The sequence below is a fragment of the Cervus canadensis genome, chromosome 4, assembly GCF_019320065.1.
Source record: "Cervus canadensis isolate Bull #8, Minnesota chromosome 4, ASM1932006v1, whole genome shotgun sequence".
Lineage (NCBI taxonomy): Eukaryota > Metazoa > Chordata > Mammalia > Artiodactyla > Cervidae > Cervus > Cervus canadensis.
In genome coordinates this window covers 62,940,322-63,011,962 of record NC_057389.1, presented here as the reverse complement: position 1 = coordinate 63,011,962, position 71,641 = coordinate 62,940,322, and the positions used below count along the sequence as shown (strand labels likewise).

The 71,641-nt window shown below is 44.7% G+C and overlaps 2 protein-coding genes and 3 non-coding genes across 12 annotated transcripts; 3 read left to right on the top strand and 2 right to left on the bottom strand.

Annotated features, from left to right (window-relative positions):
- Window positions 1–1,783: 1,783 nt before the first annotated feature.
- Window positions 1,784–1,890, top strand: LOC122441039. Its single transcript, XR_006269184.1, has one exon. It is a non-coding gene; the product is annotated as a U6 spliceosomal RNA (small nuclear RNA).
- A 10,861-nt stretch (window positions 1,891–12,751) lies between these two features.
- Window positions 12,752–12,824, top strand: TRNAC-GCA. Its single transcript has one exon. It is a non-coding gene; the product is annotated as a tRNA-Cys (tRNA).
- A 5,193-nt stretch (window positions 12,825–18,017) lies between these two features.
- On the bottom strand, window positions 18,018–30,304 carry C4H5orf15 (chromosome 4 C5orf15 homolog). The gene is made up of 3 exons (XM_043465518.1): window positions 30,123–30,304; window positions 21,630–22,147; window positions 18,018–19,491 (listed from the first exon to the last, which is right to left on the bottom strand). Exons 1-3 carry the CDS (start codon window positions 30,259–30,261, stop codon window positions 19,360–19,362), a joined length of 789 nt encoding a protein of 262 aa, XP_043321453.1. The 5' UTR covers window positions 30,262–30,304; the 3' UTR covers window positions 18,018–19,359.
- Window positions 26,474–26,580, top strand: LOC122441080. Its single transcript, XR_006269223.1, has one exon. It is a non-coding gene; the product is annotated as a U6 spliceosomal RNA (small nuclear RNA).
- A 2,811-nt stretch (window positions 30,305–33,115) lies between the features above and the next one.
- Window positions 33,116–63,545, bottom strand: VDAC1 (voltage dependent anion channel 1). Of its 8 annotated transcripts, none has more exons than XM_043465513.1 (9): window positions 63,530–63,545; window positions 47,074–47,146; window positions 46,486–46,535; window positions 45,431–45,583; window positions 45,284–45,336; window positions 39,423–39,650; window positions 36,710–36,860; window positions 35,007–35,064; window positions 33,116–34,054 (listed from the first exon to the last, which is right to left on the bottom strand). In XM_043465513.1, exons 2-9 carry the CDS (start codon window positions 47,138–47,140, stop codon window positions 33,963–33,965), a joined length of 852 nt encoding a protein of 283 aa, XP_043321448.1. In that variant the 5' UTR covers window positions 47,141–47,146; window positions 63,530–63,545; the 3' UTR covers window positions 33,116–33,962. The 8 variants fall into 8 exon arrangements, with proteins under 8 accessions (XP_043321448.1, XP_043321444.1, XP_043321446.1 ...); XM_043465509.1 differs by lacking the exon at window positions 63,530–63,545 and adding an exon at window positions 58,634–58,652 and having other exon boundaries at window positions 47,074–47,143; XM_043465511.1 differs by lacking the exon at window positions 63,530–63,545 and adding an exon at window positions 57,807–57,949 and having other exon boundaries at window positions 47,074–47,143.
- Window positions 63,546–71,641: the final 8,096 nt, after the last annotated feature.

The following is a 71,641-nucleotide window of genomic DNA, read 5'->3' as shown; positions in this document are numbered from 1 at the left end:
GTTGGCAACAATGAGGTGGAGGACTTCCAGGGTCCATGAGACTCTTGCCATCAATGCTCATATAGTAGAAGTCCCCTTGATTGAAGTACACTAAGGCCAAAAAATTGATGCTTTTGAACTGTGGTGTTGGCGAAGACTCTTGAGAGTCCCTTGGACTGCAAGGAGATCCAACCAGTCCATCCTAAAGGAGATCAGTCCTAGGTGTTCATTAGAAGCACTGATGCTGAAGCAGAAACTCCAATACTTTGGCCACTTCATGCGAAGAGTTGACTCATTGGAAAAGACCCTGATGCTGGGAGGGATTGGGGGCAGGAGGAGAAGGGGACGACAGAAGATGAGATGGCTGGATGGCATCACCGACTCGATGGACATGAGTTTGAGTAAACTCGGGGAGTTGGTGATGGACAGGGAAGCCTGGCATGCTGCGATTTATGGGGTCGCAGAGAGTCGGACACGACTGAGCCACTGAACTGAACTGAAGGACAGGGAGATGCAAGACATCATATCTATTCACTGGCAGAGCCTAGCAAGTGATTATCCTATTGTTCAGAGAGGATTGACAAAGGCAAGGTATCAGAAGTGGCTCGCTCTGCCTGACATCTGTCTCAGCACTTATGCAGACACATAACCCCTTTCATCCAGAAAGAGGGAAAATGCTGCCTCTAACTATGATAAAGTAGATAGCACCAGTCCAGTCCTCCCACCATAAACAAATATAAAACTGGAATACTTATTCACTTGTTCATTCATTAACTTATTTCCCAATCATGTTTCAAAGAACTGGAGTCGAAACAGAGCATGACAGTACTGCTTCCTGAGCTGAAGAGGCAGAGATCAGGGTTTAGAGCAGCTAAAGCAGCTATAATCTGAGAGGTAGGTCATTGAAAAGAAGAGAGCTGTGGGACTTCCCTGGTGGTCCAATGGCTAAGACGCCACACTCCCAATGCAGGGGCCCAGGTTCAATCCCTGGTCAGGGAACTAAAGCCCACAGGCTGTAACTAAGAGTTTGCACGCGACAACAAAAACATCTCACATGTCACAACTAAGATCCCACGTGCTGCATCTAAAAGCCAGCACAGACAAGTAAATAAACAAATATTTTTTAAATAAATAACTTAACTTTATTCCTTGAGGAACTAGAAAAAAGAAGAGCAAACGAGCCCAAAGCTAGGCAAAAGGAAAAAAATAAAGATTAGGAAAGAGATAGAGAACAGAAAAATAATAGAATCAGGAAAACCAAAAGTTAGTTCTTTGAAAAGATCACACAAAACTGACAAGCTTTTAGCTAGACTAATGAAGGAAAAAGGTAGAAACACACAAATTACCCAAATGATTCAAGATAAAACAGAAATTTTCTACACATTTGTAACAAGTAATGAGACTGAATCAGTAATCAAAACCTTCTAACAGCAAAGGTCAGGACCAGATGGCTGCACTGGTGGATTCTACCACACATTTAAACAAGAACTAACACCAGTCCTCTCAAATTCTTCCAAAAAAATAGAAGAGGAGGGAAATTAGAATGAGAATGGCCTTTCATTCTATGAGGCCAGCCTTACCATGATGCTGAAATTAAATAAAAAATCACAAGAAAAAAATTATAGACCAATACCCCTATGAATATAAACATAAAATTTCTCAGCAAAATACTAGCAAACCCAATCTAACAGCATATTCAAAGGATTATACTTCATGACCAAGTGGGATTTATCCCAGAAATGAAAGGGTGGTTCAACTATGAAAACCAATCAATGTGATATAGCACATTAATAGAAAAAGGGGAGTGCTGGCTTCGGCAGCACATATACTAAAATTGGAACGATACAGAGAAGATTAGCATGGCCCCTGCGCAAGGATGACACGCAAATTCGTGAAGCGTTCCATATTTTTCAAAGAAAGAAGAATCTGAAGAGTCTGATGATGACATGGGCTTTGGTCTTTTTGACTAAACCTCTTTAGTAACACATTCAATAAAAAGCTGAGCTGTTAAAAAAAAGGGGGGGGAGGAAATCATCTTAATTGATGCAGAAAAGGAATTTGACAAAATGAAAGAACTTTTCATGATTTAAAAAACACTCAAAACTAGGACTAAGAGAGAACTTCCTTGACATGATAAAGAGCATTTACAAAAAATACACAGCTAAAATCATACTCGGTAGTAAAAGACTGATGCAGAATAAAACTAGAATATCCATGTTCACCAGTGCTACTCAACATTATACTGGAAGCTTTAGCCAGAGCAATTAGAAAACAAAAAGAAACAAAAGACATTCAAATTGGAAAGGAAGAAGTAAAATTATATTTGCAAATGACATTATTCTATATGTTGAAAATCCTGAAGAATCCACAGACAGCTACTAAAACTAATAAACAAGCTCAGGAAAGTTGCAGGGTACAAGAAGAAAATACAAACATTTGTTTCTATACACCACCAGTGAACAATCCAAAAATGAAATTAAGAATTCATTTACAATAGCATCTAACAGAATAAAATGCCTAGGAATAACTTTAATCTAGTAAAAGATGTATACACTGAAAATTGTAAACATTGCTGACAGAAATGTTAAAAGGCCTAAACACAAAGACATCCTGTGTCCATAGGTTAGTGATAGCTTATGGTGAACAATGTCAGATTCATAATCTCCAAAGAAGATTTAGCTTCAGGACCAGGGTCCAGGCTTGATCGCTTGATTCTCTGTCCCTTTTCATACTTTAATAAAACTCTGCTACATAAAAGCTCTTGAGTGATCAAGCCTGGTCTCTCGTCCCGAAGCTAAATCTTCTTCGGAGATCATGAATCCGACATCATTCACGGTGAGCTATCATCTTGGGGGCTCGTCCAGGATCTTCAGGACAAGGTAAGAACACTCAGAGCTCTAGCCTCTGCTTTCTCAGTATACACATTTTCTGCTTTACCAACTCTACGGTGTGCGTGTGTGAATGAACGACACCCTGTGCAAAGCAGGTGAGGAGCCCTGCTCTGCGGTTTCACGGTGCCTCATAATGACTGAAGGGAAGCCTTGTTGGGGGTTTATACCAACCTGCCAACGCCAAGAGACACCCAACGTCCCTGAGCAGGGAGCAGCCAGAAATGGGCGAGGTGTGTGGACCGCACTTTCCTTTCTCGGTCACCTTTTCCTGGTCTCTTTGACCATTTTGTAATTGAGCAAGGAATTACATACAACTACTAACATAATCTGTTGGGTCATAGACTTTCAAGGGACTTGTGATCCATGCTGTTATTGTGCACTTTTACTTAGACCCCATGTATGGAAGCGCTTAGCCTCGCTAGACTAGGCAAGCCTTGCTAGAAAGTTACTAAGAGCACATTTGGGAACAAGGCGGAACTCTAGCTCCAGGAACATCTCTCAGGCTAGAGGTTACTCTCTTGGCTGCCTGTCTCAGGGGCCAGCAATCTGAAAGTGAATCTTTGTCACAACTGTGTCTCCTATCTATGTGAATAGAAGCCCTGCTGTTGACCATGAGTTTTTTGAGGACACGGATTGGGATCTGCAGGATCTGGTCAGATTGGAAATGCAATGGGCTTCTTCCTTTGGTTGTGTTAGCTCTTGGAAGACCAGAGAAAGCTCCCTGATGGCTTCCGTCTCAACTCGTTAGATATTTCTTTTGTGGAAGCTGTGGAAATGAACTGGAAGGGTTGGCCCTAGTAGCTTAAGGACAAAAATCACTCTTTCCTCATTGGCCAACCCTCCACAACCTCTTTTGCTATCACACATACTGGTGTGGTGACACTCAGCAGGGAGATCTTGGTTGTTGTTCATCCCTTTATGACTCACCATTTCTACTGTGGTCAGGACTGTACTCAGGAAAGTGTATAGGCACATGAAAGACAAATGCTTCCCCTAGTAGTACTAGCTTGGGAGGCATTCAGAAAAGCTACTCTGCTCCACCCCGAGTGGCATCAGAGGAAAAGGGCAAATCAAACAAAGGTCTTGGTGGTATGGAACTAAATCAATCTGGGATGCCATCAGGTCTACCCCTGGTGCATCTCCACTCGGCCTCATTGGTAGAAACGGGAGGGACAAGTAAGACGCCTGTATCGGTAAGGGACAGACTAAGTTCGACCAGGGAAGGAAAGTTTCAGGGGAGAGTCTGTCTACACCCCCATCTAGAGCAGAAAAGGACGCTTCCAGTGGAAAAAATCCATGGCTGTGAATGCCGCTTTTTTCTCTCTTACAGATGGGAGCTAAAAGTTCCAGAACCACTCCTTTAAAATGTACGTAAAAACTGGGACAAGTTTGATCCCCAGAATTTAAAAAGACACTCCTGATCTTCTTCTGTGATACTGAATGGCCACAGTATCCTTTGGAAAACGGGGAACGCTGACCTGTTGAAGGATCTCAGTTATTGAAGTGAAGTTGCTCAGTCATGTCCGACTCTTTTACAACCCCATGGACTGTAGCCTACCAGGCTCCTCCTATGGGATTTTCCAGGCAAGAGTACTGGAGTGGGTTGCCATTTCCTTCTCCATCTCAATTATTACTGTTTTACTGTTTTACAACTAGACCAGTTCTGTAGAAAACAAGAGAAATGGGTAGAAGTGACATATGTGTTGGTCTTTATCTCTCTGCGAGATGTGCCAGACTTATGTCCTAAGGATGCAGGTTTGGGTGTGTAAACTTCAGCTCCCTCCTGTCCTCTTACTTTACCCCTGTATCCAGGGCTCTCAACTGAACAGGCTGAGAATCAGGGCACCCTTCCAGGAGGGGTTGCTTTAGTCTCAGTAGAAATACAAACAGTACCAATTGCAGTGGAGACTATTTAGAGGATCCAGAAAAGTATATAGAAGCCGTTATAGGACTTTACTTTATGAGCTTACTTGAAGAGATATAATGTATGTCTTGGGATAGACACTGACTCCTGACTCAAAAACTTGAATTTTGGAGGAAGCTACTATTTTGGAGATGAATGGCTTGAACTTGAGACAAGGGGAAAGAGGGAACATGAAATAGACCTCCTTCCTACTAGGAGCCAAGTGGTTCCAATAACAGAGGCACTTTGCCAGATGAATTCTTAAAGGACTTAAGCAAGCATTAAGACTTAAGACTTAAGACTGTGCTAAGTTGGCTGACAAGAGAACAGGGAGAGAAGGAAACTCCTGGTAAATTCCTAGATAGACCATGGGAGGTTCTCCCCAGTTTACTGATGTTGATCTTGAAAGTGCAGAGGGAGAAATGATCTTAAAAGATAGATTTCTCACTCAGTCAACTCCAGATATCTGCCATAAGTTATGAAAACAGGCGTTTGGACCAAATCAGTCTTTAGAAAACTGTTGCAGCTGACTCAGACAGTATATTATGGTAGAGAATATGAGGAGGAAAATAGACGCAAAAAAGAACCAGTCAAAAGACTGAAGCCCCAACAATGGCTGTTAGCTCTGCTCTGAAACAGCCTGAGGAAAAGTGCCCAGATGAAAAGGGATGGATTTGTTATTCCTGTGGAAAGGAAGGGGCATCTGAAGTGGGATTGCCATCAAGCATCTAAGTAGCCCCTCTCCCCGGGCTTCAAGTCCCGTCTACAAGGGTCCACACTGGAGAAAAGACTGCCCTCCGAGGTGTAGGCCCCAGGGGTTGGTTGGACTCTCAAGACAATCTGGACTGAAGGTGCCCAGGGGTCCCCACAAGCTCCCATTCTAATTACACCTGAGGAACCCCAGTATTAATAACTGTGGGGGGCCAATCAGTCGATTTTCTTTAGGACACTGGGGCAACTTTCTCTGTGCTAACTGAAGCCCCTGGTCCACTTTCCTCCCGATCCACTACTGAAATGGGACTGTCTGGATGAGCCAAACACTATGATTTCAGTCATCCTTTAAGCTACAACTGGGACTCTGTGCTATGTTCACGAGTTTCTAATCTTGCCAGTCTCCCTCACCCCTTCTGGGGAGGGATATACTAAACAAGGTCCAGGCCTCTGAATATGGGTTTTCATGAATATGGAACCCACTCTTTTAACTGAAAAAAAAATGTAAATCCTAAAGTATGGGCTGATGGAAAAACTGTGAGTCGAGCACAAAATGCTGTTCCTGTCTTTATCAAGCTCAAAGACCCTCACTTATTTTCACATCAAGGCAGTATCCCATTAAAGCCTGAGGTGTTAAAGAAGGGTTAAAACCCATCATTGAGAATTTAAAGGATCAAGGGCTATTAATTCCCTGTTAAAGTCCATACAACACTCCTATTTTGGGTGTAAAAAAGTCAAATGATAAATGGATACTTGTTCAAGATACACAAATAATGTGTCTAATCCTTATACTTTATTGTCTAAAATTCCTGCTGCTGCTGCTAAGGCGCTTCAGTTGTGTCCGACTCTGTGCAACCCTATAGACGGCAGCCCACCATGCTCCCTCGTCCCTGGAATTCTCCAGGCAAGATCACTGGAGTGGGGTGCCATTGCCTTCTCCACTGAAATTCCTAAATGAGCCAAATATGACTTTAAGACAATTGAGAGGATTCTTGAGCATTACAGGCTATTGCTGCATTTGGACTCTGGGTTATGGGAAATTTGCCCAGCCTTTATATAAACTTTTAACTGAGACTCAGTAGGCCCAAACCAACAAGCTGGTTTGGTCCCCAGAGACACAAAACGCTTTTGAGTCTCTTCAAACTGCTCTCTTACAGGCTCCAACTTTGAGCTTACCCACAGGATCAGAGTTTAGTTTGCTACTGAAAAAAGGCTATGGCCACATTGTTTAAGGGTACTTGTTACTATTGTTTTACTAATGCCTAAAGCTCATAAGTTTACTAATGGGCAAAATTTTACTGTACTGACTTCTCATGATGCAAGTGGGATCTTAAACTCTAAAGTTCTGTGTGACGGTGGCTCCATCTTTAAAGCTGCTGTAATTCAAGGGATGTCAAAAGCTCTAGGAATAGAGTATCACACTGTTCCTTGAGACGCCAATCTTCCAAAAAAGTTGAAAAGGCTAAAGACGTTATTAAAAGACATCCATGTAAGCTAACTCAGGAAACACAAGACAGTTGGTTTACAGTTCTACCCATAGCTTTAATGAGGGCTCAAACTATCCACCCCCCAAAAGAAGGGACTGTCTCAATGACAGACTGTTTTTGTGCACAGAGATTGTCATAGATCCTGAAGCCTTAAAATTAACTATGTGACTCAGCTTTTAGCTTTTCAACAGACATTACCAGGAGGTTAACTCCCGACCCAGTCTTTGAGTCAAACAAGCCTCTATTTGAGCCAGGAACCGAGATGGGCCTGAGAATCTAGGTGAGCTTGCTTCTGCTGACTCTGAAAGTCCTGCGCCTGCCATTTGACCCTCAAGATAGCGCCTTCCTGTCCTGGGCTCATTCCTACACTGCATTCCACTGCATTCCACAATCAGTCTAATTGCTGGGTCTGTGGAGCACTCCCCTCCTCATCAATTGAAGACTTCCCATGGTGGGTTTCTCTGCTTCAAGGAAAGAACTTTCTTCAATTCTGTGATGACATCTAACAATGCTAAGATGGACTGATGTAACTATGGACATAATGTAACTTTTAATTTTGATTAGGTTTTAACTTGGTTTAATGACTATTTTGCCTTACATCTGTAGCTGTAAAATGGGGTTTGTTTCTAACCGTCTGAAAGCTTTTAAGTTACAAACGGTTGTCCAAGCTCCTACAAGTGCCACAACCTCCTCCAACTATTACTTGAGGCCCCTGGATCAGAGACCATAAATATGAGAATTAGGAGAATATGTTGCCTCAACAATTTAGGAACAGCGCCCCATCACAACAGAAAGTAGTTATGGGATGAAAACGACGCCCCTTTCCCTTGACAACATAATTCTCCTAAAAGAAAAGCGGGGAATGAGAGTCAATTCCTAGGCAGGTTGATAAGAAGTCCGGGGTCCCCGAGGAGGAGAAAGGGGTCTGGGGCTCTCAAAGTGAAGATAGAGGTCTGGAATTCTCAAGGAGGAGGAAAGGACAAACATCTTTTTTTTTCTCTACATTCCTTAGTCTCAGTCACATAAAACTGTTTTTTCTTTAAGCCCTGAACTGATGATTACACAACAAACAACTCAGTTTAAACTCTATACTAAGGATTATATAACAACAATGTATCCTGCTCGAGGACAGTTTCTCCTTCCTGAAAAACTTCTGTCTAATCCTGTTATCTTAAAATGTAAATTATGGGAGTGGGTCTAGTAAGATCTTTACAACCTTGAGACAGTCTTTTGATTTATTGTAATAACTAATTTAAAAAGTATATAACTCCCTTGCTAATAATAGCAAGGGGGGCACTCTCTACCCGCCTTCTGATGTCTGTGTTGGAAGTTTTCTCTGTCCTTTTCATACTTTAATAAAACTCTGCTACACAAAAGCTCTTGAGTGATCAAGCCTGGTCCCTGGTCCCGAAGTTAAATCTTCTTTGCAGATGACAAATCCGACACTCTAAGCTATCAGTAGGAAGACTTAATATTATTAATATGTCTATTCTACTCAGAGAGCTACAGGTTCAATGCAACCCCTATCAAAATTCCAATAGACTCTTTTGAAGAAATAGAAAAGCTGATCCTCAAATACATATGGAACTTCAAAGGGCCCCAAACAACCAAAACAAGTTTGAAAAAATTTTTTGAAAATTTTGAGAACGAAAGACTCATACCTTCTGATTTCAAAACTTACTACAAAGCTACAGAAGTCAAAACAGTGTAGCACTAGCATAAGAATAGACATGTAGACCAAAGGAATAGAGCTGAGAGTTCAGAAATAAACACATATATCTAATAGAAATTATTTTTTACAAGGAATCTAAGCCTATTCAAAGGAGAAAGAACTGTCTTTTCAACAAGTGGTGCAGGAAACAAAAAGTAACGGTCCTGAGACAAATGGATTTCCACATACAGAAAAGAACGAAGTTGTAAAAACTAACTCCAAATGGATCAAGAACTAAATGTAAGAGTTAAAACCGTTAACTTTTAGAATAAAACTATGTTTCATGACCTTGGATATAGCAGTGACATCAAAAGCATAAGCAAGAAAAGAAAAAAATAGATAAATTGAACCTTATCAAAATTAAAAGCTTTTGTGCATCAAAGAACATAAAATGGGAGAAAATATTTGCAAGTCATATATTTGATAAGGAATTAAGATCCAAAACATACAAAGAACTCCTACAACTCAACAACAAAAAAAATAACCCAATTAAAAACTAGACAAAGAGATATACAAATAGCCAATAAACACATGAAAAAATATTCAATATTCTCAATATTACAATAAGACACCACTTTATACCCACTAGGATACAAATAAATAAACGAGTGAATGAAAATAACAAGTGTTAGCAAAGATGTGGATTTGGAACCCTTCTACATTGCTAGTGGGATTGTAAAAATGATGCAGCTGCTGTGGTAGTTTGGTAGTTCCTCAAAAAGCTAAACCACAGCAATTTCAGCCCTAAGTACATACCCAGAAAAATCGATAACAAGGACTCAGACAGATATCTGTATGCCAATGTTAATTACAGCAATACACTATAGGTAGAAACAAGGCTTTCCTGGTGGTCCAGTGGTTGAGAATTCACCTGCCAATGCAGGGCACACGGGTTCAATCCCTGCTCTGGGAGGATCCCACATGCTGCAAGGCAGCTAAGCCCATGCACACAACTATTGAGCCAGTGCTCCAGAGCCCATAAGCCACAACTATTGAGCCCACACCCTAGAGCCCATGCTCCACAACAAAAAGAAGCAATCACAGTCAGAAACCCATGCACCACATCTAGAGAGCAGCCCCCACTCACTGCAACCAGAGAAAGACCACAAGCAGAAACAAAAGATCCAGCGTAGCCAAAAATAAAATTTTTTAAAAGGTAGAAACAAGTGTCCATTAACAAATGAACAGATAAACAAATGGAATGTTACTCATCCATTAAAAGGTATGAAGTTCTAATACAGTTAAAACATGAAAACATTGTATAAGTCAGATACAAAAGAAACAATAGCATATGATTCCATTCATGTAAAATATTACACTAGGCAAATTCATGGAGACAGAAAGTAGATTTGAGGTTAATAAGGTTTGAGGGGGTTTCCAATGCATGACTGCAGTTTCAGCTGGGATGATGAAAAGGTTTGGAAACAGTGGTGATGACTGCACAACAGTGTCAATGTCATTAATGCCACTGAATTATACATGTTAAAGTGGTTAAAATGATAAATTTAAGCTATGTTTTACCACAATAAAAAAGTTAAAAAAGAAAACCAACAGCAGCCTCAATGTTCATTGCAGCACTATTTACAATAGCCAGAAAAAAAAAAAAAAAATAGCCAGTATATGAAAGCAACCTAAACGTCCATCAACAGAGGAATGGATAAAGACATGGTACATATATACAATGAACTATTATTCAGCCATTAAAAAGAATGAAATAATGTCATCTGTAGCAAGACAGATGAACCTAGAGAGTGTCATTCTGAGTGAAGTAAGTCACTTTGAGGAGAAAAACCGTATGCCATCCCTTATATGTGGAATCTAAAGAGAGATGATACAAATGAACTTACTTACACAACAGAAACAGACTCACAGACTTCGAAAATGAACTTATGGTTGCTAGGGGGAGGGCTATTTAGGGATGTTGGGATGGTCATGTACGCACTGCTATATTTAAAATGGATAACTAACAGGGACCTACTGCTAGCATGTGGAACTCTGCTCAGTGTTAAGTGGCAGATGGTTGGGGGATTTGGGAGAGAATGGATATATGTTATATACGGCTGAGTCCCTTCGCTGTTCACCTGAAACTATCACAACATTGTTAATCGGCTATACCCCAAGACAAAGTAAAATTTTTTTAAAAACCAACAGCAAAAAAAGGAAATATTTCAATTACATGAAGAGCCATTTCACCAAAGAGGATATACAGATGACAATCACATGAAAAGATGTTCAATATCATCATCTATTAAGGAAATACAAATTAAAACCATAATAAGACATTGCTATACACCTAGCAGGATGTTTAAGCAAAAAATGATGACAACACCAAATGCTGGTTAGGATACAGGGAAACTGGGTCACTCATTTGTTGCTCATAGCAATGTAAAATAATACAATCACTCTGGTAAACTCTTTAGCATTTATTTAAAAAACTAAATATGCAGCTACCATATAACCCAGTAATTGCAGTCCTAAGCATGTATCCCAGAGAAATAAAAACTTATGTTCACACGGAAATCTGTACCTAAATGTTTATAGCAGCTTGACTCATAATTGTCAAAAACTGGAAACAATCCAGATGTCCTTGAAGAGGTGAATGGTTAAAAAATACATGGTATATCCACACCATGGAATACTACTTGGCAACAGAAAGGAAGGACCTACTGCTACGTGCAATGACCCAGATGAATTTCCAGATGATTATGCTGAATGCAAAAGCCAACCCCAAAAGGTTATACACTATATGATTCTGTTTATGTTACTGAATCACAAGCCTGTGTGCCAGGTCCCCAGACCCTGCTCAGCTATCATCACTGAGGGAGCCAGGCACCCAAGCAAGCTGGCCATCAACCAGAGGTGTGCCAGGTCTGTCACTGCCAGTAGGTCACAGAGACGGGGATGGGGGAGAGGTTCACCACTGCCTCAAGTCCTGGGCCTGGCCAGTGGGTGGTCTGGGTGAGGGCTCTGGAGCCCTGTAGGACACAGCCCCCAGCCTGCTCCCTGGGGCCACCAGCTCACACAGTGGCCTAGGACTGGGTAAGCCGGAGGGCCCAGCGGGAGAAGGCCAGCATCTGCCTCTTACCTCACTTTCCACCTGACGACCACGGAAGAATATATACAAGGCATACCATATGATTCCATTTATATGCAGTCCAAAACTTACCATAGCGTTTAGGGATATATGTTTACATGGAAAATCTGAAAAGAAAGCCAGGTAATGGTTGCCATGAAGGTCCAATAATAACTCCTGACAGAGGGAGAGAGATGGTGATGATTGGGAAAAGGAGCAAGGACGAGGGCAATAGCTATTAATACATAAGCATTTGCTTTTTAATCATCTTTAAGCTGCACATTTATTTGTCACAGTCCTCTAGAGTGTGTTACATTATATTCATAATAAAAGCAATTTTTAAAGGAAGAAAAAGAGAATACACCTAAATGTTTAGGGCCTCTTGGAGAAAAAGCTTTGGATAGTTTTTCTTCTAACTTTTGAGTAACTGTCTCATTTTCTATATCAACAGGCAATTAATAATTCAAAAAAAAAAAACAGGGAGTCTGAAGTCAGACCTTTAGTTCAGTTCAGTTCAGTTCAGTCGCTCAGTCGTGTCCGACTCTTTGCAACCCCATGAATTGCAGCACGCCAGGCCTCCCTGTCCATCACCAACTCCCAGAGTTTACCCAAACTCATGTCCATTGAGTCGGTGATGCCATCCAGCCATTTCATCCTCTGTTGTCCCCTTCTCCTAATGCCCCCAATCTCTCCCAGCATCAGGGTCTTTTCCAATGAGCCAACCCTTCACATCAGCTGGCCCAAGTTTTGGAGTTTCAGCTTCAACATCAGTCCTTCCAATGAACACCCAGTACTGATCTTTAGGATGGACTGGTTGGACCTCCTTGCAGTCCAAGGGACTCTCAAGAGTCTTCTCCAACACCACAGACCTTACCTTAATTCAAATCCCAGCTATCTCTTATCAGCTCTATGACATCAGGAAAGTCACTAAACTGTGTGCTTGTTTCCTGATCTGTGAAGTGGGGATAACAGTAACTACCTTATTCAGCCAAGACTTCCCTGGTGGCTCAGAGGTTAAAGCGTCTACCTGCAATGCAGGAGACCCAGGTTCGATCCCTGGGCCGGGGATGATCCCCTGGGGAAGGAAATGGCAATCCACTCCAGTATTCTTGCCTGGAGAATTCCATGGACGGAGGAGCCTGGTATGGTAGGCTACAGTCCATGGGGTCGCAGAGTCGGACACGACTGAGTGACTTCACTTTTTGACCTTATTCAGCCAGTGTGCACACACGGAAGAGTGATTTACCTGATCCATGGGATACCCTCATTGTTAGCTGCCATTGTAATAATCCTAAATTACCTAGGCCATGAAGAAGCGAAGGTGAGGGAACTCCCTGGTTAGGACTAAGCACTTTTACTGCCATGGGCCTGGGTTCAATCCCTGGTCAGAGAACTAAGATCCCACAAGACAAGCAGTGTAGCCAAAAACAGCAACAACAACAAACAAAAAGCAAAGATGAAATCCAGTTTGTAATATTCATCACACTTCACTGTGACTGCTTAATTCCTTTTCTTCTCTGCCTGACAGAGGGCACCTGGGGACAGAGACAGTGTCTGCCTTGACCCACTGTCCTCCCCAGCTCTCAGCACAGAACCAGAGTGAAAGGAGTCCAGGTGTTCAGCTTTCAATGCAATGCTGTGGTAATGGCAGGTGGACACTTGAGGGTGAACCTTGGTGCCCAAGCCCTGCCTCCATCCTTGCAAACCTCGCCTCCGCTGCAGAGCTACAAGTTCCCTTAGCTCAGGCATACTGAGGAGCCTGAAAGAAACCTTCCCTGGGGTCCTGGGTCTCACTGCCTCTAGACGAAGTTTCTTGGTAGCAGCCCAGGGCATGATAGGAAGGAAGCTGCGAGGTTTCAGGGAGCCCTGGGGGAGCTGGGCAGGTAGTCCCAGGACTGCAGGCAGCTCCTAGCAGCTCCTTCGGCCTCTCTCTCCTTGGGGGACCCAAGGCTCGCGCTGGCTCTTCTGTCATCAGTGACAGGTTGGGAACTCTTCTCCATACACAAAGTTCTTTCACAAACACAAATCCATTTTTTTCTTCCTTGCAAACCCGTAATCTAATCAGTTGCCCATTTTACTCAAACATAGAGCTCAGACCAGTCATCCAGCCCTGACCTCATCCCACACTCCTCCTTCCTTCCCTTTCTCCCAAGTCTGTCTTCCTAGAAGAACAGGTAGATGCAACATGAGCCAGGACATCCTCAGCTCCAGCCAAGCCCAGGATGTTCAAGCTAGCCCTGGAGACCCCAGATTCTTTCTCACTCCCACAGGATCGGGAAATGGGTTTGGCCTCTCCCAAGAGGCTGCAAAATGCTGTGTGAGGGACACTTAGGGTCCAGAGGTCAGGCCCAGAGTGGGAAGCCAACCCAGATGTGTGACTTCAGGGCCCACCAGAGCTCTAACCCATGGCAAGGCACTGCCTCCTTTGGAAGGGTCTCGGGTGGGAGTGCTGTCCAATACATACTCCAAAGGGTGGCCTGGGAGAGAAACCCAAAGGACCCTACAAAGCAGGGCATGTTGGAAGGAAAGGATTCCCAGAACAAAGCATCTCTAGACTTCCCATGAGAGAAATCAGACAGTTTAGGGGTCTGAGAGAAAGAACCGTACGGTTTCAGTGAACAGATATTATTAATGTGTTAGGTATTATAGAAAGGCCTCCTACCTTTAAAAACAGCAGGGCTTTTAAATCTGGAGCCTCATCAATAGTGGCAAAGGGGTCTGGGACTCTTTAGGAGGGAGCTTGAAGAGAGGTGGGCTTAGAGCTAATGGGGAAAAACTGCTGCTTACAGGTCCAAAATCCCTGGAGTCACTTCAGTCTAAACAGCAGGTCACCACCACACAGGGCTCTTGAGATGGGAGTCAGCAGCCCCAGCTCCATCTCCAGAATCTATTCTGGCAACTTGTCCTCAACGAAGTAAACCACAGGTGAACACAATTTAACTAAAACTGACTTCAAACCTCAGGACAGCCCACTTTTCAGCTCCCTTGGAAGATATCTGGCCTTCACAACTTACTTCTAATCTCTTGAGCTTCTGCTGGGATGTTTCCACACCATTTTCAGCTTACTGCTGAACCCAAAAAGGAGGCAAACTATTGCACCACCAGATCGGCAGAAAAAGGGCAAAAGGCAAAGTCAGCTAGAGAGGGAGAGAGAACCAGAACACTGGTAGCTGTGCTCACAGTAACCTTCATCCCTTTCACCTTCATGGGCAGCAGCTGCTCTCATCAGAACCTGGGGTTTGTGGGAAGAAGCGGTATCTCACACAGTTAACGTGGGCTTTCGCTTTACGTAGGAATGTGGGTATTCAGATAAAGCTGACACACTCCATCTTGGTTCCCCCCCAACTGCCTGCAGTGCTAGGTCCCAGATGTTCCTAGTATTAGACTGTATGCCGACTTCATGAGCCCATTTTCCCACCCTCTAATTTCACAACTATGTCATCAAATTATTTCAAGGGGCCTAGCAGGCATCGACTGAAGTGACTTAGCAGTAGCAGGCATCACGCAGTGCTGGGTAAGGGGCCAGAGATGAGCAAGAGCCAGTCTCTGGTTTCGAGCTCACACTCTGGGGCAGACCAGCTATAGACAGCGCTGCTTCCTGCGCACATTCTATTAAAGAGCTTGCACTCATCCTCTACAATTCACATCTAAGATCAAATTCCCACAGACTTCCCTGGTGGTCCAGTGACTAAGACTCCACACTCTCTATGCAGAGGACCCAAGTTCAATCCCTGATCAGGGAACTAGATCCCACGTGCCACAATTAAGATCCACACAGAGCCACGTGGCCTAGCAGTTCTGGGTTCCCTTACCCTATGCTCTCCACCCAGGCACCCCTTCACTACAGTCTCTTGCTTTGTCAGAAAAAAAAAAAAATTTTTTTTCAAGTCTGGGGTAGCCAAGTAAATGTTGTTTTGTTGTTTTTCGGTGGCTCAACTGTCAGACTCTGCGACCCCATGAATGGCAGCATGCCAGAGGGTGTCCTTCACTATCTCCTGGAGCTTGCTCAAATTTATGTCCACTGAGTCGGTGATGCCATCCAACCATCTCATCCTCTGTCACCCCCTTCTCCTCCTACCTTCAATCTTTCCCAGCATCAAGGTCTTTTCCAATGAGTCAGCTCTTTGCATCAGGTGGCCAAAGTATTGGAGCTTCAGCTTCAGCATCAGTCCTTCCAATGAATATTCAAGGTTGCTTTTCTTTAGGACTGACTGGTTTCATCTCCTTGCAGTCCAAGAGAATCTCGAGAGTCTTCTCCAGCACCACAATTCGAAATCATCAATTCTTTGGCGCTCAGCTTTCTTTATGGTCCAACTCTCACATCCGTACACGACTACTGGAAAAACCATATAGCTTTGGTTATACGGATCTTTGTCAGCAGTGACGTCTATTGCTTTTTAATACACTGTCTAGATTTGTCATAGCTTTTCTTCCAAGGAGCAAGTGTCTTATAATTTCATGGCTGCAGTCACCATCCACAGTGATTTTGGAGCCCAAGAAAATAAAGTCTGTCACTGTTTCCACTGTTTACCCATCTATTTGCCATGAAGTGATGGGACCAGATGCCATGATCTTCATTTTTTTGAATGTTGAGTTTGAAGCCAACCTTTTCACTCTCCTCTTTCATTAAGAGGCTCTTTAGTTCCTCTTCACTTTCTGCCATTAGGGTGGTATCATCTGCATATCTGAGGTTATTGACATTTCTCCTGGCAATCCTGACTCCAACTTGTGAGTCATCCAGCCCGGCATTTCACGTGATGTACTCTGCATGTAAGTTAAATCAGCAGGGTGACAATACAGTCTTGATGTGCTCCTTTCCCAGTTTGGAACCAGTCCATTGTTCCATGCCGGGTTCCAAATGTTGCTTCTTGACCTGCATACAGATTTCTCAGGAGGCAGGTAACGTGTTCTGGTATTCCCATCTCTTTAAATGATAAATATACATAAATATTAAAAAAAGTAAACAAAGTTGAAAATCTTTAAAGTCAAAACCCAGTCAAGACACGCTTGCCCTCCTGAGGGGCTTCTCTAGTGCTCTACTGGTTAAGAATCTGCAGGGAATACGGGTTCGATCCCTGGTCTGGGGAAATCCCACATGGTGCATAGCAACTAAGCCGGTGTGCCACAACTCCTGAACCCAAGAGCCCAAGCTCCGCAACAAGAGAAGCCCTAAAACGAAAAGCCTACACACTGCAACTAGAGAAAGAACACTCACCGCAACAAAAACCTAGAGCAGCCAAAAATAAATCTTTTTTAAAAAAAGAAGACATGCCTGCCTGCACAAATGCTAAATGTCTGCTTCTGTCTGCCTCACAACTTTCAACACATTCTTTTTCAGATAAGATACAGAAATGGTAACTAAAGTGTTATCTATTATGCCATTAGTGCCAACATTTGGAGCAATGCTCCCAGTCTCTCCAGAAACTGACACTGAAAAACTATACCACTTGAGTAGGATACATTGGTGTTTTAAGACTCAATTGTAGGTCTCATTTGTGCCATTCATTCCTATTTATGCCTCCTTTGCCTCATTTAACCCAACAAACCAATTCCAATACAGAAATATTCACAATATTATTTCTGAGCCAAAGACTGAAAATGATCTAAACAGTCAAGAGGAAAACAGTTAAATAAATTATGCAGCTATTAGATGTTTTTTAAAACTATTAATGACATAGAAAATGCTCATGATCTGTTAGGTAAAAAGATGCAAAACAATATGAAGTCAAATTCATTTAAAAATTGTTAACATACACATGTATGTCTGAATTATATACAGACTCACAGACCAGTGACTTGGGTGCCTTTGTAAGACACTGGAAGCATTTTGGTTCAATGTACAATCTGATGCTCCAAGTCAGAGGCTATTTGATTGCAGCACTGGGACACAGGTAGCAAAGACTGTGCCATCAGGAAGCGCCAAAGAACCCCAGATCCGCTGAGGGGGACAATCCTCCAGCATGGGAGAGGCTTCAACAGGAAGATAACCAGGAAGGCAGGCTGCCAGAAGTGCAGCACATTGGTTTAGCTGCTTTACTCTCCTTTGCAATCCTACTTTGCTATGGTTTTCAATAAACCACAGTACATAGCCATAAACTAGATCTAAAGTAGGATCTAGAAATGTATGTGGAATTCACAGAAGCAGAGTCCCAGTGCTAAAAGGAACAAAAGCTAATACATTTTCTTTTTTTTCCTCCCAGACACACACTACCCATCTATCACCACCCAGTGAAGGACACACCATTAAAATGAAACACACTCATGAATTTATATCTTTGCCATTTATTTTTTAAAATCTTATTCAAAATATTAAATAATACAATTTCAGATATGAAAAAAATTACTGCAATAACAGTTCAGGTGTACTTCCACTGTGCCTCCCTTCCTTACTGTAACAGTAAACAGTCCACCCTAGAGAAATGATGGACTACCCTGCCTCTTCCATCTCTACACAAACCACATGCCCACTAGCTCACCTGGGTTTTGTGAGTGGTGTTTAACATATATTAGGGGTTGTGTTTTCTAAAAAGTTGTTGTGACACCTGTAAGTCAACCATGTTTCAAATCACATATTTACATACTGATCAACTCCTTATGATAGAAAGACAAGTCAAAATTAAATATAATAAGTAATTTCCAGTTGCTATTAAAAAAGAACAAGAAACAAAACAAAGGGAGAAAGAGTCAGTGTACATATACAGCCTTTATGTATACAAACAGGTATAATTTTAATTTGAAAGACCTAGATACAATATTATTTAAATTACAATGTCTCCTAAAATTCATTCAAACTTACTATAAAAAATAAGCAAGTGAACAAATATGATATAATTTTAAACTCTGCCCCTTGCTTGAAAGCTTGGAGGAACCCGTGCTACAATCAATTGCTAAGTAAAAGCAATTGTACGTGTATTTAATATTTCACGACAATTTCTACCTCTAAATTTAATTCAGTAATTGAAACCAAAAAAGCTATCTATAACATTTTATTTACGTCCACTGCAAACTGCAGAGTCTCTATTGCCAGAATTTCTAGACACATTTATTAATGTGCTACTTAAAATCATGGTCAGAATGAGCAATAATAAATTATACATAAATTATCCAAAAATACCCAAAGCAATTTTCCTGGAAGAAAAAAATGTTACTTATATGTAAAGCATTATTACATATATCCTTGTAGATTACAGTTTGACAGCACAAAGAAATGTGTGCTTAATAAACAGTATTTGGATGGCAGAAAGAGAATCTGAGTCAGCAGTATCAGATGTGTTAGAATTTAATTGTAAGTTTGGGATTTTTTAAAAGTAGCATTACTAACACTTCCAGAAGAAGTACAATAAAGAAATCTAAAACAATAAAAAACTAACAGGTAATGCGTAGCTCCACATTTTGGACACCTGATTGAATTCACCTCTAAAAATGTAGATAAAAAAGTATATACTCCTTGTTCGTGATACTTAATTTCCAAAGCACCAAGGCAAAATAAAGAGAGGCCTACCTCTCATTTAAGTATGAACTGCCAATGGCAAACATCTGCACAATATCATATAAAAAGTCAAGCAAATAAAATTACATAATAAGCAAATGCAAATCACAGTGCTTTAAAATATATAATCATTGGTAATCTTCAGAGAAGGCATTGCTTCATTAACATTCTGGTCGAGACGATGATATTCCACTGTTTTGGAACAAAAACCATCACGCCATTTTCTGCTTTGAACCAGAAGGAAAATCTGGAATAAAACAAAAAAAATCAGATATTCAAAAGAGAAAATAGAGGACACGTTAAAAGTTTTTATAACTGAAATATCTGTCTCCTAGGTTCCCAAATATAAAAGTAAAATGTCAACAACAAAAGGGCTATTTTGTTTTCCATCTTGTAAATAAGCTGAAACAGTGCTTTTTAAATTTTAATATATATAGAAGTCCCTGCTACAGACTGATTCCTGGCCTCCCTCTTCAGAGATGAGCTAATAGACAGCAGTGGAGCCCAGGAACCTACCTGTTTAACAAGTCCCTCAGGTGTTTAGGCCCTCAGGGCTTCCCTGGTGGCTCAGAGGGTAAAGCATCTGCCTACAATGTGGGAGACCCAGGTTCAATCCCTGGGTCGGAAAGATCCCCTGGAGAAGGAAATGGCAACCCACTCCAGTACTCTTGCCTGGAAAATCCCATGGACAGAGAAGCCTGGTAGGCTACAGTCCATGGGGTCGCAAAGAGTCAGACATGACTGAGCAACTTCACTTTCTTTCTTTAGGTGTTTATAATAGAGATGGTCCAACACTGAACACTGGAATAAAACATAACTGTCATTCAAAATTTCAAATACTTACAGAGCTAGTGAGAGACCACTAAACCACAAATAAACCAACTCAAAACCAAAAATGAGATACTGGAATCACTGATTCTCTAAGCTGGAAGGCATTCTGAAATTACCTTTGCATCATTTTGCAGGTAAGAAAATCAACATCCTAAAGGGAAGTGGGTGCTAGGAATCAGAAAGCAAGTTACAACAAAGTCAAGAACTGAGATTTCCTGACCAGTAAGTATTAAAAAAGGACACTGTGTTTGACTGCCCTTTAAGTATTTAAAGTTAACTATTTAGCTCAGGGACTGCAGAGCGCCCTGATGAACCCTTACACTAAGTTATCCACACAGTCCTATTTATGCCTCCTCTGCCTCCTGTCATCCAACAAACCAGTTTCAGTACAGCAATGTTCATCATATTACTATTTCTGGATCAAAAACTGAAAACAATCTAAATACTCAACAGGAAAACAGTTAAATTATGTAGCTATTATATCATGTTTTTAAAGAAAATTAATGATATGAAAAACGCTCATGATTTGTTAGGTAAAAGGCAAGATATAAAACTCTATATGAAGTCAAGTTAATTTAAAACTTATTAGCATACACATATATATCTGAATTATACACACATTTACAGGCCAGAAATATACCAAAATGTTAATAATGCTCAGCTTTGGGTAGTAGCTTACACTTTCTTTTCTACATTTTTCTGTGTCCCTAAAAAAGACATCTAATAGTTTAACAACCAGGGGGAAAAGATATCAAAGTATCATTAAGTTCAATGTAAATAAATTAGAAGTCCTAAATTAACATCTCTCTCCACAAGTACTCCCAAAGAAGTTGTTTGTTGTTGTTGTTAGTCGCTCAGTCGTGCCTGACTCTTTGCGACCCCATGGACGGCAGCCCACCAGGCTCCTCTGTCCATGAGATTTTCCAGGCAAGGATACTGGAGTGGGTCGCCCAATGAAGTAGCGATGCTAAATTAAGACATAAAACCTTTTAAAGAAAATCATCGGGCTTTGGTTTTGCTCAAAATCAATTGGCTTCTTTTTTTAGAAGCACATTTAGTGGGATTCCCTGATAGCTCAGTTGGTAAAGAATCCACCTGCAATTCAGGAGACCCCGGTTCAATTCCTGGGTTGAGGCGATCCACTGGAGAAGGGATAGGCTACCTACTCCAGTATTTTTGGACTTCCCTTGTGGTTCAAATGGTAAAGAATCCACCTGCAATGTGGGAGACCTGGGTTCCATCCCTGGAGAAGGGAAAGCTACCCACTCCAGTATTCTGGCCTAGAGAATTTCATGGACTGTATAGTCCATGGGGTTGCAAAGAGACAGACATGACTGAGCAACTTTCACTCACTCACTCACATGTAGTAAAGCATTCTGTCATTTGTTAAAATACACACAGACATACAAGCTGATGAGATATCACAATATTTTACCATCAACTGAAACCTGATTAAAAGAGGAAAAAAAACCTCTGAATAAGCAAAAGCATTAATAAGAAGTATGACTGAGATAATAGAGGGCAACTAGAGGGGGTAAAAAATCCCAAACTTACCTTCCTTTTGTTGTGATATGTAATATAAACAATAGCAATACAAAAAGCAAAAATAATAAGGTGGAAAAAGAAATGGCTATCTTCCTCTTCTATATTTGAGGGTGGGGTTTTAAAAGGTCTCTCTGACTGTTCAATTTCCATGTAGCCCCTGTTTTCTTCCAAGGCTTCACTGGACTCATCATCCCGGGGGCTGGTGGTCCAGTCATAGTCTGGTTCTCCATAATCCCCGTTGTCCAGAGTGTCTTTGGCAGTGGACGGAGAACTGTTCAGTGTGAGAAGATCCTCCTCCTCTATGCTAGGATCTTCATTGTTATCAACCTCCTCTTGGAACAGAGCAGTAGTAGGCGAGGGGCGAGGGGCCACGGACGCCGCTCCACTTTTTTCTGTGCTGGTTGTGGGAGGGAGAGTGGTGCTGGTTCGGGAAGCAGAAGGTGTGGTTTGGTTTTCCTTTGTTAAAGCATTCATATTTGCAGTAGAAACATCTGACTTGAGTTCAGGCTGGCTCCATGAATCAGTCTCTGATAGAACCAAAATAAGTAAAGAAAGAAATGTTACACTGAAATCTCCAAATTTATCTCCACCACGCTAGAAGGAAATACACCTATATTTTTCACTAAGCTAGGATTAGTCACCTTTCTGTTCTGCAGCTAGGATAGAGAACGGGTACTGAAATCCAACCTTTGTGAAATTAAAACAGAGGGCACAAGCTCTGTGTGGACTTTGCCAGTGTGACCTAAAGTCAGATCCCTCTCTATTCTTTCTTTTTCTTACGGAGGAAGGCTATAAAATGCAACAGGTCTCTTATGATGCTTAAGTTCTTACTATCTGGCAAGGCAACTATTATCTGATGAATATTTCATTTTCTATTTTTCATTTTTTTATTTCATTTTAAATGCAACACCCCCAGATGACAGCATGTTATGCTGTCAGCAATTATTCTGTATTTTCCTAGTCTGTTCACCCTTCTAGACCATTCACAGTTTCCTCTGTCCTCAAACTTCTAAAACCTTTTCTGTTGTCCTCATTTTCAAAGGCTAATATAACTTCCTGACTTCTCTGAGAAAAACGAAGCCCTCAAAAGAGAAGGTCCACAAACTACCAGAACTCTGGGCTCATGAGTCCAACTGTCTACCTGACATGTCCACTTAGATTTGTCATTCAAATTAACATGTTCAAAATGAAATTCTGACTTTCACTGCCAGGAAGATGGAGTAAATGTATTTTTCCCTATTCTTCCCACTAAAAACAAATAAAACTCTATTACATATAAAATAACATAACTCAATTGTGAAAGGTGGAAAGAATAAGGCAGAGCGATCAGAGACCTCAGGACCTGAGAAACCACCCAGAGTTGACTATCCTGAATTTTCTTTTTACCTCATGTATTCCAGACTTGGAGCTGAAGAATCCAGTAACCTGGAAACACCCAGGAGTATGGACAAAACGGGCCCCCGAAAAAGCCTGCTCTCTCGCCAGAAGATCAGGAGAGAGGCAGCCTAGCAAGAAAGAGAACTTTTGGACGACTGCTCTTACTCTCTCTCCAAACAAACAGCACCACTCTCCACTCACACTTACAGCAGCAAAGACCAAGTGGGGAACCCAGACTACCACCCTGACCAAGCTGCAATGAGGTGCCCCTTCTCCTCCATAATAGGATGTGTCAGAGGAGGCCTAGCAGACAGTCAAGACTTTAGTCATAGCCCAGCAGTAACGAGGCTGTCCCCACCAATATGTCAGTGCAGACCACAAGAGGAGCCAAAACCCCCACCTCTGCCCAGAACTACCAGGACCACCACTGTCCTTAAGGCATCAACACAGATCAAGTAGAGACCCTAGATTTCCAGCTCTAACTGCAAGTAATGTGCACCAACCCCCACCTCCCCTGTCAGAGCAATGTCATAAAAAGCAACTAAAAGAGAAAGTTTAAGACCAGAATCTTAAAAACACAAAGCACCACAATTTACCCCATATGAAATACGTAATTTGAACAGCCCTTGAACTATTAAAGAAACTGAATTCTTAATTTTAAAACTCCCCAAAATTAAATATCCCAGCCCACGTGAGAATGGAGAATTCACTGGAAAATTTCACTGGAGAATTCTACCAAATGTTTAATGAAGAGTTAACACCAATTCTATACAACCTCCTCCAGAGACCTGCAGAGGGAACACTTCACAATTCCTTTTATGAAGCTCCTGAAACCAAAATCAAAGACACTACAGAAAAAGAAAATTACAGATTGGTATCTTTCATGAACAGAAATGCAAAAATTCTTAACAAAATATTAACAAATAGAAACCAGCAATATAAAGTTCCCTGGTGACCTAGTGGTTAGGATTCCAAGCTTTCACTGCCCAGGTTCAATCCCTGGCTGGGGAACTGAGATACCGCAAATCACATAGAACAGCCAAAAAAAAAAGAAATCAGCAATATATAAAATGATACTCCGTGATTAGTAAGGTTTATTACAGAGATGCAAGACCACCTCAATACTCAAAAATCAATGTAATCTAATCTAACATATTAACAAGTTAAATGAACCTTGGCATAAGTCTCACACCTTTCGCAAGAATTTACTAAAAACTGGATCACAAATTTAAATGTAAAACTACACAGATTTTAGGGGCTTCCCTGGTGGTATACTGGATAAGAATCCGCTCCCAATGCAGGGGACATGGGTTCGAGCCCTGGTCCAGGAAGATCCCACGTGCTGTGGAGCAACTAAGCCCATGTGCCGCAACTACTAAGCCCATGCGCCTAGAGCCTGTGGTCCACAACAAGAGAAGCCCACACACCACAACTAGAGAAAGCCCTCACACAGCAACGAAGACCCAACACTACCAAAGTTTAAATAAATTAATTAAAATAATAATTTTTTTTTAAAACTACACAGATTTTAGAAAAAGACCTCCAAAAAAATCTTCAGAATCTTGGACTAGATAAATTCTTAGACCTGATACCAAAAACACAATACATAAAAGGAAAAATTCATAAATTGGATTCCGTCGAAATTTTAAAACTTTTGTTCCCTAAAAGACTTTTGTGAGGAAGAAAAGGCAAGCTACCAAGTGGAAGAAGTATCTGTAAGCCCCATACCCAACAAAGGACTAACATCCAGAATACATGAAGAATTATGACAACTCAAAAGTGAAAAAGCAAACAATCCAATTAGAACATGGGCAAAAGACATAAAGAGACATTTCACCAAAAAGAGTATACAGATGGCAAATAAGCACATGAAAAGATGTTAACCATTAGCGAAATGCAAATTAAATCTCAATGAGATATCACCATACACCTATCAGAATGGCTAAAATAAAAAATAATGACCATGTCAAATGTTGGCAAGGATGCAGGGTAACAAGATCACTCACATGTTGCTGTGGTTATGTAACATGTGACAACCATTTCAGAAAAGAGTTTGGTAATTTCTTAAACTAAATGTGCAACTACCACATGACCCAGAAGTTACAGTCCTGGGCATTCATCCTAGAGAAATGAAAACTTATGTTCACATAAAAATCTTTGCATAAATGTTTATAGCAGCCTTATTCAGAATAGCCAAAAACTGGAAACTCAGATGTTCTTCAATAGATGAATGGTTAAACAAAGTGTAGTACACATCCATACCAAGGAACATTACTCAGCAATAAAAAGGAACAAACTATTAATAGTTTAATTAATTTAGATGACTCTCCCAAGAATAATACTAGGTAAAACCAGCCAACTCCCAACAGCTACGTATTATATGATTCCATACATCGCATTCACAAAATGATAAGATTATAGAAATAAAAAATATTAGTGGTTGCCAGGAATCCAGGAGGGAATAGGGATAGGGAAAAAGTGAGGGTGACTTTTTAAAGAGCCACAGAAAAAATCCTTATGGTGATGGAAATGCTCTGTGTTATCTTGACTGTATCAATATCAGTGTCTGGTTGCGGTATTGTCCTACAGTTTTGCGGGATACTATCACTGAGAAAAACTAGGTAAAGGGTACACAGAATTTCTGTATTTACAACTGCAAGTGAATTTACAATTATTGCAAGATGAAAAGGTTAAAGACATGAATTTTTACTCCCCACCCCAAAAAGAGAAGACAAAGAAACAACAAAATAAAAACCCTGTTCTATCTATAGTCTCCTTCTCAGTTATGACAACTCCATTTTTCTGTTGTTCAAACCTAAAGCCTTGCAGTCATTATTTTAACACCCCACATCCGATCTGTTACCCTACCTTCAAAATATATGAAGAATTTGAAGAGTTTTCACCTCTCCGTTGCTACTGCCTAATCCAAGTCATCATCATCTCACCTAGATTATTATAGTAGTCTTTCTAAATGATCTGCCTGCTTCTACCATAATCCCCAGTGTCCACTCTCAACGTAACAGCCAGAGTCACCCTGTAAAACCTTATGTTAGATGATGTTACTGCTCTGCTTAAAACCACCTAGTAGCTCTCCATTTCTCTCAAAAGTGAAATTCAAAGCCTTTATAATAGCCTATAAGCTCCTATATGACCTGGTCCCCATTATCTCAATGCTATTACCTTTTACTAATCTTCCAAACTATTCTATCCCCACTGCCTACTTAACAGATAGCAGGCACTCAATAAACACTGAATATGCTCTTGACCCAAGTCTCACCACAAATCCTACACTGCTTCCCAAGTAGTGTTTCTGTACCTGCCACACCCTCTCCAAAGCCTTTCTCATAGTTCTTAGCCAGGTAAAACCCCACTCACTCTTCTAAGGGTATCTCCAACATCACCCTATTTGTTGTAACTCTGATACCTAGCATCAAGTAGGAGTCCACCAGGAAAGCTCCAGACAGGAGGAGAGTTAAGTGCTTGCTTCGGCAGCGCATATACTAAAAGTGGAACGATACAGAGAAGATTAGCATGGCCCCTGCGCAAGGATGACACACAAATTCGTGAAGCGTTCCATACTAAAAAAAAAAAAATAGGAGTTAATAAATACTGTTCAAGGAGTAAAAATGTGGAAATTAGTAGGACTTCCCTGGTGGTCCAATGGTTAAGATTCTGTGCTTCCACTGCAGTGGGCATGGGTTTGAACCCTGGTTGGGAAACTAAGATCTTGCATGCGTTGCAGTGCATCCAAACAATAAAAAACACTAGACGTTACATTCAAGAAAACAAACTAGGAATACATCTGAAACATTTGATGTAAATTAGATCAACCTTCTGGACCACCACTCCTTCAAAGAAAAGAGGCTGATTCAGTCAGCTATGACATGTATTCAGAACAAAGCAGTAACTCTGACTTCACAGATTTACTTGTTCAAGTTTATATTTATATATATGTATATAACTTTAGATTTCTAAATGTATGTTCCATCTCTACCCTTCTCTATTTGATATTACCTCTCTAGTTAAAAGTTAACTTTTTAAAAATTAAAAGTTTTTAATTTCTCTTCTGCTGGTCCCTTTTTTAAAACCTGCTTACAACGTATCAATATTTCTCTGAGAATTCATTCACACATTGAATTCTGAGAAACAATGCCTTAAAAATTAAATACATTACATATTAAATAAATTAAGGCAACATCTGGGAGCAATATGATGGCAGAATGTAGAAAGTAGGCATTTTTGAAATAGCATGGCAGACTTGGTCTTATAGTGAGTATCCCATAATCCAAAATAATGCTTACATCAGTTTTTTTTTAATTCATAACACGTAAAACTAAAAAAAGTCTCAGAGATTGCCAAGAATACACCCAAGCACTGAAAGTTTAAGAAACTTAACATGGAACAAGTTTAAATAAAACTGATATGGCAACCTTCTAACGTTCTATGGTTACTTGAAGTTTGAAATTCAATATGTTCTAGCTCTACTTTCATTTTCTTCTGACAAGAGTAACTACTTTGAAATCACTCTACTCTAAGGCACACTTACAAAGAACATCTGTATTAGCCAAAGTTCTACACATGCTACACTGTACTGCAAGGAGCTGCCTCCCTATTAAAAGCACATGTCAGAAGATTTTCAACCATGTCTTAAAAAGTTGTTTCTGAAACTATAGTTACCAGCTACATATACTCCCAAACCATATATGTTAAGCATTCCAGCAAGAAATATAAATGTTTATATGTCAGTTTTTTCTTAGATGATTAAATGACCAAAACAACCATGCTACTTAAATACTTTAGGAACAGGAATACTTGCATCAGCCAGAGAAATCCCCCTTATTTACTAGCTATGAAAGGACCTTGGGAAAATGGACCACAGTCCTTCCCCAGACTTACAAACACTTCTGGGAGGGTGGTCCACACACCCTCAGTGCTTCTGGGGAAACCCAAGTAAGTAACCACAGCACTGTAGCAGAGGAATGTACGGCTAGACAGCCTCACTGGCAAGTTAAGTGAACACTATCCCATTCATACTGTTTTTCATCTGAACTCAGAAAAGATTTAGGCATAAGAACGACTGTGCCTTGGCCTGAAAATAAAAAGGAGCTACTACACAGGATACTGCTTAAAAGCATTATAAATTCTTATTAGTGCATTTGTTTCTCCCAAGTCTCAGAACAGTTTACAGGTTTCATTTCTCAATACGGGCTTCGATACTTGATTAACAATGTAACATTTCTAAGAAAAGGAATACCTAATCATGTAGCATTATTTAAAATAGCCAAGACACAGAAACAACCAAGGAGCCCATGGATCAAGGAATGGATAAACAGATTGAGGTATACACACAGGATGAATTATCATTCAGACATAAGAGAATGGAATCTTGCCATCTTCAACAACATGAGGAGATATTCAGGGCATTACACTAATGTGCAATAGGTCAGTAAGAGAAAGACAAATATCATGATTTAATTTACATGTGGCATTTAAAAAACAGAACAAAAAAGGTAAACTCATAGATACAGAAAACAAAATGGTGGGAGAGGCAGGGGGAGAGAATGGAGGTGAAGGGAATCAAAAGATACAAACTTCCAGTTATAAATTAAATAAGTAGTGCAGATGCAATGTACAGCATGGTGACCATAATTAATAACACTGCATACTGGAAAGTTGCTAAGAAAGTAAATCTTCAAAGTCCTCACCATAAGAAAAAAAATTGTTGTTAACGACGCAGGGTGCTGGATGGCAACCAGACTTAATGTATACAAACATCAAATTATTATGCAGTACACCTGAAACTAATATGTCAATCATGACTCAAAAAACTAAAAAAGAAACACTTAAATCCTACAGATCCATCAAAATGAAGCAGGGCTATCTAGGACACAGAGGAACACAAGAGGGGGACTACGTTTACAAGGAATCTCACTTGTCCCAGAACTCCTGTCCTCCTTCCAAGCCCCTCAGAAGCCCAGCGCTCTAGCATTCTGGCTCTTTACCAAGCACCAGAACCTCCCAGTCCTGAGATGTAACAGTACTCAAAGACAGGTCTTTTCCCTTTTGCTCTCCCAAATATGCCATCAGCTCAGTCCAGTCACTGCCCTACCCAACCTTCCTCTTTGCGGTTGATCTCACCATCCCTTGGCCCAGCTAAACCCCGGAGCACCCACCCCTGACCTTGGGACTACCTCTGGATACCACACCTTCTAATCTCCTCAGTACCTGTCCCCTCTGTCCTCTCTTCTAGACCCTCCTAACTCCCTTCTCTATAAAGAAAAAGGAAAAAAAAAAAAAAAGGTTGTGTGACATTCCAGCGCCACAAGAATCAAGCCATTAGCCACTGCAAGTGCCCATCACAGTGGGCCTGAGGGGAATTCAGGATAGAGAAAAGCAGGATGAAGTATTCTGCCTTGGATATACGGGTCCTATCTAAGGAAATGCCTCTTTAAGGAAAAACTTCAATAACCCCAGATTCCTGTCTCTTCCCAAACAGAGAAAGTACTAAAATTATAACCTTCAGATCTGTTGTTATTAGCAATAATCTTCTGATGTTCGACTACATGTCCCAGCAAAAAAAAAAAAAAAAATCATACATATTCTGGCTCCTCCCTTGACCTCTTCGACCAATTTCCCAGAACTGAAAAGCTGGCTCCGCCCGCTACAACCTTTAGTAAGACACTGAATAAACTCAACTCACAGCTCTTACAGTTGTGCGTTTTTTGTGTCTTTTTGTTTTGTTTTTTCACTCCACGCCTCCAAGGAATTTTGGAGACCGCATCACCGCCATTCTCTGTGGCAAACCATTCTTCAAGACTCTCTAGACGGCACGGCCACTCAGCCCTCCCCGCCCATCTACACACTCGCTCCCCGGGTCCCCGGAGCTTTCAAGCCCACTTCTGAGGCCTCTTAAAGACCCTACCTTCACAGACCCCTTCAGACAGCCTCCCTCGCCACAGACCTTCAGACAGCCTCTCCAGGGCTGTAGAGACCCTGCCCCTCTAGACACCGCCACCTGCTCCGGACACTCGGAATCGCCCGTTCCCTGGCCGGGCCCGTCTTGGGGTTCCGCGCCGGGGCCCGCCCCGTCTTCCCGCGTCCGCCCTGCCGCCGCGCCCCCTTTACCACTGGGCATGATGGCGGATGCAAGCAGGAGAGCCAGGACCAGCGGCCGCGCCAGCCCTCCGGGGACCTGGACACCTGGCCTGGGCGGCAGATTTGCTTGCTCGGCGCCGCGCATCCTCCTCCGGGCGGCGGCAGCCATAACGGTCTCGGCTACGAGCCTGCGCGGTTGCTAGGCTCTGCGTCGTGACGTCAGACACTACGTAAAGCATCGCGGCGTCCGTAGGCGTTTGCGACCCAGCGTGATGACGCCACGGCCAGGACTGGAGCTCTGGAAACGAGAACGAAGGAGAGGCACAGCGGGATTTGGTACAAGGGGGAGCAAGTTAAAGTCGGCTGCAAACTAAGGATGTAATTTGTAAGGTGTGAAGAGGGTCAGAACGAGCCTCTCCCTCCCACTTGACGGGCTACTACACAGCTAATTGTTTTAGAACATTTTTTGAAGTATTTAACTTCGTAATAGAGTGATCCCAAAAGAGAAGTAACTGCCCTCCCCCTCCCAAAAACAAAGGAAACATAAAGAATGGGTGGTGGAATTTTAGGTTAATGTTTTATTTTTTACCTTTCCCCATAATCATTTATTACTTCAACAAATACTTAGCACCTCTCCATGTTTCATTATACAGCACTGAAAGAAACTCCCACCTTTGAGGAATTTCTTTTCCTGTGAGGCTGACTATAGTGTATAATACATACTATATATAATGGTAAAGGTATTAAGAAGGAAAAGCAGAGAAGTGAGCTAGGAAAGAGGAGTAAGCTTCTATTTTTAAATCCTGTAACTTAAAACCCCCAGTATATGAAAATGCAAATTTAGAAGCTTCCAGGAAGTTCCCTTAAGGCCCCAGCCACAATGCTGTGGTCTGTGTGTTCTGTGAATGTTTTCTTAATAAATGTATATAGGCTTCAGGTCATAAAATTAAATTTGATTGATTTGCAGGAAAATCATGTCATGAAACAAGACATTTATTTTACCCCACAGCTTCTCCACTCTGGTCTCCATGATTCCCTTAGAAGCTTGCTCCTCTCCCCCATATACAGTTGAGCTGCCTCTCTGAGGAGAGAAGGGCCTGTGTTCTCCTGAATCTGGTTTCCCTTAACATTTATCTGGCCCTGGTGACCGCTCAGAAACACACAAACTCTGTGTTGTTAAGAAAACTAAGAGGTCATTCATCTATTCATTTCCCCAAGCCAGCCACAAGCCCAAACAGACTGAATGGTGCCCTTATTGCAAAACTTCAGGGTAGCCAGGGTTCAGAGTCCTCCCAAGTTCCCCCAGAGCTTTCCCTCTGAGTACAAAAACCATCACTCAATTTTACAAATAAGTCAATTCTAGCGTCTGCATGTTGGGAGATTCAGGCTTAATCAGGCCTTTTTCCTGTAACGAACATACCTTCAGTCCTCTTTTTTTGTCCTCTTTGTTCGTTTGTCCCCATACTAGATTGTTTAAATTCTCCTACTGGTGTATCATGAACTCAGGGCATTTTGCACAATATTCTGACATGCTGCATGCAACAGACAATATATAAATGGAAAATATTCCCTCAGAGAGCCCTTTGTACCTTTCAAAGTACCATTACTGTACCTAGCATCTAACTGGATGTACCCAACAAGCTTTATGTACCACAGTCTCTGAACACATTTAACAAAGTTCTCTTTGAAATAGCTGCAGGTCTTTATGAACCTGATAAAATATGACAAATACTGAAGCCAGCAGGTTTGGGGTGACCAGTTTGCTAAAAGTAAATCTGATACCTGTTTGGAATTGCCACTTTCACACACCCATAAAAAGGAATTCTGCCTAAAACTATTTATCACTGAATAGGAAAAAAGTTTACATTCAATGAAGCTGAGTAATACACATGCAGAGTTACTATTCTATTGATGTTTTGTAAATGCTTGAAGTCCACAAGTTATTTCTAAATATATATGGATCATCCCCAGTGATCCATACCTTTATATGATCCCCTGCCTTTGAGTGTGGGAGGGACAGGTGAATGTGAGCTAGCACTCCTGTGATTAGGTTATGCTATGTGGACAGTTGACTTTAATGGGAAACTGTCCTCAGTGGACCTGACCTAATCAGGTGAGCCCTTGAAAGGATATAAGTTATGGGGATGTAATGTACAGCACAGTGACCATAACTAATGGTTTTAAAACTTCTCATCAGGGACTTCCCTGGTGGTCCAGTGGTTAAGACTCTGAGCTCCCAATGGAGGGGGCATGGGTTTGATCCGTGGTTGGGGAACTAAGATCCCACATGCTACATGTCCAATAAATAAATAAAAACATTTTTTAAAAAAGAAAAAACTTCTCATCACAAGAAAAAAACAATTCTGTACAAGTAATGGATGTTAACTGGACATCCAGGTATGGTGATTATTTCACAATACATACAAATATCAAATCATTTGTTGTACACCTGAAACTAACATAATGTTATATGCCAATTATATCTTAATTTTAAATATAAAATTTTTTGAGAATTAGGTGTTTGGGCTCTTCTGGAGGAAATAAGTGTGGCAAGGATTTGCTGATGAAGTTTTTCTGTTCCAGCTTTCAAAATGGAGAAGACCACGTGTCAAGCAATGCAGATGGTCTCTGTTTGCTGAAAGCAGCCCCTAGCTGATAGCCGGCAACAAAATATCAATAGAAACCACTGTCTTACAACTAAAGGCAACTGAATTCTGCTACAACCATGTGAGCCTAGAAGACTACCCCAAGCTTAAGATGAAGACACAGTTTGGCTGACATCCTAATTTCACCACTGTGAGAATCTTAAGAGAGCCTAGGTACCTAGTGCTTGGACTTCTGACCAACAGAGCTATGAAATAAGTAAGTATTGTTTTAAGCCACTAAATTTGTGGTAATTTGTTATGCAGCAACAGAAAACTAAAAATATCACACACACATAACCACAGCAAGAAGCTGAAAAACAAGACAAACATATGCCCTGTTTATTTACACTTTTATTAATAAAGACAACCAAAGAAGGATAAGGTTTCAATATTTTATTCAAGTTTTAAGTGATGTTAATTACAGCATTTGAAGGGGAGAATCTAATTCCACACAAAATGGAACTCTAAAATGTACCCATTAAACTGCTAAAAAATAAACTTGAGTGGCGAGAATACAACAGAAGTCCAATTTAGATTCTGAGTGTTGTCACCATGTGATTACAGTCACAGAGACTCTTCCCAGCTTGCAGCTGGGGCTCTTAGAAGCTACTTCATACTCTGGTGCAAGGGCAAAAAAACCACAATGTGAGAGGGAATTAAGTCCTGAATTATTGGCTTCATCACAACTTCTCCACCCCAAAATGGCACAAAAGAAAGAGCTACCACACCCTGCACACTACTTTTTGTGTAAAAGAGGTGATGGATGGAGGTGGAAAAAGTCCCTGCCTAAAAAAGTCCCTTTCAGATAAGTTTGTACACACCATCAAACAAAGAGCCTCTCCTCAATCAGTTAGGGTAGGAAACCAAGGTTCAATTCTCAGGAAGTTACAATTTCATTCAATTACTCAATAGGAATTTACAAAGTGCCTGCAAATTATCAGCTTCCACTTGCAGCCATTTCTAGGTAAAAAAGAAACCTGACATCTCTAGTGGGGCCAGCAAGCTCCCCACCAAGTCTACAGCTGAAAGGACCTTTTTGAAATTGGGTTTCTTCTGTACCTCTGAAAGGGTAACACCCTAAAGCTGAATCATCTTTAACCTGGAAGTCTAACATGATATTTAGCAATACTTGCATCCCAGACATACAACATTAAAAGGTACACTAAATTCTGAAGGTAGCTATGCTGCAAAATAGTTTAAAATTAAACGATTGTACAATATTCATTTATGCTTGAAACTCCAGTCCTAGACCAAGCTTGTGGCCACCAGCATTGACATTCTTGCCATCCAGCAGAGCCGACAGTGTCAGTTTGATACCTGCAGGAGAAATCAGGGAGAAGAAAGGAAGAGAGAGGTAGAAAAGAAAGGAGAAGAAAGGTTAGCTCAGGAGGATCACTGCAGCACACTGGGGACACCACATCGGGTTCAAAACCTGTTCCAGCCGTGTGTGATCAGCAGGAGCAAAACCACAGGGCTCTTCAGTCCCTGTTACTCAACACCATCTGACTAATGACTAGGCAGCCTAGGATGAGCTGATAAAACAATGATGATTCTTCCACAGCTCACCCAAATCCACTTAAGGGACTCTGCTTTCCTTTATCCTCTCAATATCCCCGGTATCATCAGCACCACACAGTAAACTTCTTTAGCAAAAGCCCCCCTGAAACAAAATCCTAGCTATGAATCAGACCCCAAGGTCTTACGCTCCCACTCACAGCACAGATACAAACACACGGATACATACATACACACACACACACACACACACAACTAAATACTATTTTCTCTAGAATAGCTTGATTCTGCCATCATGTAATCTTAGATCTCCAGAATTCAAAGCCCCAATTTAACCAAACTAACCCCAAGGTGGTATTATTTCCTGTAGCTGTAACATTAATTCAATGGACTGGCCTAGCTAACTTTGCAGAAGAAACCTACAAACCAGTTTTACAATGAGGATCATCGGTAGGCTGGTTTTAAGAACTTGCTTGAAATAAGTATCAAGCATTAGGTACACACTGGGACAAAGAATGGAAGAAAATAACTAAAACTGTAGTATATGTTAGCCTTGGCCTTTTTTCTCCTTCTTAGCACCTCTCCTGTTCTCCAAATGTTTTATAATGACAGCACTCCTTTATAAACATTCAACTATAAAATTTGATATACACTCATTTACAATGTACTGTACAGTTATTTATAAGCAATTAACCTAAAGCAGCAAACCAGCACCACATTTTGTTTTAAGACAGCTAATTTCACCAATACATACCTGGCTTTAGGGTCTGAGTATATCCTAATCCTATCAGGCTGGAGTTGTTCACTTTAGCCTAGTCAAGGAAAAGGTAAGAGTGAAAATGTTAAATACTTCATGTTACTGTCTCTGAACTGAATAAGAGCTTTTTAACTAACCAACTCCGGATTTCAGTATCAAATTCTATTTTTTCATGACCTCTTTGTTTACAGGATTCATTAAATTCAATATGAAATATATTAAATTTAGGAACTAAGTCTCAGAGAGTAACACAAAGAGATAACATAATTTTCAATTAAAAGGAAGTTATTATTTACATTTGATTCCTTATGGTATGTGACCCAATTCCATTTATGCTGTGTATATCTGTAATGTTAAATTATAACAGGTGAGAACACCTTCATTTATGGCCAGAGACATAAAAGACTTTCTTTATAAAAGACTTCTTCAAGATCTATTTGTTGGGATAAGGAAAAACAGAGCAAATATCAAATGCGGTTATGAATCTTTTGTTATGTGGCAGAATATTATTTGAATTTTCTCTTCATGAAAAACAGAAACAAAAACCATAATGACATGAAGGAAATTCAGCACAGACAAACCTGAATATTTGGAGCAAAAGAATTACTTAAGAATAACTTAAATCTTACACTTAGTGAGTGCTGATTAATAATCAATCAATAAAGCAAATGAGTCAATAATAATTTTCCCCTTATTCTCCTGCCTGAGTTGTAGGGAAATCTGGGCCTCTCCCTGACCCTTTTCTGGGAAATGAGAGGTCAACAGAGCAAGCTCAGGCTGTGAGAACATCGAGTCCTGGCGAAAGCGAGAGCTACCAGGGTGCGTGTTTTCCCGCTCGCACGCTGTTTTTAGACCTGGCATCTCCCACAGGAGAAAACAGGAAGGAAGGCCTCCAGGCAGGCAGTGCCCCATCTAGCTGTTCCGTTTTGCCCACGCCCTCCAAATAACATGGCCCCTTTTCCTTTGTCTTAAAGTGCCTAACCTTAAAGAAGCCAAATTCACTTCCTATCTCAGGAGACTGTAAATTACACAAGCCAGCCCAGAAAGCATCCTGCAACATGAAATTTCCTCATTCCACCCCAAAAGGGCTACAGCCGGCAGTGCCCTGTGACAACAGAGATGAGCTCAACAAGATTTAAGGGTCCACCAGCTATGCTACAGGGTCTGCAAGATAAGAGGCCAATCAGTCAATAAGAGGGCCTGATTTCTTAATATGCAGTATAGGAGCAGGGCAAGAGAATGAAAACTGAGGGGGAAAGGAACATTTAAAACCTTAGGTTCAAGGTTTACAGTCTGCAGTGTGGACTAGGGACTGGTTAGAGAAGGAGGCTCCATAGCAAGGCAGTCTGAGTCAAACACAAACCCCAGCACTTAGCAACTGCCTGCCCTTGGGGCAGTCACTCAGCTGCTCTGAGCTTTCCGTTCCTCATTTGTGAAAACGGATGGAATAGTTTTAAAAAGGCACCTGTCTCAAGTGGGTTGTGTAAGAATTAAATACAGTAATTCACATATAATAGGCTCCATACAGTGTTTGGCACCCACAGTAAGTACTATTACTCTTATTGTTTTAGTCGTGGTAAAAACCCTTTCACAGTGAGAAAAATCACTATCCAAAGCATGGAACTCCCATCAGCCCTAAAAGACTGCAACCTAAGGAATCAGGTGGGGTCTCAGCAATACATGATTCCACAGGTACCCACCGAGAAGCAGGCGTCTGGGTCAATCTGGTACTTGGCTGCTATTCCGAAGCGAGTGTTACTGTTTCCTGCTGTCCAGGCCAGATTAACAGCAGTCTCCAGCTTCTTGTTCACCTTCTGATAAATGGAGCCACCAAACTCTGTTCCATCATTTCTGCAAATAAGCACAGCACAGATACCAAGCAGCTTAGCAAGCGGGGCTGAGCTGGGCAAAGCTAACCAAGTCTAACAGAGGATGGGAATGTTGTAAATGGACTGAACTGATCACAAAACAGGCACCAAATTACAGGAAGCCTGATAGGAATGGCACAGACACCAGGGTTGGGAAGGTTCACAGAAGGTAAAAGCTATCTCAGACATCACTGGGAACATGCAAGGCAACTCAGTCAACTACTCAGGCTGCAAGGAACTTGAAGTTTGCTTCCAAAATATTCTTTAAAATAAAAATAGTGACTAGGGCAGTGGGATTCTGAATTCTGAGTGATTTCTTCGAAGGCAGCCTATAGCCGGTGCTTAGCACCAGCAGCTGCATCCACTGCTGTGGGTGCACGGCCAGTAGGAGGAACAGCAATTACAAAAGAACCTAACCTATGAGGCTCGTTGGCCCATGCGTACTGTTGACCCATGCTGCAACACCTACAGTCTTGGTGAACCCTGAAAAGGAGCAACTTGCCATATTATAAAAATGTTTCTGTCTTTCAAAAATGAATGAATGAAACCCAGCAGGCCAAACTGGGTTTCCTCTCTTGCCAGCCTCTGGGAATACCCTCTTCCCCTCCCTGACATTTTTAATATAAAAATACAATGTCAGAGTTCTGCTCCATCATTTTGGGTGTCTCCAGTGGAAACGTCACTGGAAACTGTTAAGGCAGAGCCCATTTACTTTGGAATCCAGCAAAAAGCCTAGAACTCACTAACCCAACAAAAAAATTATTACTGTTTCATTACAGACTCTGCTCTTCACTAATAGGCTCTCCTAAAGTAGATGCTCAGAGAACACATTCTAAGTTCTTAAGTTCTCCCCTGAAATTCAGCCAGTCAGACACTGTAATTCCAAAAAGTATTGCAAAAGCCACTACAATATTGTAAAGTAATTAGCCAAAAAGTATAGGAAGAGCCCAGACACCACCTGATTCATAGGGAATCTAACTTCTTCAGAAAGTCAGTATGCTATAAAACAGCAGCTTGTCAAACACAATAGATTCTGGACTGACTGTGGTATGATGCAAAGAGGGAAATTTTCTTGGGCTTAAATGTGTTTAAATGTTAGATTTCTCAATGCATTCTAAAACCAGCAACACTGCCTTCCTGTACTGAACTCTTAAAACCATAGACAGAAGGAACTCACTGCACAGAATTCATCTGTAGGAAACACACAGAATATCTGTTACACATCTGGGCCTCTGCAAGACTAGGGCAACCCAGACTAGCTGTGTCAGCTGTTTCCATGCCAGTTCCAAAAATGAACCATGTCCACTTATTGAAAACCTTGAGGCTCAGATAAGGAAAATAGCTAACAGTCATTGTTCTTCCTAGAACTGTGCAATTTCCCAATTCCAAACCAAGGAAGCTCTTTCTGAATCAGACAAAATTCTCAATTAAAAAATACTTCTATGCTTGTGATATTTTCCTATGACTTTCTTGCATGTTATCTTTTTAAAATTTACTTTTTTTTTTTTACCTTTTTTGAGTATACACTTCTGTGAGTTTTTATAGACAGACTTGTGTGGCCAGGATATAGAACAGTCCCACAATCAAACTCCCCTGTGCCACCCCTTTGTATAACACCCTCCCTGTTCCCCTCTCTCAACCACTGGGCTGTCCATCTCTATAGTTTTCCTTTGAAAGCAGTTTTAAAGTTTTCTCTAAAGTTTTCCTTTAGTTTTAAAAGACTCACATTTTATTAACTTTTTATATTACTATATATCTTTATGTTAATTTATTATAAAAAAATCCTCAAAATTTTATTAATAGAAATGTTACTAGTTTAGACACAAATACCATTTACTTGTCTGTAAATTTTAAGTCACTTCTTTAGTGACCTCTAGTGGAAAGAAAGAAATCTGGTAAAGTTGTACCCAACTTGTACCACTCATTAGTTTCTTGTATCTACAGAGATATCATGGATGAAATTTTCATTTCCCTTCAATCTAAATCAGCCGTCTATTTCAACCCTCAAGTTAGATTACAAAGGGTCTTCTCTAACCTACCCTGTAATTTTCTCTTCCCTTCACAATACTGTCCAGTTAATAAACTTTTAAATGGACTGCCACACAGAGAAGACAGTATTTAACTGAGACGATCATCTCCTAATTAGTCTCCCATGCCAACATTCCATTCAGTACAGCAAGCTGGTTCTCAGGCAGTATACAGAGAGAGAGGGCTACAACCCCCCACCCCCATCCTATTAACTAAAATGAAAGGACCGCCAGTGTCCGTAAAGCTGCAGGGAAGGGATGCTCCTGTGGACTGACATCACGCTCTTGCCATAACTGGTCAGTCTTTCTGTGTGCACCAGGGACAACATTTTACTGTCCACAGAATAGGGAGAACCTACATCACCTCAGGAAATGGGTAAGTGAGAAACAGGAAAGACACTAGTAGGCCATTTGGCTCATCTGATTCCAAAAAACTCATTTCACAGTGATTAAAAAATGAGCTTAGAAAAAAATCATGAACAACAATCCCCAGACTGCACACACTCATGTACACTTACACATTAGTGTGAAGCTGGAACTCATCGGTCTTGTAGCCAACCGCAAAGTTGCTCTGAGTCACTCGAGACTTTGCGGTCTCAAAATTCATCTGGTAGCCAGCCAGCCAGCCTTCATAACCCAGCACCAGAGCGCCCCGGATGGAAGGACCGGCTATATCAAAATCCACGTCACAGCCCAGGTTGATATGTTCCCGCTTGTACCCTGTCTTAATTTTAGCGTTTTTTTTCCTGAAGGAAAAGAAATAACATTAAAATCAGAAGTTAACTCATTTCATGACAACCACACCAGAAATACAAATTTTAAAAAACTAATCCCTATTTGAGTAGGGGGGTAGGAAAGCAAAGTCAGGGCCCCAGATGTCCTTAAGCAGCTGTTGCAACCTCTCTTCAACCAAAATCCAAAATAATGCAGAAATGCCACCCTAATGAAGTGAGAACACAGGCTTGTACAAGAAACACTAAGTGATTTTTACTGTCGTCTCCCTAGGCTTAACGTAGTGACCTACACACGCATTCATTAGGTAGAGTGCCACCATGTAATTATGAAACAGACGCATCTTTGCTATTTTCCACATCTGTTGGGGGGAAAAAAAATCTGTCATGAAGGTAGCTATCTAAACAGCAGCTCCTTTTTAACAATTTTCTTTTTTGATCACATCCCACAGAATGTGGGATCTTAGTTCCCCAGCCAGGGATTGAACCTGGGGCCCCAGCAGTGAGTGCACCAAGTCCTAACCATTGATTGGATCACCAGGGAAGTCCCTAAACAGCAGCTTTTACTATGTGGCTCAGTAAATAAAGAAACAAATACTAGATTCCTTCTAAGTAAATTCAACAGATGGCTTTTAATTCAGTATCCATGGTATTCCAATGAATATAGATTTCAGAGAACCAGGCAGTGAGGTAGAACCTGAGGCCCTGCAGTCATAAGGGGCCAGGAAGCGCTGGTAGACTGGGCAAGACCCCAGATTTGCATGTATGACCAGATCAGTGCCTCCCTTCCATATTTCACAAGACCCAGCATTTCTCAGGAAGGGCAGGTGAGTTGTGTTACCTGCAAATACATTATCATCATGCCTTTTACCAAAAATCAGCATTAGAGATAAGATCATATCTATCAAATAAAATTGACTATTTCCACCTGATTGTTTCTGTCATTCAACTTCAAAATGAACATCTTCCACAGCAAGAACACTTTCAGTGGAGACCACAGGAGAAAGCAGGTATGCTTCAAGGATCAAAAACCACATAGCCCTGTCCACCCTAACTTCATTCATACTGAGATTAAAGCTTTACCTCCAGCATCCAGACTGTGGGCCCTAAATACCATTCTCTCCTAAAAGGAACCAACACTCCTCAGAAAACTGCAGATTACAGGTTAAGGCAGGAAAGGTGCAGGATGAGCTTGAAGCATCCATCAAACCTATCAAAGAACTCGATGTTGGAGCAAAAGGACTTGAGAACTAAGATGAAGAGGCTCCCAAGGGTTTCAAACATGGGACAGTATGAGCAATGGATTGAAGTATATCAAATGTTACAACCTATGAACTCAAGACACATACACATTGGTCATCTTTAGAGACTAGTGAACGAATTTGTTTTGAAAACAGTAAATAAAAAAGGCACCAAAAAAAAGAAAAAAGAAAAAAAAAGGCACCAAACATGTATCCCACCTTTCCTATACTAACTATACTGCAAGATAACCAGAGTTGATGAGAAGTTTTTCTTTACTGAAATGTTCCAGCTTAAAAAAATGAAGGAAAGATACAGGTAGAAATATCACCAATTTGTAACCCCTTGAGTAGTCATGAATAGCACTAACATACAAAGAGAAAACCAAACTTCTGTATACATCCCTATGGAAGCATATTTCAGCACCACACCTGCCCAATGGAATCTAAATGTGATGAAGCCTCTAGACTTAGCAATCCACAGGAAATGTAGGGGACAGGAGGACAAGTTAAACACCACCACAGAAACAAACAGCAAAATTTATGTGTAATTCTAGAAAGACAAATGATCTCATTTTAACAAATAAATCTCAAGGGGAAAAAAGAAAACAAGATTCTTAAAAACTAAGATTTAGGGGCCATATGAACCAATCTTTATAATTACGTGTGTACAATTTTTGATTCTATAAAAAAGTTTCATGAAATCAGCTAAATCTGAAGAGACTAGACTTAACAATATTAAGAAACTATGATTAATTTTCACAACGAATATTGTGGTTATGCTGTCTTCAAAAGGAATCTTATTTAAAGATACATCTTAAAATATACACAGATAAAATTATGTGATATCTGTTATTTACTTCAAAATAATCTGAGGGTAAGAGGGATTGATTATGGATGTATAAATTAAACATGACTGACCATGGGATGATCATTATTAAAAGCTCAGTGATGAGAACATGATGAAGATATAATATACTTTTTGGCATTCGTTTGCATGTTTGAAATTTTCAATAATAAAAAAATGTAAAGATTAAACACTCCAACTTTCAATGAGTCAAAATTTCAGAGATCACAGGTGAAAATAAAACTAACAGCCTTCCCTAGTGACAATGAAACTTGCAACTTTTGTTCAAGTTGCTTCTGTGCATTTTTGCAAGCTTTGAAGAAAAGAAGTGACAACCAAACTCTCTCTCTCAATAAGAAAAACTTAAGAGACTTCCCTGATGGTCCAGTGGTTAAGACTCCATGCTCCCAATGCAGGGGGAACATGTTCGATTCTTGGTCAAGGAACTAAGATCCTGCAAGCTGCACGGGGTGGCCAAAAGGAAAAAAAGAAAACAAACCTATTTAGGTCTACCTGCTCTATAGGGGAAGAAACCTGGGTTATGACGATGTACCTAATTGGCACCAAGCAGGTAACTGATGGAAAAAACAGCTGCTCAGAGGCTGACATTTAGAAAGAGGGAGAAACCAAGACATGGAAATAGCAGGCATCTTTTAACCACTGGAAAAATGCTGCTGCTGACACAAAATACAACACCTGTGACCGGACCTCTGACCAGTGGTGTGGACCAGCCACAGTGGACAGTTACACGGTGCCTTCATGTATCACCTCCATGGATTCTGGCCAGAGGCACCAGGTCCCCAGGGAATGCGCACTGCTGGGGCAGTGACTCAGGTTTCTCTCCAGGCTTGGCTCTAGGGCAGCATTCCACACCTTTGGAGCTTTTCCCCTTTCAGGTATTACTGGGATTCTTTTGAAGCTGTTTAAACAATGGTGCTAATTTGACAAGCACCTGAGAGGTACACTCAGCTGCGGTTAATGAGCTGGCTTCATATGTGGCAGGTACCAGTGTCCCGATAAGGCTGTCTGCAGCCTCATCCGGCTGTGGTGATGTTTCGTTCCTTAAAGGAAGCCAGGATGCTTCCCCAGGCTGTACCCCTCAGACACTTGGAAAGACAGCTTTCATTTCCAATCTTCATCAAGTCATCAAAACCTTCCTCAAATACCCAATAGCAATGAGTACATCTTGTGCCCACAGTCTTGGTTTCTAAACACCATTCCTCAATAAAAGGAACCAAAGCTCCTTGGAGAAATGGCTGACAGCAGGACTAGAAAAGGACAAGCACACTTTCTGAAGAAGTATCCATGACAGGGGCTTGTCAAAAGCACACAGGACGTCAACTTGAAGGCGCTCCCAATGGCCATACCTGGGACAACCCGAGCAACACAATAAATTATAGTAACGGATTATAATCTGTACAGTAAAATAACTAAGAATCCATACTGATACAAATAACTGATCAAATAAATCAAAGGTGGTGAAGGAAGAACTCTTCTTCACAGTAAAGTCTCAATAAATGTAGAAGGGATGATGGGAACAGAAAATCACCATTTGCCAAACATAATTGTTATAGGCCAGAATCACTGATGGATGCTAATACTTGTTGAGTCAAAGTATAAAAAATAAAATATCTGCATGGTCTCAAAGCATCTCCCACACAAGATACTTGTTAATTATAAAGAGAAAAAAATGAGTTTTACAGAGAAGTCTGCAAACACCACTTTAACCAAGTGACGCAAGTACCGTCACCAGTAATGAGGCACATTAACATATACCTCCTGAGGTCACACACCAAGACGGAGAGAACACAACACGATGTCTGTGGTTGTCACAAGTGCATACCTGCGTTTAACCATGAGAAAACATCAGGCAAACCCAAATTGAAGGATTCTACAAAGTCATTGGCCAATTATCTTTGAAAGTGACAAAGTCATAAAAGATAAAGACTATGCCCCAGGTTAGAAGAGACGAAGGAAACTTTGCAGTTAAAAGCAGTGTAGTGCCCTGAACTAGATCATGAACCGAGAAATAAGACATCAGAAAGACAAAAGATTAGCTAACAAATCTGCTGGTATGATAATTATATGAGGTATTAACATTAGGAGAAGGCAAGTAAAGAATATAAGAGGATTCTGTACACTATGTGTGCAACAGTTTTATATATGTTAAATATAGTTAAATTTCAAAAAAACAACACTTTTCGGTTATGTATATATTACTGCAAGTCCTAGAGACGTCTCTGCAAACTCCCCACAGGCAGTGAGAAAACCCTCTACAAATTCCAAAGTGTGCCACCTCAGGGCAGCAAGCAGAGCCCTCAGCAGCAAATCCAAGCCCATGGGCACGTCCCCCAGCCCTTGTGCTGTCAGTGTCTCTGGATAAGCTCCCGTCACGGTGCCTGGGGGTAAGCAGACGAGCAAGAAGGCCACGCTCCTGCAGGAGAGACTACAGGAGAGATGAGAACGAGGTCAATTCAGCTCCTGGCCAATCATCTTCAGGCCATCCATAATCAAGTTCTAAAAAGACTAGAATCTAGAGGCAAGATCCCAGTGTGCCCAGTCCTTGGGGTCACCCTGCACAGGGTCTGAACTCGGGAGAGTCTCCCTCTAATAAATATTCATTGGAAGAAGAAAAAGGAAGGAGAGAGAGAAGAACATAACGTGAAATGGCAAAATATGGAATTCAGAATGCCACTGAACCACACACCTAAAAGATGGTTGAGGTGGTAAATTTTATGTGCATTTTACCATAATTTTTAAAAACTAAGAAATGAAATTCAATACACGCCCTTGAGGCTTATCATCAGTGTGCAAAACAACCTTCCCAGATCTAAAAGACCCAACTGCTGAGTGGAAAAAAACAAGAGTATGTTCTGGAGGAGAACAACTCCCTCAGCCACTGTGAAGCGCTCCGGGAGCTGAGGCAGACCAGCACATCCTCTTGCCTCCCGTGCTGTGCTGTGCTTAGTCACTGAATCACGTCCAACTCTTTGCAACCTCAGGGACTGTAGCCTGCCAGGCTTCTCTGTCCACGAGATTCTCCAGGCAAGAACACTGGAATAGGCTGCCATTCTCCTCCTGCAGGGGATCTTCCTGACGCAGGGACCAAACCCACATCTTCTGTGTCTCCCGCACTGCAGCACTGATGGCTCATTACCTGCTGAGCCGTCAGGGAAGACCCAGGTCCTCAACAACCAGCAGGCCTAATCTGCCTGTGGCTGGAGGGCCTGAAGCAGCAAAGTGCAGCCTCAGGAGCCACCTTGCAATTAAGCCCACACACTCTCAGTGTCCCTAAGTAGGAAGCTGGGGAAAGGGCTCTCCAGCCTGAAAAAAATGAGGCTGGCAACAGTGACCCATTAGCCCCTGCTTCCAAACACCGCCCTACAGCCTTGGTCACTTAACATTACCAGCAGCCTCACTCACAAGGAATGGAGCATCACTGGACCAGAAATCCTGCAGCCTCCTCAGCTGAGGCCAGTAAAACAATAACAAACAGCACGGAATGAACCTTTCTATAAAACACTGCTAAGAGTCCTTAAGGAGAAAACAGATGAAATCCTTACCCAGTGTTTGGTGAGAAGGATGAATCGAAGGTCAGCTTCAGGCCACGCGCAAGCTGAACAGAAAAGAAATTCACCCACAGGTTTAGTCACAAGACAGGCCAGCAGATGTCACTTGTAAAACCGCGTCTTTTCGCACGTGCCCAGTACCTGGTCCTCCACAGTGATCTCCGTGCCCAGCGTGTTGTCCGTGTTCCATTTCTCTGTAAACGTCAGGCCATATTCAGTCCATCTGTACTTGGTTTCCAGGCTGCCCGTCACTTTGGTGGTCTCAGTGTTGGCTGAACCTGAGCTCGTAAATTCCTTTAAAGAAGACAGTCACAGCCTGCATGCCAGCACTTCATTCTGCATCACTCCACCCCTAAATGGACTGCACTTTCCTTTATGCAACAGGTAAGACCCTGAATGTGTGGCTGCAAAAGCTCCATCCATAATTGACTTAGATATTTAAAGTGTCAAAAAGGCTTCCCCGGTGGCTCAGTGGTAAAGAATCTGTCTGCTGATAAAGGAGATTCAAATTCTATCCCTGGGTTGGGAAGATTCCCTGGAGAAGGAAATGGCAACCTATTCTGGTATTCTTGCCTAGGAAATCCCAAGGACAGAGGAACCTGGTGGGCTACAGTCCATGGGGTCACAAAGAGTTGGACATGACTTTGCAACTAAACAACTATTTAAAGATGGAATCCGCTAACTAAAGGAATCTTATGGAGAATTCTATATCAGGAGACAGCTTCCTTCCTCCCCTGCAACTCTTCACTCTGGACAGGAAGGCCTCCTGTCCTCCTTCCATCCTGTCTCCAGGCTCACACAGAGAAAAAGCTTTGAGCTAAAGCGGACATTGCAGTAATTCTACCCAAAACTTCTTCCTTCTGACAATTACCACATGCACAATCTAAAAGACATTACTAATTTTTTTTTCTAAATAATCATGTGGTATGGAACACTGGTCAATTTTGAAATAAGATACATAAGGAAAAATAAATCAGAGGCCTGCCTCATATTCCTATGAGTATTAACAGATGATGAATTGGGGACCTAGTGGCTTGGTTCCCCTGGACCACCCATCCCACAGAAGATACAATAAATGTGACAACCACAAGTTGCCACAATCAGAAAAGTTCCTTTGTTTGCCACTCAGATGGAAGTTATTTATGATTTACTGATCTACAATATATACCCATACTCATGTGGGCCAGACAACTTACCAATCCATTCTCGGATTTTGTTTTCAGATCAAGTTTTATTAAGCCAAATCCTAAAGAAAGAACATGGTTACTGTTAATAGGTTAAATAACTCAAGAGCAGCATCTCTGCCTCCCTTAGGAAATCTTAAAAATGCCATGAGTGCAGAGGGCACCAGTCTCTACTGCTGCCTGCCTCTGTGGGTGGAGCTTGGTTGCCATGGAGCCTGGTTGCCATGGAACAGTGGCAGACAGAACAGGCACAGTCCCACCTGCAGTCCCAGCGGAGTCTGAGAAAAAGGTGTGTGACAGTGTGAGCACCAGCCTAAGGACAAGCTAAATTTAGAAGCCACAGTCCACCACAGCGGCACCCAGACCTGCTCCCGCCTGGGAGAGGAAACAAGAAGGTCCACTTGTCTGAGCAATTCGCTAGCCTACCTGAACTGGGTGCGCAACCAAAACTGCTTGACTAGCCATAGAAGGCTTATCTTTTTGCCCTGACATGAAGATTCTAAGAACTGACTGACCCAGGTCTCTCAAACTGTGATGGGTAGAATACCAAACAAGTAAACCCAGTCTCTGAGCTGAAAGGCCACTCCATGCAACACTCACCATAGCCCTTTGTGAAGACATCCCTGGCAGATTTGCCAAGATCAGCATACGTGGGAGGCACAGCCATCTTCTGCTATAATAAAAGAATCACCATAATAAACACACTGGAAATTGCAGGTACCTTTTTCCCCCAGGGGTGGACAAAGAAGCCTATGCAGTCTCCTGCTTCTTTTTTTGGTCAGAGGTGGAAACACCCAGTAGGTTTTTATTGACAGCAGACCAGTCTGACTTTGGAGACCTCTTCTCCTAGGTATCCCCAGGACTAAGCACAGGCCCAGAATATGGCAGGAGTCAGTCAGTATTTGCTAAATGAATTGATTGTCAAAGACACACTCCCATGAGCCAGCTACTTTACTGAACTGCAGGACTCTTGCCAAGACATTATCTTCTTACAAAATATTGACTGCTAGGACGTTAAATACATTGAATAGAAATCAGGGCATTTCATAGTATATTTTCCAAACAATTCTGATTTCATTCATTCAACAAATATTTATGGAGTACCTACTATGTGTCAGAATGGACTCAACGTTTCACAAAACATTTGCATTTTATGGGAACCCACTTTTAGAGTATCATATTCCTCACAGAGGAAAGAGTAAAACCTACCTACCTAACTAAGCAACTTTTTCCCATGGAAGGAAATGCAAACACACCCCTCCCAAATTTAATTCAAACAAACATCTACTGAGTGTCAATGTGACTTTATTTTTAAAACCAACTATCAAAGTACTACTTGGGATTGATGCATATCAGTATGTCAGTCAACAAGCATTTATTAAGCACCTCAGTGTTCAAGGAAGGCAAGAACTTCAAATAAGTTCAAATAAGGACCACGCTGTGTTGCCAGGAGCCTCCACATTGACACATTATGTACCCATAATTAAGAGTCTACTCTGGACAGCACACACCCCGTGCTCCATCCAGGAGGAGAGGGGAACTTGTGAAAGCACTATCTTCTGCATCTTTTCCATCTCCAAAATTGTTAGCTTCAATTGGCCAAAACTTCAAGTGACCCAAGGTGTATCTATTTTAAATACAGGACACCTAAATTATCAAACTGGAACTGCATACACCCCATGTAAAGTCACATACAAAGGTACCCACATAAATATACATCCACAGGGCATGTTCCTGGTTAAGTGGGAAACCAATGAAAAGTGGTCCAAGTGATCCCAGGGAAGCAGTGTCACAAGTGGAAGTTCAGCCTGACCAAAGCCTTAACTTCAAAGACACTGCAAGGAGCACACAGAACCAATGAGCACAATGCTTAAAAACAAACAAACCTGCAAGCCTCCACAATTTAAATTATAAAACTGTGGTCCAAGTCCTAGTTTACTTTTTTTCAGAGGTTTTGCTAGCTCTGTCCCAGCTCCCTTTTGTATCGGAGCAGAGAGGAGCAGCCCAGTAAGCTGTTTACGTGATCCTATTTTTGTTGCTGTTGTTATTTCTCGCACATGATCAGGCTGGAACCAAAGGCAGCTCAGTCCACATTAGGATCAGGGCACAAAGAACATGGGAGAAGACACATTTAGACTGGTTTTTTCCCAAGTCTGCGGACTCCCCTCTCCTAATCTGTTTCCCTTTCACCCCAAACGAGCCCCGTAGGCACACCCACCCCAGGGACAGACCAGGAATCCAACCACCAGGTCCTCCCTGCTTTAGCCCACAGATGGGCCTGGGCTCCTCCCAGGAGAAGCAAGGAAACCACCAGGGATTGAAGGCTGAGGTATCAGAGCCCCAAGGAAATGTGCAGAATGCCTCAGCAAAGGGCCCCGAACATTCTGCACACACACCAGCACTAACAGTTATCAGTGGACAGAGTACCCCTCTTCAGTGCTGTCCCCTCCCCAGCTGGGCCACAAACTCAGCCCCAGCCGGGTGACAGGGAGAGCAGTCCAGTACCAACATCTCCAGGTCAGCTAAGACCCCCTGTACCTCAAGGGTCAGGGCCTCCCCAAGTACCCTCCTCTGGCTCCAGGACCCACCTCACCAGGCACACGCGGCTTTCACATCTGGACCGGTCCATCCCTCAGGAAACAGGCAGAACACTCATCATTTAATGCTCCCCAAATGCCCTTGCTTATCCCTAATCCCCAAAAATGAAAAGCAAAGCCACCTGTCAAAACACACTCCACCCACAGCAAAAATCACCCTAAAGTGGCCACTAAGGAGATTACTATCCAGGACAAGAGGTGGGATGGCGGAGCGAGCGCACATTAAGACCAGGCTCTCCTTGCGTCCCCAGCGCAGCAGCTGGCAGGGAGGGTGCACAGGAGCCACGGGCTGAGTGGAGCCAAACCCGCTCCTCAGCCTGAGGTAACACCCGCCAAGGAGGGCATGACCCTGACGCCGTCTTCGCCAAAGGCTCCCTGCAACTGCGTGGCCGCAGCTGCCCCTTCTGCCCTTCCTGCGGTCTTCCTCTTGGCCTACCTCTTGTCTCTTGCTGCACTTATTTGATAGGACTGAAGCAGTTCCGCCTGTTTGAGCTCAGCCTTCTTACAACGGCAAACAGCACCCAACACAGTTCTCAGCACCTGCTTCAAAAACAATCTCACTGTAGAAATAATGATTGCCACCCATGCTTTCTCAGGCCAGGACTAGAGGGGGAGAGGACTCAGCGTTCTGCTTTCTCACTGAACAGCCTGCCTGCACTGACTTGCAGGCTGAACCCTGGCCCTGGCCCCTCCCGCCACCTGGATCGGCTCCAGACCACTCCCCATCTGTCTCTGCAGCATCCGTCCAAGTGTCTTCAGAAAAGGGAACCAGCAAGTGCTGCCAGTGAGAGTGTAAACTGGCGCAGCCACTGCGGAAAACAGTATGGAGATTCTCAGAAATATCACATGATCCAGCAATTCTACTTCTAGTATTTATCCAAAGAGTACAAAAACACTAATTCATTAAGACACGTGCACTCCTATCCTCATTGCTACACTACTTACAACAGCCAAGAAATGCAAACAACCTACAAACCCATCAACAACTGAATGGATACTGAAGATGTGGCACGTGTGTGTATGTATGTGTCTGTGTGTGCATCCACACACACATGACATAACACTACTCAGCCACTGGAAAAAAAAAAAAGATGAAATCTGGCCATTTATGACAACATGGACAGACCTTGAGGGTATCATGCTAAATTAAATAAATCAGACGGAAACGACTTTTATGTAACCTCCATCTTGGAGGGACATATCCTCTTTGAATCCCCTGTGATTTCACTCATATGTGGAATGCAAAAAAAAAAAAGAGACAAAAATAAATGAACCAAACTAACACAGAGAACAAAGTCATGGTTACCAGAAGGGAAAAGGGTGGTGGGCGGGGGTGGGGATTGAGGGTAAAGGATCAACTATATGGTGACAGACAGAAACTAAATTTTTGGTGGTGAACACACTGCAGTGGATACAGAAGTAGAAATATAGGGTTGTACACAGGAAACACAGAATGTTATAAGAAGCTCAGCTTCCAAACAGGATATTCTGACATGGGCAGGCAGCCAGCCCTGGACAGATGGCAATCAGAAGGGGAAGGAAAGACCCCAGGTCTCTACCTGGGTGATGGCTTCAAGGCAAAGCCTGGGAGCATGGTTTCCAAAGATAAGCGGGAAGCAAGAAATGGCCAGGTCAGGCTGAGCAGACCTGCCTGTAGTCACTGATGACTTTGAGAAAGACAAATAAGTCACACCAAAAGACAGGAATCGCTGGTTCCCCTCCACTGCCTGTCAGCCTACCTACCCAGCACTCCTTGGCTGACCTTGAACAGATTATGCAAGCTCCACTCCAGCTAAGGAATGAAAAGCCAGCCCATACTGGAAGCTCAGAGGGGAGAGATAGTATATCGCCCAGCATGGTCTGCATAACAGTTATGTAACCTCCATCTTGGGGGGACTCGTGAGCTACAGGACAGTGACAGCTGCTCTGCTCCCAGTATCCCACTACCCCTAAAAAATGCACACCTACCCCCAGATCACACCACTGAACTCAAAGCATCCCAGAGCCTGGCATGCGCACATTTATCCAAAATATGGAAAAGGCTATGTGTACAAACATGCCAAGGCCTAGTAAATAGCAGGTATTCAATATAAATGTCTGTTTAATGAGTAAATGTGCAGCAAGCATCAAAGTATTTTTACAGTAGAGAAAAAGGAAACAGTATCTGATAATAGGGACTAAGTAAAGAATGTAACCAGGAGGCAGGAGCTCCCTCCACTGGGAAGTTGCAGCAGCACCACAGGCGGGGCAGGCATGCGTGCTCAGAGGGAGTCTGCAGGGGGCGACATGGGCTCCATCACCTCTGCTGGGCTTTGCTGGTGGGCGGGGGTGGCTGCCAGGGAGTCATGTCTAACTCTTTGCGACCCCATGGATGGTAGCCCACCAGGCTCCTCTATCCATGGGATTCTCCAGGCAAAAATAATAGAGTGGGGGCTTCCCAGGGAAGCTCACTCAGCCAACAGATTCACACAAATATAAATGACAGTATCTACTGCTGGTGAAGAAAATGATCACTCCCATTCTCGCCAAGTAGGAGAGTATAGTACAGTACAGTCCCTGAGGAGCCCACTGCTGGGCAGCGCCCAAGTGGACCTGCAGTAATTCTAGTGGCAATTCTACTGCTAGGAACACACCTGCAGTGGCACCCAATGCTCAGGAGGACGCTCACTGCAGGCTTATTTTTAACACAGTACCCAGAAGCAACCTAAATGTCCACCAACAGAGAAACAAATGAATACAAATTACAATGCTTGCAAACTAAGGAACACCCCGTGGTAATCAAAAAGAATGAGGGAGATTTCCACACGGTGGCACAGAAAGCCACTAACAGGTCAATGAAAAAAGCGAGTCACAGAATATGTATAACTCTATGTGACTGAAGGAAAACTTACTATGACTACCTCGGAGCTGCTTCTAGAAAGGAAAAGGGGTTTAGGAAAGGAGTGAGATTAAAATAGCATTTTCATTTTTGATTCTATGTAATCACTTAAGTTGTCTGGGCACTTGGTAATTTTTTTCTAAGAACAGAAAATTTAAAAGCCTAACAAATGTGTCTGAAATTAAGCCATGCTGCATTCTCGATGCCACAAGTCACACTGCAAAAGGCTGCTGCAGCAGAAGTACCAGAAGGAAAAGCTCTCTCAGTGTCTATATAATACTGGTTCCAGGAACAGATTTAAATCACAGAGGTGGCAGGGCTAACAGGTAAGGCCTGTGGCGGGCACATTCGACCCTCAGGTGACCCGCTGTAGCTCTGGCCACCCTGCCCAGAGGCAGGAGTAGGGCAGAGCTCCCTAACTTCAGTGTGCGTGACGCGCCTGAGGCACTGACTCAGAAGCCTCCTTCTTCCCTCTCAGCCTGTCACTGCTTATCACACAGACAGGGCGGCCCTCAGATGCCACGGAGAAGGGTGGGCTGGCTCCCCACATCAGGCACCCACCAGAATCCCCCACTTTGAAGTATGCTCTTTTCTCCGCAGGAGCTCCCTTGGAAGGATCCAGGCAGCAAAGCCTTGAGGCCCTCAGAGAGCCAACGACCACTGCAATGGCTGATACAGAGAGCAGGGTGGCCATGGGTCCAAAGGGCTCAGGCAGGAACAGCTGAGAACAAAGCTGCTGAACACAGGTAACACCCAGTGAGTCAAGAGATGGTGTTTTCAATGAATGACAAGGGTATAAGAGGACTAGGACCTAAACATCAAGAGCCACCTGCCATGGAATTTCTCCACTCACCTGAGTACCCAGGTAGCAGGGCACAGTGACTAATGGAAGGGGCTTATGAGACTGGCAGAGGTTCTAGCTGTGTGACTTTGGACAAGCCACGTGTATGCCTAGGGTCTCATTTTGCTCATCTATAAAATGGGGCTAACAATAGTCTTTCTACTGCCGTTGTTGCAAGGATTAAGTAAGGTAAATAGAACACTAGAATTGTCTGACACACAGTGAGTACTCCATAAATGGTAGGGTAGCCACAACCCACTATTCTAGATATTCTGTTTGCCCCTCCAGATGCACTTTCCTCCTCCATCCTGCTCTGTGCCCTAAGAACTGATCAAGTGGGTTGCGGGGTAGGCTCAGCCAATAGGGGGAGTAAAGTTGGTGTATTCATCCCCCCCAACTTCACCCCTCCCTGTTGGGCCTCAGGTGGGCAGTGACTTCCTTCTGCTCAAGGCCACACCTCCTGCCAAAGGGCCCCCTCCTGGTTCTAAAGGCCCCAGAAGCCCACACTCCCTCTCAGGTCCCCCACACTCTGCCCACACCTTTGCAAATGATCCCTTCATCATGCTTTCTTTAATTACCCCATGGGAGTGTATATCTGATTCCCACAGGTCCCTAATCCACACACAATCATCGCCATCTGCATCACCATCTTTGGTTCCCCTTAGGAATGGAGAATTGTACAAAAGCCTTTGGCTCTGCTCTTTCTTTTTCCTTTTTTTAATATTTATTTATTTGGTTGCACTGGGTCTTAGTTGTGGCACTCAGGATCTTTGATCTTCCTTGCGACATGGGGGATCTTTAGTTGCAGCATGTGGGATCTGGTTTCCTGACCAGTAATCGAACCCAGGCCCCCTGCATTGGAAGCACGGAGTCTTAGCCAGTAGACCGCCAGGGAAGTCGCAGCTCTGCTATTTCTAACACCATTCTAGGCAATCTGTGAGGGCAGAACTGGGCCAGCCTATAAGAGGAGCATCAGACCAGCCAGGGATTAAAGCAAAAGCAACTCCTCCAACCTCTGGGGACCAGGAAAAGAAACTTCCCCAGGAGGAGGCCAGAGCTGCTCTGAAAACCAACACGTGAGGCCAGCACCATCAGGAGCCTCGCTGCACGCCTACCCCACACTTTCTCACCAGAAGAGGCAGCCCAGGAGAATGGCTTTGACTGGATCTCCGGGATGCTGGCGAAGCAATGCCGGGGCTCAGGGAGGTCTGTGCTCTCAGCGCAGCTGTCCTCCCTCCCCCCCACCCTTCCATGATTGTCTCACAGAGGACAACCAGGCTTTCCAGGCGTTGCTTCTATTTTAAAACACCCTGGAAGCTGGGCCACCACCAGCACAGCCTTCCACAAGCCTCAAGAGAATGTAGCTGACTTGGGGACACCCTGCCTGCCCACCCATCAAGAGGAGAAGACCTGGGCTGGCAGGCGTCATGCCAAGGTCTGGGTCCCAGGAGCACCTGGGGCTCCTGCCTGGGCAGGAGGTTCGCTGCTGCCTGGCTTGCCCCAGTGGGGGTGAAACAGACAGTGCTTGGGCGGGTAGACTCGGGAGTCCAGCACACCTGAGTTCCAATTCTACACCACCACCAGTCTCTCATTCTGAGATCTTAGGCAGGTCATAATCTATCTGCAGCTCATTTTTCTTCAGTTCCAGTACAGGGTAAGAGGACTTGACTCAGCATCCCTCTCAAGGACTAAATGAGACTACTGGTATAAAGCACTTAGTTCAGCAGCAACTTAGAACTGAAACAACTAAACAACAACACAGTGGCTGGTACCCAGAAAATATGTAACAGGCACAGGCAGTATTCATCTAAGATTGTCACTATATATGTTTCCTATCATAATTACAGCTGCTGGGCAGGTTGCCAAAAGGTCATCCTGAATCACAGGGTCCAGACTCCTCCCCAACCATAATGAGGCATTGTTTAGCTGAGTACTGTCCAGCCAGGTCCCGGAAGAACGCCTCCCTCCTCATCCCAAGAAAAAACTGACCCTTCTCCTGACAAACACCCTGAGCCAACTGCCTTTGCAATAAACAGAGTGACTCCACTGCCTGCTGTTCACTGACAGCTAGCCTCCACCCACCCAGGTACACACCCACTGATCAGTGTGTAAAAGAGTAACCCCTCCCCTCTGGACAGCAAGGCCTACCACTTGAAAGGCACGCAAATCTATTAGCTCCTCACGGTGGCACCTTGGAGGGGCAGCTGCAGGGTGAAAGCACAAGGACTGGGGGCTGGCCAGACCAGGCCCTGAATTCCAACACCATTCCCACTGAGCTGTGTGACCTTGGGACGGTGATCCCACCACCGTGGGCTCAAGCCTCCCGGCCCACCAAACAGAAACAGCAGTACTCCTCTCCCAGGGCTCGGGGGGCAGTGGATTCAACATCACAGTTCATATGTCAACCGGCCAGGAGGGTGCTGAGCAGGCGCTCAATAAAGAACGGCTGAAACAATGATCATCACACTCTAAAAGTAGAGAAACTGAGGAGGGAGCAAGTAGCTTGGCCTGTACTAGACCCTGGGGCTCCTGTCAGAGCTGTGTTGCATGAGCTCAGTCTGCTCAGAAAGCCCAGGACGCTTTCCAGCATAGTTCCAGGAAAAGGGCTAAGATTCCCACTCACCCTCAGTCCTGGGAGAGCAGGCAGTGAAATGGAAGCTTGTGCCCAAGTGCGACTGAGGGGCAACCGGAGTGGCCGCCCTGAGCACCCGAGGGGCTGCCTGCAGGCCTGGGCTGACTCCCAGCCACTTGTGCCTCGCTTGCTGAAGATGTCACTCCTTGAGAAATCCCCATTGACAGCAAAATGGACTTTGGAAGCATCTTACCAGTAAAGGTTGGGGTGAATATCCCCCATGACCACCAGCTTGGAGGTGATTGTCCACATCTGCCTAGCATCCAATGGGGCCAGAGATCCACAGACAACTCCCCACTCCTGGTCCTCCCCTGAGCCCCTCTGTTTATCTATAAATAGCCCATGCCTACAGAATAGCAGAAATAAAGTAATCAACAGAGAATAGCCTCCAACTCCAGGGTCAAGAACTTTATTCAGGACAACTCCAGCAGAAGCCTCTGACCCATTCACCGTCAGAGAGGGAAGAGGCACCAGGCCCACAGACTTTACGAGAATCCCCTTCACCAACGTCACCCTCCCCCACAAGCCAGAAACATCAATTCAACAAGCTTCCCAAAGGACTTGGAAAGGTGCAGAATGAGGATAACATGTTCAAAGCAAGTATTTCAAATTAGGAAACAGTTTTGCCTCTCACAGCTCTAGGGCTGTACACACTGCTGTAGCTCCGTAATTATTTGTGACTCTGCTAGGCAAGGCTATCTTCTGGAAGTGAATGAGATGTGTGTCCCTCAAAGAGGATGTCCATGATCAAGGGACTGTGGGCTGGGCCTGCAGCCACTACATATAAGCGTTCAATAATCCCACAAATATTGATACTGAATGAGCACCTACTATAAGTCACATGCTGGAATGGTAAAAAAAAAAAAAAAAAATACTATCCTTCTTTCAAAAAGGGTGAGTCTACTTTGGATAAAAAGTAAGAGTACATTCACCCCCACAGACCCTTCTCAAGTACCTACCAATGCCAAGTGGCACCACCCCAGGCACTGAAAACAAAGCTGCATCAGGCTTAAGTCTGACCCTGTAGGAACTCAGTTCAGAGCTGGGATGGAAAGAAGGTAGACCCTGGGCAATGTGCCCTGGCCTTACCAACAGCATATTAAGCAAAGGAGGAGCTCATTTCCCTATTTCCCCTGGAGAGGGGAGGCGGGTTCAGCAGCTCCAGGCCTCAGGTGGAACAGGCTTAGGCTTAGCCCAAGTCTGCAGCCACATTCAACTTCCTGCTCCAGCCTGACCTTGGCTGTCTGTAAACTTAAAGGCTTTTCAATGAATTATCCTGAAAGTTATTCAATGCCTGGCACACAAATGTGTAATAATAATGCTTAAAATAACAGGGGCTACCTTTATTGAACCCGTTCCAGAGCACCATGTAGCACAAAACAGTCTGCAGGGGTTGGGTTAGATTCCGCCAAAAAGCCTCAAGGGCAAGTGTCAAGGTTTCCTTCAAGGCCTTCTCCATATCAGGCACTGTTCCTCACTACTGGAAGTTAATCAACTCATTCTTCCCAAAAAACCCAATGAAGAAGAGGGATGATTGCTCCATTCTACAGATGAAAAAACTGAGGTTTGGTTTCTTCCCCACTGTGTGACCTTGGACAAGTCACTAATGCTGTCGGCCTTAAAGCCAAAGGACTCGGAGCCAGTTTCCTGAATGCACCACTACATTCGGTGAATGAATGAGCCATCGAATCAGGCAGGAATTCTCCTAAGGCCAAGGAGACCACAGGGCTCCCCGCGGGACCTCCGTTTCCAACGCCTAACCTTCTACCCAGGCCCCAGCTCCGGCCCTGGTCGCCGCGGCCTAACTCGACCGTCAGCCTCCCGTTCCTCCCGAAAGGCGCTGGTACGCGCGGACAGTGCCGGAGGCCAGCTTCTCCGGGCGTAGAACCGACAGGGCGTGCAGGGCCGGACCGCGGGACCATGATCGGGGCCACAGTATGGCTCGCACAGGTCAGTGAGCCCGGCACGGCGAGTGTAGGTGGCGGGTTGGCCCCTGCCCGACCCGCGCTGGCGGGATCGAGGGCCAGAGGGCGCCTCCGAGGAAGGTCACCTAGACCGACGGCCGGCCGGGCCTCCACGCGGCGGCCCGTGCCCTTCCGCCCGCAGGTCCTCGCAGGCTCTGGTCCCCAGCCTCAGGCGCCTCGGGATGTCTGGCCTCCCTCCCCCGCGCCCGGGCCCGCTCGCCGCCCGCCCGCCCCGCGCGGCCTGCACTGCCCGCCGCTGACCCGCCAGGCCCACGCGGGCCGCTCCCGCTCCCTGCCCCGGGCGGGCCCCGGGCCCCTCGCCCTCGCCCGCTCCGCGCACCGTCTCCTTCCCCAGCTCCCCCGGGGTCAGCCCGCGACCCAGGGCGCAGGCAAAGCCCGGGCCCCTTTCCGCGGCGCCTACCTCAGGAGCGTTGGCAGTGGGCTCCGCGGCGGCTACGGCGGGGGCTGCAGCGTGCGGAACGGAGCGAGCGGCGGGGCCGAGGGCGGGGCGGCGCGGACGGCGGCGGCGCAGACCCGCCCCGACCCAGCGCGCCCGGCCCGCGAGCTCCGCCCCCTGGGCCCTCCCGGGACACCGCCCCGGTCCGGCGCGAGTCCGCTTCCAGCTCCCGAGCCGCGTGCCGACCTTTCAGGCAACCCTCCACCCCCAACCAGGGCCCGCAGCGGATGCTATGCCCACTGGCGTGAGCGGGAACGCGTGATTGCCTGCGCGCACTCGGGCACAGGGAGGCGGGACGGCGTGGGACTGACGTGCTCTGGGCTGTGTGCGTGCGCGGGGACACGCTTGTCGCCGCCCGCGCCGGCCGTCCCTGCTGGAAATCTCGCCTGGTTGAAGGATTCGGGGAGGGAAGGAGGGGTCTTCCGGTTAGCTAAGCAGTGGCCGCGGTCCTCTGAACCAACGGAAGACACGCGGGGCTCTGGGCCTCCTGCTCGGCCTCAAGGCTGGGAGACAACACCCCCTCCCCCGGGACTTGATGTGGCGGGGGGCGCTGGACCACGGCCTGGCCTGGGTGGACGAAGTGACCCCCAGGTCACCCACCCCTCGCCAGCAGAGCCCGCGCGGGCTGTTAAAGCGGGTTCCGAGCCCCTGAGGGCAGTTACAGCTCTGGTCAGAATAATGGGCGCCAGAGGCGGCGCGGATACAGAGTAGCGCCCACGAATGCCGCTCCTCGGCTCTTGGCTCCCAGCCCCCGACACAATGTTTCAGGCGCCTCCGACCCCGCTTCTTGCCTCTCTAGGCTCGCAGATCCGGATCCCGGCAGGGGCTTGGAACACAGCACGCCGAGAAAACCCCCGTGCGCCGAGCATGCACTCAAGATGGGCAGACAGTTTAAACCGCTCGCATTTAAGAAATGAAAAAGTAAATCTCGTTTTGCCAGAATGTCCTCTGCTGAGTCCAATGGCGCGCGGACTAGCTGAGGGCTCCTCGGGCAGCCCTTGACCAGGCAGGGCCTGCCTCCCCTCCCGGCGTGGTTAAAGAGTGCGCAGTCTCCCTACCAGGCCTGCGAGACCCACCCCTAGCGGACTTCGAGAATTAATGAATTCCTAGCCGGGTGAAAATTCTGCACATCCTTCACCTTCAGCCAGCAGACGTTCTCCAAGGCTTGAGGCGTCCAGGGCCCCCCTGGAGGCGGTGCCAGTCTATAGAATCAGGACACTCGCTCACAAGCAGCTGTGGCACAGATTAAAGGAGTAGGCAACTGGGGCGTGGGGAGAGACAATCAGGTCAGGCTGCTGGAAAGAAGCGGTGGTTTCAATGCGGGAAGTGGCAAGTGGTGTTACATCGTCCTGGGGTGTTGAGAAAGAAGGCAGCTTAGGCAGGGGGCTGGGGGCGGGGGTGGGGGTGGGGAGAAGAACAGAGCGCCCTGGCCCCTGTAGGGGCTAAGGTCTTACTGAAAATATGAGGAGGAGTTCCTGGACCCCTTGAGGTGCTGGAGAATAGGAGACAGATGCCACAACTCTCCCCAGGCCCATGATCTGCTCCATGACTGGGGACTCCGGGCTCCCCAACCTGGCCGTCCCCACCTCCACAGCCCACTCCTGGAAGAGGGTCTGACAGAGAAAGCCTCTGAGTCACCCACCAGTGCAGTGAGGCAGAGTTGGGGGCAAGAAGACCTCAGGGAGGCAGGCAGGACAGACTGAGAAGACAGAGCTTCAGAAACCTTACCTGAGCTAGGAGCAGCTGCCTGCCAGGGTCAGTAAAGCCCAGGTGTGACGTTTGGACCAAATGTCCAAGGTGCTCCTCCCCCCAGCACCTCCGTGTCAATCCCCCTTCCATGACCTTCAGCCTGGGGAGAATGCCCCATGCTTCTGGGGCTCCTCTAGGTACTACTTTTAGTTTAATCCACCTGAGTGCCCTTTGAGTCACATACTGGCTGTGTGACCCTGAGCAAGAGGTCTAGTCTCTCAGTTTCAACTTTAGAGAGTCATTAGTCATGTATGGATGTGAGAGTTGGGGATGACAGAGGATGAGACGGTTGGATGGCATCACCGACTCGATGGACGTGAGTTTGAGCAAACTCCAGGAGTTGGTGATGGACAGGGAAGCTTGGTGTGCTGCAGTCCATGGGATCTCAAAGAGTCGGACATGACTGAGTGACTGAACTGACTAACTAACTGTGAGTTTAAAATGGGAGACATAGAAGTAAACACTCAGAAAACTGTGAAGGGATCAGGCTGGTCACAGAGGCCCTCAGGTCCAAGTGTTGACCCCTCCCCACTGCAGTTCTGTAGAAAAGCTGAGTAAAGGCAGCCTGTCCTAACAGGCTTACCCCACCGCCAAGAGCCACACCGCCAGCCCACCTCCGCTCCTCCTGCCACAGCTGATTGGGTTGGGGACGGGCACCAAGAGCGGCCAGTCAGGTCCTCTCTTGCAAACTAAGAAACCCAGATCAAGTCTAAACGTCATCCTTTGGAGGAGTGACCCTCCTCTTCCTCCTTTCAGGTGTTGTTCAGTCACTAAGTCGTGTCCAACTCTTGGCCCCCATGGACTGTAGCCTCCAGGCTCCTGTGTCCTCCACTGTCTCCTGGAGTTTGCTCAAATTCATGTCCATTGAATCCATGATGCTATCTAACCATCTCTTCCTCTGTAGCCCCCTTCTCCTCCTGCCTTCAGTCATTCTGAGCTGAGCATCAGGGTCTTTTCCAATGAGTTGGTTCTTCACATCAGGTGGCCAACGTATGGAAACTTCAGCTTCAGCATCAGTCCTTCCAAAGAATATTCAGACTTGATTTCCTTCAGGATTGACTGATTTGATCTCCTTGAAATCAAAGGGACTCTCAAGGGTCTTCCCCAGCACCACAGTTCAAAAGCATCAATTCGCTGGTGCTCTGCCTTCTTTATGATCCAACTCTCACATCCATACATGACTACTGGAAAAACCATAGCTTTGATTGTACAGATTTTGTCAGCAAAGTGATGTCTGCTTTTTAATAGCCACTGAACAACAGCAATAACAACAGAGTGAGAGAAGGTGATGTAACACCAGAAGCAGAGATCGGCGAGAAAGAGAAGCCAGAAGATGCTACAGGGCTGGCTTTGAAGATGTAAGAAGAGGCCATGAGCCATGTGATGCAGGCTGGAAAAAGCTGGAGAAGCTGGAAAAAGGAAGGAAATGGATTCTTCCCTCAGGACCTCTAAACGGAACCAGCCCTGCTGATATCTTTAGGCCAGTGAGACTGATTTTAGACTTCTGACCTCTAGAAATGTAAAATAATAAATCTCAATTGTTTTAAGCCTCTAAACCTATGACAGTTTGTTATGATGGCAATAGGAAACTAATGCATGAACCCCTGGAAGACCATATTAAGAATGATTTATTGCAATGCTGTCTTAGCTCAGGCTGCTATATGTAACAGAAGACCAGGTTGCTTAAACAAGACCACAGTTCTAGAGACTGAAAGTCTGACATCGAGGTGTTAGCATGCCCAGGTTCTTGCTAAGAGCCTTCTGCCTAGTTATGTCCCTGCAGGGTCTTCCTTGGTATGTGGAGGCAGAAAGATCCTGTGTCTCCTGTCCTTTTCATCAGGGCATGAATGCCATTGTGGGGGCCCACCCTATTGACCTAATCACCTCTCTAAGGCCACTCCTCCCAAGACCTTTCAAACTGGTGATTAGCGTTTCAACAACTGAATTGGTGGGAGGCGGGGGTGGTGGGAGCATGGAGCACAAACATGCCGTCCATAATAAATGGCAAGATTCCAAGTGACTTTTCTCTTTTACATTCTCTACTTTCCAACTTTTAAATAACGTGGTAAACATATAAAAATCAAACAACAATAAAAAGAGGCAGGGACTCCTGCTATATAAAGCTAATTGCAGTTTGGAGCACAGACCTTCCTATCCTTGTGTGGCCAACCCAGGCCTCTATCCAGGCCAAGCACTGGTACTTGTCAGGCCCCCTATGAAGGACACCAGTGTGTGTGCCTGTGTACATGGGTGTGGGTTGTGGGGGTGGGAGTGGGGGTTGTAAGTTGGATGGACGTGTACTGGAATCCTACCAGAGACCTCTGAGCTAAGAGAAGCAAGAGTTTCTCCTCTGCTCAGCATGTGCTGGCTCCTTAGAGAGATGAAGAATACCAGGAGAAATTCAGCTAGGGCCCCCTTTTATTGCGAGGGATAGGAAACCCTTTCCTAGACCCCACCAGTGAGTGGACATATCTGCTTTTCCCTAAAGGCAGAAATGGAGCTGCCTCTTCCCCAGCACTTTCATTCACTGAAAGAGGGTCTGGGGTTTGATGAAGAATTTCCAATTTCTTTCTTTTTTTTTTTTTTTTTGAGAGACGGCTCTGTGTCGGCAACTTAAACCAAGAGTTGCTCTTTCTTTAAAAAAAAAATTATTTATTTACTTTTTGTTGCACTGGGTCTTCGTTACTGTACGTGGGCTTTCTCTAGTTGTGATGAGCAGGCTTCTCATTGCAGTGGCTTCTCTTGTTGCAGAGCACAGGCTCCAGAGTGCGAAGGCTCGGTAGTTGTGGTTCAGGGTCCTTAGTTGCCCCGCAGCATGTGGAATCTTCCTGGACCAGGGATGGAACCTGTGTCCCCTGCATTGGCAGGCAGATTCTTATCCACTGTACCACCAGGGAAGTCCCACAATTTCTACATCCCAGACTCTGCTAACAGGCACAACTTGGTTGCTTTTATTTAAATTGTGGGTGAGGTCAAATGAAGTTTAAATGGTTTTGTATCTGGCACCATCCTGGGAGGGCTGCCCAGGGGTGCTGGCTTCCAGGCACTGTCTGTCCAGGCCCATCTTGCAGGGCGAGTGGTTTACACACTGCACAAGCAGGAGCCACGGGGACATGTGGGGCTAAACTCCGCCCACACGCAGCTCACGGAGCCTTGGGTCCTGCCAAGACTGTGTCCACCACAAGGAAAGGCCTGTGTTTTTGCTTCTGGGCAACTTCTCACAATCTGTTTGGATGTGTCAGCTGGCAGCTAAGGCCCAGGTATCCCTCTGCCAGGCATTGTCTGCTGCTTTTTCCCACAGCAGGTGGCTTCGCATCCTCTGGGCCTCAGCTTCAATGGGGCCTTCTCAGAGCTGCCTTTCCCCACCCACAGTCTAAGGCAGCTTCCTTTCTCCTCTCCATCCTTTCTTCCAGCTCAGCCCTTTTCCCCTCCATAGCACATGAGTGATAGTTGCTCAGTCATGCCTGACTCTTTGCAACCCCATGGACTGTAGCCTGCCAGGCTCCTCTGTTCATGGAATTCTCCAGGCAAGATTACCGGAGTGGGTTCCGTAGCACATAGCACATTTTAAATGACTTAATAGGGGACTTCCCTGGACCTTTGCAGGTCCAGTGGCTAAGACTCCACGCTCCCAATGCAGGGGGCCTGGGTTCAATCCCTGATTGGGATATTAGATCCTGCGTGCCACAACTAAGATCCTGTGTGCTGCAACTAATACCCAGTGCAGCCAATTTAAAAAAATAAAAATAAAAATTTAAATTAATTAAGAAATGACTTAATAGTTGGTTTGCTCTCTGTTATCTGTCCTCCCACCTCCCCCACTAGAATGAGTGCCAATCACATTGCAGATGTTCAATAGACGGCGAGTAAATAAATGACTGAATAGATGATGAGACATACGGGGCATAAAGAAAGGGGACTGAATTAGAGTCACTTATCAGCCCTCTTTGCAGGTTGCACACCTTGGGGACAGCTGTTTTCTGTCCTAATGGCTGGACATCTGGGAATCAGGCTCCATGTGTTGAGAATCCTCTGGAAAGAATGGACTCACAGCTGTGGAGTAGGCTGGGGCTGCTTAATTTGTCCATGTAGTTTAATTTAGCATTCAATCTGCACCCAAGAAAGGTCTGACCTTTGCCCTAGACTGCTGGAAAGAAATCTCAGCCCTTGTAGTGTCATGCCAGATAGGAGTATCTTTATATAGGGCAAGGGTTAGGCCACAGGGTTTATCCTGTGGCCACACAGGATAAACTAACAATGTGATTCAAGGTGGGGACTGGCCAGGCAGGATAAGCTAGCAGTGTGATTGAGGGTGAGGGCTTTGACTCTCACGATATCAGCTCGACGTCCAGAGGGACTGGAGGCTGCTATCAGCTGAGTGGGCAGTCGATTACGGAGCCCCAGTGAATCTCGGGGCGCCAAGGCTTGGGGAACTTCCCTGGTTGGCAGTGTTCCTTGTGTATTGTCACACATCACCGCTGGAGGAGTTAACCGTGTCCGGGAGTCCACTGGCAGAGGACAGCGGGATGCTCTGTGTTTGCAGCCCTCCTGGATCGTGTTTCTCATCTTTTGGCTAATCTTAATCTGTGTTCTTTCTGTGTGGCCAACTAGGAAGTTTAATGGCCCTTGGTGAGTTCTGCCAAGTCCTAGTGAATTATCAAATGTAAGGACTGTCTTAGAGACCTCAAACTTGCAACTTGCAATTGGTATTAACAGTGGGAATCATTCTGTGGATCGTACTCCCTCTAATGTTCCACCGTATGAACCCCTCACCACATACACACACACGCACACACACACACACACACACACTGCCCCAAACCCCCCACCACACACAGACACACACACACACACACAGTGCCCTGAACCCCCCACCACATACACACGCACACAGTGCCCTGAACCCTCCATCACATACATACACATACACACACACACATATACACACACACAGTGCCCCAAATCCCCCACCACATACACACACAGTGCCCTGAATCCTCCACCACACACATACACACACACACACATATACACACACACTGCCCCGAACCACCAAACCCCACCCCCACAAACAGTCTTCTGAACCCCCCAGCACATACACACACACAGTGCCCTGAACCCCACCATTACATACACACACACACACATGCCACCACCACATACACACACACACAGTGTTCTGAACCCCCCACCACATATACACACACAGTGCCCTGAACCCCACCACTACATACACACACACGTATACACACACAGTTCCCTGAACCCCACCACCACACACACACATACACATAGTGCCCTGAACCCCTCCACCACATGCATGCATGCACACACACACACACTGCCCTGAACCTCACCATGTACACACACATAGAGTACCCTGAACCCCCCCACACATGCATGCACACACACACACCTGCACACGCACACACACAGGCACACACACACACACACACACACACATACACACACACTGCCCAAGAACTGGCCTCTCCTGGTTTCTCCTGGCTGACTGTGGTCTGCTGTCAGACCAGGTGTCTGCCCTGGTTGGGACCACACCACCTGCTGGTTCTTATTCCCCAAGGCTTCCTCCAGGAGCTGGAGAGTAGCTGCTTCCTCTACTCCTCTTTCCCAGCTGCTGGGAAGAACTTTCTTTCCCGTGTAGGCAGTGACAGGTAGACAAGTCAGCAGCCAAACTGGCTCGAAGCCCAGGTGTCCCTGCCGTTGTCCCCTCCCCAGTCTCTCCTGTCCCCTGCTCTGTGACTACTCTAGTCTGTGCTGGAGGGGAGACTGTGGAGGACGGGCTGACCAGCAAGGGTTTTCTCTGGAAATGCCTGAGCTTTCCTAAAACTTGTTAGGACCCTCCTTCCTCCACTGCCCACCAGCTCCCCCAGCGACCCAGAAGGGGTCGATCCAGCAGGCGGTGTGGTCCCAACCAGGGCAGACACCAGGGCAGAGCCACAAAGTTCCAGCCACAGTCAGCAGAGCCCGAGACAGCAGCTTCCGATGCCTCTCGAAGTTTTGAAGTTTCAGGCTCAAATCTAAACTTAGCATCCTTGCCACCCTGGCATTATAAAACCAGCTCTTCTATGAGTCTTACATAAGAAGATAAGTCCCTTTATTCCCTCCCTAACTGCTCCCCAGCTCCTCCTCACCTCTGGGGAAATCCTTTCTTCCCCTTAACTGTGCTAACCCTCCACCCCCACCCAAGGAGCTCACCCCTCCTTTCCCTAAGCCCCAAACACAAAACTCATTATTCCACCCACAGCAAATCTGAAGGAGAGAACCAAGTTTGGCTTCCTCCCTGCCTGGTGTGGTTTCAGCATCATCCTACCCAACCACAGAGGACTGGACGTCATGACCTCCTCATGACCCTGAGCCTCAGCCTCACTCAGCAGAAGGTAAGGAAACACACTTTGTTTTCCAGGAGTTATGGAATGGACAGCTTATTAGGAAAAATAAATAAATCAAGTTACCAACGCCTTAAAAGACACACAGGTGGCCTAAGGGAAAAACCAGCCCATGAAAATCCAAACTTAGTACAGAGAAATGGAAAAGTGATGCTTCTGAAAATGAAGTGCACATGAGAGTCACCTGGAGGGCTGGTGGAATGTGCAGGTGGCTGGGCCTCCCCCTTAAGCTTCTTTGTTAATATTTCTGGGGTGGGGAAAGCACCTGCATTTTTCACAAGCACCCCGAGTGATCCTGGAACAGCAGCCTCAGAGAATGGCTGTGACCTTACGTAATTTCACAGGAAGAAATTCAGGGTGTGGCTGCTCTGAACACCAGTTCCCTGAGGACTGGTGTTAAATAACCAGTGTAAATTAAATAAAATCAATTCAGAACATTTTTTAATACCCCTCTTCATCAAGATCTGTGTGTTATAAAGAGGGATGACTGTCTAGGAAGATGCTTTACTTTTTGCCCTCGTCCTGTCCCTCTCACTCATTCATTCAGCCAATATTTGACTGCAAGTTGCTATTTTCCAGACACTGGCCTAAAATCTAGGGATCTGGGTTTCCCTGGTGGCTCAGTGGTAAAGAATCCGCCTGCCAATGCAGGAAATACAGGTTCAACCCCTGGTCCAGGAAGATTCCACATGCCGTGGAGCAACTAATCCCATGCACCACAACTACTGAGCCTGTGCTCTAGAGCCCGGGAGCTCAAACTGCTGAGCCCATGTCCACAACTACTGAAGCCTGTGCGCCTAGAGCTTGTGCTCCACCATAAGAGAAGACACCACAGTGAGAAATCCATGCTCCGCGACTAGAGAAGTCCCCACTTGCTGCAACTAGAGAAAAGCCCGCACAGCAGCTAAGACCCAGCACAGTTTGTAGCCTGGTCCCCCGCAAATAAGAAGCGCAACTACCCTGCTGGAGAGAGAGGCCCAGCTGCCTTCCCACCCCCACTGTCATCCCCAGTAACCATCTAGAACACTCCAGCTCTGCCAAGCTCCCAGCTAAATGCAATCACAAGCATGGCCCCAGGCAACACCAAATGGAACAGAGGAACCTCCTAGCTGAGCCACTGCACTGGTGCAGGCTTCGGATGAGTGTGGCCCAGACAATGGCGAGAACAGCAGTGAAGGTGGGGGAAGGTGGAGAAGGTAGATGAGTCTGTAGGGCTCAGTGATGGAGGTGATCCTTCTGGCTGTGTATCGAGGGGCTGATGCTGTCCGTACTGAGCTGGGAGCTCTGAGAAGGGTCAGGTATAGAAAAGACAGCAAATTTGGGTTTGGCTATTGGAGGCACCAATCAGCATGGGGGAAGGAGAATCTGAGAAGAGAAGAGAACAATCAATAAAGTTGACCTGATTTTTTTTTTTAGCAAGTACATCATTAAATATTTCACCAAAATAATAGGAAAATGTCCCATTCCCCCTGACTTCCCTGGTTGCCCCACACCCTGGCTGGCCTCGTTTGGGGCTTCCCTGGCCCAGCCTGGGGCTTCCCTGGTGGCTCCGAGGGTAAAGCATCTGCCTGAAATGCAGGAAGGAGACCCAGGTTTGATCCCTGGGTCGGGAAGATCCCCTGGAGAAGGAAATGGCAACCCACTCCAGTATTCTTGCCTGGAGAATCCCATGGACAGAGGAGCCTGACAGGCTACAGTCCGTGGGGTTGCAAAGAGTCAGACACGACTGAGCGACTTCACTTCACTTTGGCCCAGCCTTAGGGAGAGGCCCTGAACTGGAGCCCCACGGAGCCCACCTGAAGGCAAGCTGCTTCCCTGTGTTCCAGGGCTGGTTGAGCCAAGAGTGCACTCCCAGCCACCCACCAACAGGTGGCAGCACATGTCGTGCCCGTCGCCAAGAGGCCTCTGAACAACAAATTCTAAGCTTTTCCTGCGAGACAGGCATCAGTCTCCCGCATTTACATTGGCAGCTCATCTTCAAAGATTTCAGGCCACCAGGGTGCTGGGCTGGTTTTCTCATCCAGCTCCAAGGGCAACCTCCAGGGAGCACCTGGCACCATCCGGAGAGACGTTAAATTGTCATCACAGGGGAGCATGTGCTTCAGGTGGATACTGGAGAGAGGCCAAGGCCACTGCCAAGCATCTTACACAGGACAGCCCCCACAGCAGGAGTTATCTAGCCCAAAGGAGCAACAGTGCCGAAGCTGAGAAAACCAGTTTAATCAGATTCTCAAGAGTGGGTGCCCCAGGAGGTCTCGGACATCCACAGACCAGGGGCCACTGGACTAAGCTGACTCCCAGCCTCCCCTCCCCCAGCAGCCATGAGAGGTCTCTGTTGCCTCCCTCACCTGCAGTCTCCTCTCTCCTCAGAGACCTCATCTCTTTCATGCCTCACTCGACAGTTCCTGATCCACAAGCATGTCTTAGGCACTGTGTTGGCCCTGGAGAGACCGCAGGGGACGAAAGCTCCCTTCCTTTTTCACAGAGCTCAGAGGCTGCAGGGAGAGACAGCATATTTTCAAATGTAACGAGTGCTATGTGGACACAGACAAGGCACTGAGGTACCAAAAACTAGCTTTAACCAAGGGGCTTTAACCAGCTTTAACCGAGAAGACTGGAAAGGCCTCTGAAAGGTGACATTTGAGGTCTGAAGAAGGAACCACCCTCTTTTATTGAAATGACAATAAAAGTAATACTAACACACATTTCTTTGCATTACTCACCATCTGTCCCCACCCTCTTACCGTAACTGCAGCTATGTTCCTGTTTGAATAATAAATTCATCTCCAGACCTTGACCCTGGACTGCTATAGCATTTCAGCCATCCCTCAAGTATACATATATAGTGTCATAAGCTTTTCTTCCTTGTTGCTGTGTAGTTTGGTATCGGTCATTTGTAACAGCATTCAATGTTTCAGTGTGGGGAGAGTTTTCTAAATGGTTCCCCATTTGTTGCTCATTCATCCTGTGGGAAAAGGCATCCTAGTAATCTAATAAGAGTTTCTGGAATCATGGTCAGCTCACCAATCTCACCAGCCTGGAGTTGCCCTCCCCCTCTCCTCTGCTGTGAGTGTCCACTGAAGTAGGTGGGATGCCCAACATCTTACGGTGGGACAGGACCTTGAGATGGGCAAATGGGACCTCACATCAGGGGTCAAGAGGGAACCTTGATAAAGTATGGATTCCTGGGCTCTTCCCCCTTTGCCCAATCTGGATCTCAAGTATAGGTCAGTGTAGAGGGTTTAAAAGGGTTTCCCCTTTTAAACTCAGTCGGTAAAGAATCTGCCTACAATGCAGGAGACCTGACCCGGGTTTGATCCCTGGGTAGGGAAGATCCCCTGGAGAAGGGAATGTCTACCCACTCCAGGATGCTTGCCTGGAGAATTCCATGGACAGAGGAGCCTGGTGGGCTAAAGTCCATAGGATGACAAACAGTCAGACATGACTGAGTGACTAACACTTTCCCTTTTTTTTCACTTCAGAGGATTTAAAATATGTCCACTTATTCTTTCACAGTCCTTCCTTTGAAAGATGAATCCTAGTTCTCCTCTCCTTGAATGTGGACCAGAGGATTTAGTGACTGGCTTCTCATGAAAAAAAAAGCAGTAGAAGTGATACCATATGGCTTCCAAGGCAGCTCAGAAAAGACGTCAGAGCTTCTGCCCTGCTTTCCCTAGTATCTCTCACTCTGGGAGAAGATGGCTGTGTTATAAGGACACTCAAGTAGCCCTGAAAGAGGCCCACATTGGGAGGAACTGAGTCCTCCTGCTTACAACTGTTCTCTTTTGTCTGGGACAGTCCTAGAATTAATTCACACTAAAACCCCACATCCCAGGAAACTGCTTAGACCTGGGCAAGGAGTCCAGTCACCCCAACAGGCAGCACCACCTTTCCAGCCAGTCCTCCAGCCCCAGGCCTGCCACTGCAGCCCTGATCAATATTTCACTGCAACTTCATGAAAGATTCTGAGCCTGTTTACACGGCTGAGTCACTGTTTAACTCCTGACCTCCAGAAATTGTGCAAGATAATAAAGGTTGTTTATTATGTCCCAATGTACTGACTGTTGTTTCAAGTCACTACATTGGGACCAATTTATTAAAGAGCAGTAGATGAGTAATATACTCAGGACTCTCTATTTCATGACACCCCTGGGTGACATGAGCTATGAATCAACATGAGTGAACCATGGATCTGGTCTTATTCCCTAAAGCAGCACTTTCCAATAGATCTTTCTGCAAGATGAAACAGCAGTACATCTGTGCTGTCCAACATGATAGTCACTAGTCAGCTGTAGCTACTGAGCTTAGAAATGTGAACTGAATTTTTAAATTTTAATGAATTCAACTTTAAAGATTACACATATATAATTTAACTTATATAACATTCTCAAAATGACAAAATTATGGATTGGAAAGCAGGTTAGTAGTTACCAGGGGTTAGGGATGGTGGGGGAAAGAGTGATGGGTGTGACTATAAAATGGAAACTTGTGAGAGATTTTCATAGCCATGGAGTAGTTTGGGTCTTTTTTTTTTTTTTGCCTGCGCCAGGCCAGTTCTTGGTGGTTTAGTCACTAAGTCATGTCCAAGTCTTGCAACCCCATGGACTATAGCCTGCCAGGCTCCTCAGTCTATAGGATTTTCCAGGCAAGATTACTGGAGTAGATTGCCATTTCATGCTCCAGGGGATCTTCCTGACCCAGGGATTGAACCCAGGTCTCCTGCACTGCAGGCAGTTTCTTTACCAACTGAGCTACCAGGGAAGCCCTTAGCTGTGGCATTTTAGTTGCCTCATGTGGGATCTAGATCCCCAACCAGGACCTGGGTCTCCTGCACTGGGAGTGCAGGGTCTTAGCCACTGGACCACCAGGGAAGTCAAAGCCATGGAGTAGTTCTGTATCTTGATTGTGGCAGTGGTTACATAAAGCTACACATGTGAGAAAATGATATAGAACTAACCACACATTGTACCAACATCAGTTTCCTGGTCTTGATATTGTACTACAGTAATGTTAGATGGAGCCATTGAAAGAAACTGGGTGAAGGGTACATGAGCCCTCTGCAGTGTTTTTGTAACTTCCTGCAAATCTATAATTATTTCAGAATACAAAGTTTAAGTTTTTTTAAACTTATATGAGATAAGCATAAAGCATTAAATAGCACAAGTAGCTAGTGCCTAACATGTTGGACAGTGAGGCCCTAAACAATGCACAGATCCTCCTGGAATATCTTCTAGTCATTTGGCCTCTGTTCAGAACTTCCTGGTGACAGGGAACTCACAGCCTCTCAAGGTCTGTTTGGTGGCTCTAATAAGAAGAAAGTTCAGGCCAGCAGGTTTTGGGGTAGAAAAGTTTTCTCCTCACCGCTCCATTTGTGCTAGAATCATGAATTAGGCCCAGATTTTCTAGAACAAGTTCTCACCCCTAGGGAGCCCAGGGGACCCCACAGGAAAACTGCCCTCGTCACCCACCACTTTCATTACTATCACTTGTCACTCATGATAGGGACCACAAGGACCTCACACTGTGTCCCAAGGCAGCCCCGGATGACCACCTTGTCAGATTTAGAAGCAGCCATTACTGACCATTCCAGTTGATTAAGACAGAACTAAACCCAGGTATAGGATTTTAGAAAGCGAAGAA

Coding starts and splice junctions, on each gene's coding strand:
- C4H5orf15 (XM_043465518.1), bottom strand. CDS start 30,261: ATGGCTGCCGCCGCCCGGAGGAGGATGCGCGGCGCCGAGCAAGCAAAT. Junction 22,148..30,122: donor ATCCGCCATCATGCCCAGTG/GTAAAGGGGGCG, acceptor TGGTTCTATCAG/AGACTGATTCATGGAGCCAG. Junction 19,492..21,629: donor CATATCACAACAAAAGGAAG/GTAAGTTTGGGA, acceptor GTTTTATTCCAG/ATTTTCCTTCTGGTTCAAAG.
- VDAC1 (XM_043465513.1), bottom strand. CDS start 47,140: ATGGCTGTGCCTCCCACGTATGCTGATCTTGGCAAATCTGCCAGGGAT. Junction 46,536..47,073: donor TGTCTTCACAAAGGGCTATG/GTGAGTGTTGCA, acceptor TTCTTTCTTTAG/GATTTGGCTTAATAAAACTT. Junction 39,651..45,283: donor TCCTTCTCACCAAACACTGG/GTAAGGATTTCA, acceptor CTTTTCCTTCAG/GAAAAAAAACGCTAAAATTA.